General features: G+C 38.0%; 4 protein-coding genes across 7 annotated transcripts; 1 reads left to right on the forward strand and 3 right to left on the reverse strand.

Annotated features, from left to right (window-relative positions):
- Positions 1 to 1,369: 1,369 nt before the first annotated feature.
- On the forward strand, positions 1,370 to 32,271 carry LOC108668245 (dual oxidase maturation factor 1). 4 transcript variants are annotated; one of them, XM_018155424.2, is made up of 7 exons: positions 1,370 to 1,622; positions 19,703 to 19,911; positions 22,431 to 22,488; positions 28,463 to 28,616; positions 29,291 to 29,700; positions 30,065 to 30,878; positions 31,185 to 32,271. In XM_018155424.2, the coding sequence occupies exons 2-7, from the start codon at positions 19,747 to 19,749 to the stop codon at positions 31,237 to 31,239; spliced, it is 1,656 nt and encodes a 551-aa protein (XP_018010913.1). In that variant the 5' UTR covers positions 1,370 to 1,622; positions 19,703 to 19,746; the 3' UTR covers positions 31,240 to 32,271. The 4 variants fall into 4 exon arrangements, with proteins under 4 accessions (XP_018010913.1, XP_018010914.1, XP_018010911.1 ...); XM_018155425.2 differs by lacking the exon at positions 1,370 to 1,622 and adding an exon at positions 13,298 to 13,400; XM_018155422.2 differs by lacking the exon at positions 1,370 to 1,622 and adding an exon at positions 13,756 to 14,183.
- Positions 32,272 to 34,337: 2,066 nt separating this feature from the next.
- Positions 34,338 to 40,728, reverse strand: LOC125177811. Its single transcript, XM_047880266.1, has 5 exons — positions 40,714 to 40,728; positions 39,929 to 40,165; positions 39,113 to 39,269; positions 38,380 to 38,544; positions 34,338 to 37,289 (listed from the first exon to the last, which is right to left on the reverse strand). Exons 1-5 carry the CDS (start codon positions 40,726 to 40,728, stop codon positions 36,898 to 36,900), a joined length of 966 nt encoding a protein of 321 aa, XP_047736222.1. The 3' UTR covers positions 34,338 to 36,897.
- A 3,077-nt stretch (positions 40,729 to 43,805) lies between these two features.
- Positions 43,806 to 55,498, reverse strand: LOC125177812. Its single transcript, XM_047880267.1, has 5 exons — positions 54,542 to 55,498; positions 53,084 to 53,187; positions 51,957 to 52,052; positions 45,296 to 45,435; positions 43,806 to 44,026 (listed from the first exon to the last, which is right to left on the reverse strand). Exons 1-5 carry the CDS (start codon positions 55,298 to 55,300, stop codon positions 43,806 to 43,808), a joined length of 1,320 nt encoding a protein of 439 aa, XP_047736223.1. The 5' UTR covers positions 55,301 to 55,498.
- Positions 55,499 to 67,049: 11,551 nt separating this feature from the next.
- LOC125177814 (prostatic spermine-binding protein-like) lies at positions 67,050 to 67,457 on the reverse strand. Its single transcript, XM_047880268.1, has one exon. The coding sequence runs from the start codon at positions 67,455 to 67,457 to the stop codon at positions 67,050 to 67,052; it is 408 nt and encodes a 135-aa protein (XP_047736224.1).
- Positions 67,458 to 72,089: the final 4,632 nt, after the last annotated feature.

Genomic DNA, 72,089 nt, shown 5'->3' on the forward strand with positions numbered 1-72,089 from the left:
CAATAACATCGATCATTGATTTATTCGTATTATTATTTTCCAATTTCGCATCAATTATTCCACAATGAAAATATATACGTTCCATGATCTCTATTATTTTAAAAATTTGAACAGGTATTACCGAAAAACATTACAGTATTTTGAGCGAAAACGAATGGAATGTCAAAAAAACGTTATATACGTTAAAAAAATTTTTTTGCCTGATACTTAAATTGCTGATATATACGATCCATGTTTTTCAGATGTGTAATTAAATTTTCATATTAGGTTGGATTGAGGCTCATAAAATGTTACAGTAGTGCACGGCATGCAAAAGGAATTACTGGGCGCCCTGAAATTAATTATTTATTAGAACATACATTTAAAATAATTTATGATTTTGACCCATTTTTATAATGCTTCGGAAATCGATGAGTTTCATCACTGCTAGATATAAAAAAATTCCAGCATTATTATTTCAGTAGAAATTATGCCACCAGCAGAGTTTTCCGCATTGCCGAACCGTTATCGTAATTTGCGCACCGCAGCGCCGTACGACCAGCAGCCTTGCATGGACCTCCGTTCCGTCTTTCTGACTTCCGGATGTTGCAGGGAGGGAAGATGCGGACGGCAGTGAAAACAAATCAGGAAACTGTAAATTACTTCAAGTAATTATTTTACAGTTTCTTAGTGGGAGATGAAGAACTGGACATGAAAAAGATGTATGACAATGAGTATGGTAATATTGACGCGTGACAAGCACCAAAATGAAACATACACGAGTATTTTGATCCGATTAGAAAGGCCTAAAACCACATGACAAAGACCTGTGCATTAATTTTCCAGCTACGGCAGTATTTGATCATTTGCCCGCTATTGTGCCCACTGAGCACATGACGCAGCCACTCTCTCATGTGCTCCTCATTACACGTAACATCCTTCCCACTCGCTAGCCCCACTCGTACGCGACCTTTGCTCCCACTCGTCGGCCCCCACGTATAGTACTCATGTATTCCACTCATCTGTCTCAAGCAGTTATTTAACTAATGTGCTCCCAGCATTCATATATCTCACATGCTCCTATCACTCAGTCCATCCATCTGCTATTCCCACTCATTCCTACCACTCATTCCTACCACTCATCTGCCCTAAGCAGTTATTTAACTATTCTGCTCCCAGCATTCATTCCACTCCAGGCTCCCATCACTCATTCATCTGCTATTCCCACACATTCCAACCACTCATTTCTACCACTCATTCCCCTCATCTGCCCAGCAATTGCCCCGGCACGACGTCGCCGTTCCTCCGTACGTCTCAGTGTCCTTGACTGGCCCAACGCGATCGAGTAAAACGGCGGGTTCGTTCGACTCTGCACTCAGTCCCTGCCTGACCCTGTGCAAGTTTAGAGCCCTTCCTGTCCGTGTAGCTCTGGCCGTGGCAAGTGTTACCGTAGTCAAGCGATATTGGCACGTCAAGCAGCCACAGACAAGCGTTATTGAAGCGTTAAGCAGTCACAGACAAAAGTTATTGACCAGTCAAGCTGTCACAGTTGAACGTTATTGTCACGTGAGGAGCACCGCAGTTATTACGTGTGACACGAGTTAACGTCTGCCCTGAGCTCCAAGTGAGACTTCGTGATTTTCGTAAGTCTTAGACAGTGTATTATACTTTGTTTCGCATGTTACTTTTCTTTTAAAATGTGTAATTTATATCTGGTGAAATTTATGAGTACAATGTTTAAAGAAATTAAAAATGCAAGGTTTTTTGCAAAGCCATAAAATTAACTAAAAGTGCCTCATGTGGGAAGGGCATCATTACGTTCACCGAAATTAAGTGCTCACATCTAAGCATCATATAACTCTATACACCAAATACTTCAAGAACCTGGAGATTGACCGCCATCTCACTTTTTCACTAATTTCCCACTATTTCCCTTGTTCCTTTCTCTTGCTCTCATTCCCCTTTATTTAGCCTCATTTTCCCTCACGTCATCTCATGTCACCTTATGAGAATACAGTTTTTTCAGCCGCTCAGTGCGCTGAAGGACACGCGTCGTGGATAGGATAGGGTATATTGCGAGACGCACGAATCCCTGTAAATACTGCATACATGTACGAGAAAACTTAAGTTACTTCAACGTGACCAGAAAGTCGTCAAAGCCAGCTGTCACAAGTTTGTGTGATCTCGCAAACATTCAAACTCGTACTATAGAAAATCTTTAATACCGTATTCTTCTTGAAGGCGATCAAGCTTGCGACAATACATTACTCCTGTGAAATGCTCGTAAGGCATTACAATTTTTTAAATATCCTCACTTTACTTATTAGGCTTTACTTCTGACTCCGCAACAGAAAAAACAACGAAAATACAAATTAAATAATTATTGAGATTGGCGGCTCCCAATGATTCAATTTGACTCTCATCCGTTCTCACACTGCTTTCTCCCACTCGTGCTTTTAAATGATCAACTATATTTCATTTACTTTTGTTTCATTGGAATCTCTTTTATCCGGTCGCAAGCATCAACCAAACACCCAATTCTCGATAATAATGAATTCATCAATGTTATCAAACAATTGATCCCGCTTAGACCTAATTATTTATTTACTATCCACATCCTCCAATAATCACCATAAGTCGATATAATCTGCTCTCCAATTGATCGAGTTTGCCATTTATCTTCAGTTTTTTTTCGTAAGTTTTTTCCTAGCTTTTTCCTTTTCAAGGATTCCACAAAAATGGTCAGCTACATCGATACAAAAAAAATCGTTGCATGGTATATATAACACGCTTTAATGCCCGCTTTGCTTCTCATTCGTCGTTAGTGTATTTGAATTACCATTAGCATAAAGTTCTATAAAAGTTCAAATAAAGTAATTCATTGCGCCATAAATTTTTTCGTTACCATATGCGGTTCAAAGAACGCTAAAGGCGGAAATTTTTGACAGCCAGAAATACATTTAAACCCGCGATATACTCATCTTGCGTAATTCATCAGAAAGTGGGTGAAAAAAATTGAATGTTTTTTGTAATATAAATAATTAATTGTTTAAACTATTAAATTATTTAATAAAAGATGCTTTATTGTACGATGCAATATTTTATCGTAATTGACTGAAGGGCAGTTCCCTCTCCAAGGTCACCGCACTTCATGTCTTTTCGTACTCGTGCAGATTACAATATTCCTGCTGATTCACGATAAAATTAGACGATTCATCTTATCCCTATGAATTTATTCAAAAATTAACTGTAAAAGTAACAGTTCGCGGTCATCTTACGTGCGAATAACGTTCTTGTAACTTCCGCATCGCTGAGTCATGGCACTATATACCAAGACCGCTATGATCACGGCCTCGTTAATCCCTAACTCCAGTTGTCCGCTATGATACTAATGCAAATCAACCACATACATGCATATCAAGTGAATTTGAAATTTAAACAAAGAAAACGTCGATAAACTGCTTTGCAATGCATGTGGAGAGATTCAATGCACGCAGAAGTACTCTACACATACAATCTAGCATTTTTCTCTTCAAAATTTTAATTCGAGGAAGGAGTACACGTTTCCGTAATGAATAATAATGCGGATGAATAGGAAACTCCGTAACAGCTTCACAACGGACCAAGTTACAGTTGAGAATAAGAGTTCCGCGTGGCCTCCGGAGTCGGGCGAGGCTAGCAGAGGAGGCTTCCGACTTGAGCCACGCGCTCGAGACCATGAGTGTTACGGGCTAGGAACGGCCGTCATTTTTTGGACATCCATTGTCGTGATTTTTCTCAAATCACTACGAAATTGTGAGTTATTGCGATCAGCTAATTGGAACGGAATCAAGATATTTTTTATAATTAATTATTTTATAATTAAGCTACGATTGGGATTTTAACATATTTAAAAACGAGTAATTGAAGTCAATGCATCGACAACTCAAACTGCAACATTCAGAAACATAAACTGATTCTAAGTTAATTTTAAAATTTTGACACCTTTAATCCACCTGTGGTCGACATTTATCTGCGCAGTAAACAGTAAAATAATAAAATGAAACAAGACAATAAATATAAAAAAATTTCTAATATAATAAACTAATAAAAATTCAGCTCAGTGAGGTACCGTGCTTTGAGTTACGAAACTTCAAGGCTAAAACCACTGCGAGATACCAAGTGCACAGTGAGTCTGACGGCCTTCCTTGCAGAGCGGTGGAGTGTGGGCGGCAAATAAAATGCGATATTTTAGCTCAACTTAACAAGTCACGCGTGATCGAGATTCGTACGCTTGATAGGCAACAAGAACTCGATCGATCAACCGACGACAGTGATCGCAGAATTCGGAATTCTTGTGCGACCGAAATGAGCCTTAACCGTTCGCTTTGTATAAATGATTATGGACCGTGAAGCCTTTGCAATTGTACTAAAGAAAAGAAGTCGAGGCCTTATGCTTCGGAGGCTGTTTGTATAGCTTAATTGCATGGGCCGTTCAGTCCATACAAATGAAAGATCGAGGCTAATCTTTCTATCTTCCTGCGCTTTTTATTCCCATATACGCGCCGTCAATTAATGCGCCTTTCTCATTGTTTGGAAACAGACGATATAACATCGACAATGCTTCACGCTTGAGTTTTCCGTTTAAATCATTCGTTAATTTGACAACACAATAGATAATTGCTGTGAAAACATCGAAGTTCGTGCGAATCAATTCACACCGCCAAATAGAAAAAAAAATAGAAAATATCCAATGTCTCTGGAAAACTAAAGTGTCAATTGTCTCTAGTATTTATTCCAGTATCTCCAGTCCAGATTGTGTACATCTGTACACCTTAGGAGAAATACCTTAACCTTGACGGTTCTCTCGTTATCTCACAGCACTTCCGATGTTGCCACAGCAGATAGCATCGTTGCAAGGACGCAGGCTGGCCTCCAAGATCCGTTCTGTAAGGGGCGATAGAACGTTGAAACGGTAAACCAAAGTAGCCTCGAAAAGTTCTTGCGTCTATTTATTAATCGCTATATTTCCTTGTGAGATAGTTTTATGACTCCCGCAAGTTCTCAACACAAACACAACTATATTTAACGTATGCGTATGACTGGCAGATAAATACTACGCGCAAGGGCGTGCGTTTGACGCCAAGAATGTTTGGTGCGTTTCTGTAACGGGCCCCCGGCCCCGAATTCGTTATAATCGACTTCCGCGTACGGAAGAACTTCCTATGCACGGGCGATGATGGTCAAATACGGTGCGATGATCGTGAATCTTACAGGAGTGATGATATGACCACTGATCAAGATAGCAGCGACAACTTTAATGATTACGGTTATTAAAGCACCTCATGCGGGATTCCATCATTCGTTTTATTACAAAAATATTAAAGAAGCCATTTATAAACTTATTTTGTTCGGAATTATATCTTAGATTAATAATTTTGCAGCAAGGAAATGATTAATTAAGCAAGGAAAGCCTTTTTAGGTTCCTACTAATATGATCAGAGAGACGAAAACGTTATTTTGTCTAAGCTATTTGCCTGAAAAGTAATTTTTATCCGGTGAGAGTCGTGCACGAAATCGAATCAATAAATATTGCAAGGATACCCTGTTACCCGTTAGTTCCAAGAGATAGATAATACCTTCATTATGAGAATACCGTTATTCTGAATCCCGTAAGTCTGTATCTCTTTACTCCGATCTCGAATTTTTGTTCTACGCAGGACTCCAATTGAACACTGTTTTATGAAATTCATAAGAAACTTTTTTATGGAACTTGAGAAATAATGTTTAATAGCACTAACTCTCGTCCCTCTCCCCTTTTACCAATATCTCATGAATTTATCATAAAACTTTGATAACCTGGCAGTCCTGTGTCGTGCTTCCCACACAAGCACACACTATAACATTCGAACTTTGACATATACATAACAGATTTAATAGATTAATATTGACGTCATTCTGCTAAACTTTTCATCAAAACTTAGACTTCGTTAGAATCGATTCGTTCTCACGTGATTACTAAATGAGGCATTCTGCTTAATGAGGTCGCGAGGGAGCGAAAACGTAAGTAGTTTTGAAGCCCAAGTTAAATTAGGCAGTTGCCTAGTTTCTCTTATAGCGCTGGAAGTAGTAATTATAGAAGTAATATGCAAGTGTAACCTTAACATAACAACTTAATGTACAAACAGGCATGTACAAAGCATCTATCGATTGAAACCTAGACATAATCTCTCAGTAGAGTTAGTAAGAAGTAACAGTTACCCGTCGTTGAGCCGCCACACCCGGAAGTAATGCAGCAGTGCACGCCGCGCGTCGTGAGCAACATAAGCCCACGCGACCTTAGCAGGAGCGCCGCCCCCTATCAGGGCACTGCGGAAGCGCTGCTACACGGGCCAGCACTTGAAGGATGCGCACTAACATGTCAAATATTCCGTGATTAAAAGTAAAGACTGTGATTCTGAAAACCTATCGTGGTCATCGGAAATGGTTCAAGTTCATCCATATTTGTTCCTACTACTGCACCATTTATGTATTGCATTCTGGTGATATTTTATTAACCAATGTTTAAAAAAAGACGATTTAGTTATCCATGGGCACATGATAGCATAAGGTCGGCCATCTTTAAACCATTTTTATATTTTAGAAGCAAATATTTACAATTATTAGCAATGCACAGCCTAATTACATAGCCTTCTTGATCCCTCGCCTAATAAATTCGACGACTAACTAAAGAAATTTTACATAAAGTGTGTTAATTAGAAAAAATAGGAACGCCTTGACGTAGAAGGAATTATGGAATGGCATGAACTTGAGAGGCAGGGCGCCATTCCTCGCAAGGTGAGGCGCCTCTTGATCTTGATGAGACTTTCTTTAGCTTACGAGGTCGCTCCCGCGTACCTGACCAGCAGAATGATTACCTGGGCTGCGAAGGTTATGATGCGAGTAACGGGTTACCGAACTGAAAATGTTGACCTGCGGTGTTACGTCACTTTACACTGCGAGTGTTTAATGCGATTCATAGCATTTAATTGTGAGCGAATGAAATTTCACCGCTAATATTGTCGTATGAATGTCATCTTTTACCATGAATGGAGCGCAAAGTGTTACGGAACAACACATAGCGAATATAAGATACGTTTTGCAGTATTGCATCATAAATGCATGAGATTTGATGGTTATTTGACTTATAAATATCATTTTTTGTATAAATTTTGCGCCGAGAATGAGAGATTCAAAATTATACTTCACGTTACCAATATTTCGCATTAAATGCTACAGAGAATTTCACTGCATAAAGTCAGTCCTTTGATCGATATCTAATCGCAGGTTTTGCTCCAATGCTTATATTTTCTGGCCTAAATTCATCACCGAGCTTATCACAAATAATACAACGGATTCTTGATCTTCCAATAACACTCAGTTGACAAGTTATGTCAACGTGCCCTCGCTAACACTCAGTTGACAAGTTATGTCAACGTGCCCTCGCTAACACTCAGTTGACAAGTAATGTCAACGTGCCCTCGCTAACACTCAGTTGACAAGTTATGTCAACGTGCCCTCGCTAACACTCAGTTGACAAGTTATGTCAACGTGCCCTCGCTAACACTCAGTTGACAAGTTATGTCAACGTGCCATCGCTAACACTCAATTGACAAGTTATGTACGTATCCTAGTTTAAATAAAGCTGTAGAACGTTTCTTCTGTGATCTAAATGTAGGCACTTACGAGCTGTCGCTCGTTTCAGTGCGTAAAATGATCGTTTGTTCAAGAAATTTTAATCATTAAAATTTTTAAAAAAATTTCTTACATGCTTTGTGTGGCTTTTGCGGAGCCAGAGCAAAAGAATTTTGTTCACTGCCCTACAGAGCTACAGAGCCAAACTATTATAAGCTTTTTATTGATTTTACTGACTCGCAAATAGGCCGAAAATATTGCTCATTCATTATTAGTAAACTTGCTGCTTACGAATCGCTTGGAGTTTAACAATTAAGCTATGAGTTGGTTTATTACGAACACTGAATTCTTCAGCGTTATCCCGTAATTTGTCTATATTTTCATTTATTCTCATAGCTGACATTATAATATATCACCACAGCTTGTGAGTTGAAACGCTGAAGGGTTTAATTTCCATCAAGTTCATCCAGCATCACTACAGATGAGTGCCACAAAAATTTCAATCCAAGTCTTAAAAAATTGAGACGATTTTAATGATAAGAAATAACCGCGAAGGAATGGACCTGAATCCGATGCAAACAAATTAAAATGTTCTCCCAACCGAACTGAAACAATTCGAATTTCAGTTGTCATTAAAATTCAATAGAGGAAATTTGCGAGTTTTCAACTCCGTATTTGCTTATATTGACTCTGTGTTTGAAATTTTTGGTCAGGTTTTTTCATTTATTATATTCGCCAATCACTAAGATTCCACACGTAATCCTTACAAATATCTTAGTATTGATTTTAAACCCAGGCGCTATTAATCACGATCTCAAACGGTTTAGTATAACGGTCATGATTTAACTTAATTACCAGACGGGTATAAGTATGGTCATAATTCACTAGTGTATTCTTATGTCTGATGTTCTGATCCGGATGTATATTTGTTGTAATTTTTCCTCGTCAATTGTTCATGCTCGGCCAAACTACTGATCATTAGCCGTCAAGCTGACCCTTATTAAAATCATTGCCGCATCGTCGACGGAAGGTCCCAGCTGTATTGCAACGTTCAGGTCAATTGGGCAGTAACGTGAGGTTTGGTTGCTACGATTTTTGTTGTTGTTGTTATCTCGACTCTCGACGGTTATTTTTACAGCTGATTTTATGGACTCTTTTCTGCGGCGTCTAACATCACAATTAAATGGAAGTCAGTGGTGCTACATAGGAGACTTATAATTGGTCTCATTTAAGGGCATTATGCAATTTAATTATATTGATTTTGTATAATTCATAGCAAATAGAATAATTGGTACTTAATGTTCAATATTTCAACATCCAACCACATAAGAAAAACAATCACAAACTTCCTCAGTATAATAACATAATTTAAATTCCCAAAATTTTCGATTAATCTCACAGCACCTGAATACCATCCATCTATTTGGAGGAACTCTAGATCGAAAAAAAACTAATCCAATGACTTACGTTCCACGACGACTTCCAATAACGGGATACAAGTCCTACCTCAAGGAATGAAAAACTGGTTTGGGATTCGTACGGGCGAAATTTGATTGGATTTTGTCGGGGAAATTTATGTCCCGCGATTGCGGATGGCCGCGGAAATTTTCCCGCTGCGGTAGAACTTGGCAGCCTCGTCCGGCCATTCCGACTGCGATAATAGCTGTCTGGCTCTAGTGTTCTCTACCGGATTCAGCTGTAGTCGCCGACAAATATAAATTAAATCTTAACGCTGCTACATTTGAACAACGTTTGTGATATGATCTTGGGACCTAAAAACTCACCATCACATCACTCGGTGTGCCCCGATTAGTTACCTAAATAGGAATTAAATTTGAATTAAGAATGAATCCAATATGAAAGTTCTACTCGCAATTTTTTATTGAGCTATTAAGAAAATAAAAAATAAAATTATTATAGAACACATTCAAAACGTAACTATGCTAAAACAAAACAACTGAGCTAAGCTATTGTCAGGGGAGCACGTCCTACACACACTCATGTCCATTATCCATGCATGTGTTTGTGTCATTTTCATGTTTTGTATAGTTCATATTTTAATGTACTGTGTTAATGCGGTCGCATTGAGCAAATTACCGCCTTTTCACATCCAGTCACATCTCTCATTACTTGAAGCGCACAATTTTCGCTTCGACATTCGAACTCTCACACACACACAATCGCACGAAGAGTTCAGACATAAAATAATACAATTTCTCACAGTCATGTAAGCCAACACTAAAAGCTCACGCACACAGGCATTGAGACTCCGCGTACACACACATATTCTGTCTTACAAAACAAGATACAGAATCCCACAGCCTACACAGACATCACAGAGCGCGTTTAAACCAAGCTACGGGATTTCCAGCAAAGAATCAGCATTCTCAGGAGCAGCCACCGCGCGCAGCTATACGGCAAGCTTTTAAACAAGGCGTTTATCGTGAAGTTTAAGTTAAAATGCAGTATCTTTGCTAACAGTCGCGAAGTACAGCTACTCTAAGTCTCTAACATTGCTAAACGTTCCCTGTGAACTAAAGGTGCACATGGTGTCCAAGCATGTAAAGTTGATCATTTACAGAAAAGATGAACGTGCAGGTATTTCGTGCAATGCCAGAACCGTTCAGTGTGAGTGCACAACATGAATGTGGAAATTTTCCCAGTAAGAAGGAATAGCGTAAGAGGATATTTTGGTCTAGCATGCGAGAAGCTACGATTTTGGCATTGTTTCGGCATTCTGTACACATAATTCAATAAATGAGTGTAACCTTGAGACGGAACTATTTCGAACTAATTCAAAGCTAATTCAACAGTCATGGGTGGATTTAAATTTAATTAAGATTAATAAGGAATTTACAATTAATTAACGCTCATTAAAATATTAATCTGTGTCCGAAAAGATAGGTTATCGTGTAGCCTAAATATTTCGGTAAAGCTCAAATTTTATCTTTCTTTTGCATGCGAACATAATCCCTAGTTTTCTAAACTTTGGATCCTTAAATGCATGAAATACTTCTGGACTAGCTTGATATTTCACATGCAATGGGTTTTGAACTTCGAACGCATGCTGCGTTCAATTTGACGGTGTCTATAATTCCTCTAGTAGGTTCGAAGGCATGTTATGTTCCCATTCAAATACCTAAACTGAATTGCATCTAAGTTTAGAGAAAAATGAAATAAGGAAAGTTTATAACATTATACTTTCGCATTTGAGCAAAAATTGTACGATAAAATCTAGCGAACGTAGCAAAATTTCATGGTAACGAATGAGGCTATATTCAAATCTTTTGTTTCTCAGGTACGAAAGATCGCAATGAATATCATCTTTCCAGACCTAATATCTGGCATTTGGAAGTGCGGGTAAAATCTCTGAACAGATCAGAACCAAGCCCTATACTTAGCGTTCATTCGAAGCGACGTAGGCGTTCGCTGAGCTAGAGAAACTGTGAATTGCGTTCACAAAAAAAATGCTTTATGGATTTAATTCTATATAAAGATTTTGAACTTGTGAAGGGATCATCTTTGCATGTTTCTTGTAGCAAGTCAACATACAAAATTCGTTTATAGTCGCTACAAATCAATGATCTCTTAATTACGGAGACGTTTCACGTACTGAAACGTTTTTTAAGAACTATTTGTAAATACCGTGACATATTGAGCAGCAATTTAGCGCATATCGAATTATCTCTAAACTTTATCGGTTAACTGCTTCTCATTATTAGTACATTCACGCACTGTCGTGCCAGTCATCCATGGTCCGTATCCACGATGTCACTCTTCAAACACTTCCCTGCAACAGATCTAAACCGTTTGGAGATTCGGCTCAACCAAGTTACTCAAGTTTGGATGACTAACACGGGGATTCCTAGAGAGTTTAATGCTTTTTTTACAAAATGTCTTCATATCTAACTTTGTGGTTGCATAGCTTATATGTCCGGTAAAGTTTGTCAGCCTGTGTTGTTATATTCGCTTTATGTTATACCCGGTTAATTATGTTTGCTAGCCTGTGTTTATATGTTTGCATTATGTTAGCTTGGTGATGTTGGTATTTTAAAGTTATGTTATGTCCGGTTATGTTTGCTAGCCTGTGTTTATATGTTTGCATTATGTTAGATTGGCGATGTTAGTATTTTAACGTTATTTTATGTCCGGTTATGTTGGCCGGTGACCGCCAGAAATTAGCTTCTTGTGTCCGGACCGCCACTGAGCAGCGAAGGCCGTTGTAAGTCCATGCTTTACCAACCAAGCGCTGCGCTGCGTCAGGTTAAAAGCACAGGATTTCCTGTACTGATACTGAATCACCAGCGACATCCATTTGAACCATTTAGGATTGCATAGGTACAATTTTATCTAAACTCGTTACGATTATAGCTTTGTAAGATTATGTAGTCTGACAAGGATTAAACACTACACATACCGGCCCAACTCAGAGAACGCGTTCGTCCTATGATTGGTCAGCGAGTCATTAATTCAGAGTCATCCTTAATCAGACTAACTGTCAGGGATTCCGAACTGTTCAACTTGGCAGGCCCGGCAAACTATCAGACATTATATTATTCCAGGATGTATTAAAATAGGAATGTTTGAATAATGAATACACACGGTGAATATTTATTCATCATAATAAATTATATCTGTTCACAATGAATTATATTTATTAATAATATTTTTTATACTAAATACGGAATATTTATCCGTAAATCCTTGCGTAGTTCAATTAATGAAATATTATGATAAGGTTAAAATGGAGATAAATTGCACCAACGAATTTCGGGTAGATTTTGCTTGGTACTAAGCTGGCCGGACCATCGATGTAAAATAATATTTTAAGGGCTGATTTTCAACCATTATTCATTACTTGCACACACGGTTAATACAAACCACCATTGCCTACGAGACTCCATACACGTACAGTGTATGGAGTGTACGTACACACGCACAAACAGACCTCATGCAGCCTTCAGAGGCGCGCTCTCTCGTGCAAATCCTGGTAACGATCGAGCGCTTTCAAATGCTCTCGTCATGCAGTTATTCCGCGCATTTGTTTACTATTTTGCATGATCCCGTTCGGTGGTGTATTGCCTTATAAATAGCACTAGATATCAATTTTGAAAATGGTATACGAATTTGCGAGTCTCGTTGAATTATAGAAGATTAATTTATTTGTTAACCATATTTCTCAACTTCGAGATCTTTTTTTTTCTACAAATTATACGCCATGAATTATCCAGAATTTTGGACCAAATTGCGAAAATTAAACAAGTCTATATTTAAACTTAAAAAATTCACAGTTGCCAGTGTTCCAGAGATAATTATATACTCAAGTAGTTGTTCGAATAATACAAAATAAATAAATTTAGAAATCTTCTTGCGACCACGTTGGGATAAATCGTACTGACGAAATATAGCTGTTACGGGAACTTCTCCAATGAATTAAAGTTTAACTTAAACGCACCGCAAGAAAACAGCGATTGCTTGCATTAAAAAGAACTGTCGCAAGAAGTTACGGGAAGCTGAAAAGAACCGCGGGCGGTTTGTGAGCAAGGCAAGAGTAAGGTCAGCGGATTTCAGTTACATGTGGAGGTGGTGGAGCAGGGATGGTGATGGAGTTCCGTGCCTCCTCGGCTCCAACAGCTCTAACCTGCACCATTACTACTTGGCCAGTCGGCTTGTGGCACTAGTTACGTGAGGTGATGCGCGGTCCGATATTCAGCGTTCGTCCTTTGTGATCACAGCCGCTACCATAATGGTGTTCAATGGAATGCAAGGTGTTGTGAATAGGCTTAGAATTCCAGTGCGTGCGTTGAAGAGAATTGTGTCGAGAGTTCTTTTCTTGATGTTTATACGAGAAAATCGAAAATTTTTAACTTCACTATCTTTCACAGCTGGGCATCGAGAGAAGACTGCCCGACTCTGATCTTCCGCATCTTATGACGCGGAAGATGCTTGCGGAAGAATATGAATTTAATTTACCTATACATGTTCAATTAGAAGGGTTTACTTTTATAATTTTGTTTTTGGGGAAAAATATTCATTTTTATTTGAGTTAATTAATCCAACTTCATTGAATTCCAAAAGAATTAGTTTTCTGGGAGCGATTCTATTCGAAATCGGTATTCGGAATAACCGACTTCTAGGAGTTGGCCGATCAGCTTGTCTCGTGAAATGATGTCTCATATGATTTCTGAAGTTAAATTAGTTTCCACCGTATAATTCAATTGGATTATTCCATTGCAGACGACTTGTTTCCTCATGTTTGGGAAAAATCCACCCAGAACTAGACAAGTTGACTTGAAGGTGATAGCCATAGTGCTGTTCTATCCGAAATAATATGAGTATAAATGTGACTTAACATTTACTGCGTGTACAGTACGTCTACGTGAAACTTCGAAAGACGCTTCTTTCACTGCTTATAGTTGTATGAAGTTGGCGCTGATGCTGAAGTGCACTACGTTGACCATCGACTAGTCGTGGCCTTTGGTGACTGTCACTTTCGTGACTCACCTAACTAAAACTAGGAGTGACATGACTGCTGTCGCTGCTGGGGCTAGGTGAGATTTTCTTTTGATTTTTGTATCACATATTTTCTGTCGCTATCCAAAGTGATAGCTATGCAAATGAAATATAAATCACTTTTAGCGTTTAGTTATTTTTTCGACTAAGCTAGTGTGTCGTTTTAAGCGAGGTCTATTTTCGTAACAAAACCAACCTGTTGCTGTATATAATGCTGCTGAGGTCTTGGCTTGTGAAGAGAAAACCGCTACTGCGATTAGCTGTTGATTCGCTGGTATTGTAAAAGTACGCACTTGCGAATGGACGAAAGAGTCGTTATGCTCATAATTTATATACGTATTCTGGAAATTTTGCTTTGCGTTTGAAGCCTGGCTTAAAATGAGTATGGGACAATTGAAGCACGAATTCACAATGCTAATCGTACAGATTGGACAAGTACTAGTAGTGTCCAATCAGAGACCACTTTTTGAGGCATTGGGAAACGCGGCTTGATTGGGAAATTCAAACTATTTTTTAAAGAAATTTCACAAAGTTTCACTACATTTTCTTCGATCAGGACTTAATTATATTCAATTTGACTAAAAATTTAAAAGCAAAGAATAGTCCACAAAAATTCATATCTTTATAGAAAACGTTTCGGAGTCCATGCAGCTCCATCGTCAGTTCGTAGAATCTAGAATATACATAGAAAGTCGCAAGTTAATACAATTGAAAGCACAGAACACAATTAGAACCTAAATTTACAAGTAATATGGCATATAAACCTATCTATTCACAATTTCAAGGGGATAGGAGCTCACTATCCCCTTGAAATTGTGAATAGATAGGTTTTTATGCCATATTACTTGTAAATTTAGGTTCTAATTGTGTTCTGTGCTTTCAATTGTATTAACTTGCGCGACTTTCTATGTATATTCTAGATTCTACGAACTGACGATGGAGCTGGACTCCGAAACGTTTTCTATAAAGATATGAATTTTTGTGGACTATTCTTTGCTTTTAAATTTTAGTCAACTTGCGATTTAAGCAAATAAGTGACATTAATATATTCAATTTATATTATTTAGTTTAAAACTATTATGAGGGGGGAAGGCGAATCAAGTACAGGAAATAGAACCGAGTTTATATGTACGTTATAAATGAAAATCGATTGAGAAACATGTTGAAAGAGTACGTTCCATTCTATGAAGACGCTAGCGCTGAACAAATCGCGAAGATAGGTATTTGATTGCTGCTCTGAGAAGCGGATGAAGTAGGTATATACGTATGACTACGGCTTCTTTGATACCAATGTTGGCTTCACTAAATATGGCTTCACTAAATATGGCTCCACTAAATATGATACTAAATGAACAGCCAAGCAGATTGTTTTCACATATTCAAATTATCTCGAACGATTACTGAGAATGTTTTCCGAATTTATGGCCATTTATTGAAACCTCATCATGCTTGAATCATCGTTCCCAGCGAGAACGAAGTAACCTTTGCTTGTCCAGTCGATAACTGAACCACGACCGGTGAAGATCTTCACTAAATTTTCACTTGTCAGAAACTTCATTGCGCGTCGAGTTGACCGCCAAAATTACAATACGGGCTTGGATTTATAAACCAGTCTAATTTATTAATTATATAGTCTTCACGCTTATTTTTGAAGCATCTGTCAGGATGTATATGTATTGTTATCGCTTCCAGAAGCTCAAGGTGTGTTTATTATTGTTTAGTGGGCGTACAATACAGATGGGCCGTCGTTATTCATCCTTAACTCGTCATAATTATGTTGTAAATTTACAGGAGATTTTTCATAGAACAATTCACAATGCGGAATGCTAATTTATGGACTTGTTTAAAGTGATGCTGAGTTTAACTTCTGCTTTACAATATTTATCTAAATCGTTCTTGATCTTCGAGGAAATATTGGATGTTTAAATCCGCTACTGACAGTCCACTCACAATCGATGGATTCCGCCACAAAAAATTGACTCATTGAAGCCTTATTTTGACTATTTGATTAATTTTTTGACGACCTAGTTTCGACGTTATACGCACAGAAAAAATATCACACCTCTCAATATTGGCTCAATGTTGACTTGCCACGCTCAATGTTGACTTGCCACGCTCAATGTTGACTTGCCACGCTCAATGTTGACTTGCCACGCTTAATATTAGCTTGCCACGTCATAAATAGTTCTCATGCCACCATGTGCATAAATGACTTGATCGCCACGCGCTGCCGCCACATCACGCGCCACGGCGGCCCTCATGAGCGTGGTGCTGTGTAGGCCGGTCACGCGTCGCGCGTGACGTAACGCGTGCCCTGCAATCTCTTGCAGTTACAAATGGAGTAACGTGGAAATTCTACATTTAGAAGCAACTGCATGTACAATATAGGATTTACAGCATTTTTGCGATAGGTTTTTGCATTATAGTGTTCCTGATTGAACGATCTTAGCCGTTGGAGATTTTAAGGACGAATGTATAAGAAATTTTAATTATAAACGTAGTCCAGGAAATAGGCCGTTTAAACGTCCTCCATTTCGACTTCCATTCTCCTGTACCTGCTTAGTACGCACCACGTGAATGTACCCGCGTCAAATTCAAGTATTCTATTCAAGTGTATTGTACACTCTCGTAATTATCTATAGCAATTAAGTGTTTAGAGGATGCGAAGCTGGTTTTTTGTCGTTGCCGATGCGGGGATAATGGAGACGTTTTTCGCTTGCCCGGAAGAGGATTGCAACGCTTGTGTCGCCTTATATCCTTCATCAGGTTTTTCAGCCGTTTCTTTGATTTATCATTCATCGTGATATACAATTTATTTCAGCTTTCAAATTTTCTCATCTCATCAAGTTAACTGTCGCCTGCATCCTTCAACATTGATTGACCAGCATTTTGAGTCCGCGAGAAATCACCTTTATAGACTTGACCTGTTCGCATTTGTGATTTTTGTGTTGAACCCGATCCTGCGTTGAATTTTGTGTGTTCAATGCTCGAAATTTCTGCCTCGCACTGGCTTGGCTGAACACAGCATGCAGGTCTTTTTTCACACTTCTATCATAGTGTAACTTTAGAGTGTTCACCCATTCCGTTTTTACATTCATCTGTGTAAGGCAAATGTTAGAATATTAACCAATCCCGTTTTACGGTCATTGATATATTCAGTCAATATTCGTCTTAAGTTAAGACGTTGGACACGGGGGTTTGTTGTTAATTTCTAGGTCATATCTTACTGTTGTGTATAGAACGGAGACACTCAAGCGTCGATCAGTGCAGTCACTTGCCAGCTGTTGGGTAATTACAGGCTTGTTAAGCTCCGATGTATACGACCGTGGCCTTCACTGTTCAATAGAGCAGCGGCAAACGCCAACTAACTATAGCTCGTTACCAAACTCCGATCAGTGATTAAACATTTTCTTGGTCAAACACAGTGATTTATTCCCATAAGTTCGTTGTAACGAGACATCAGTACTATTCCCAAGTTTCGTCTGAACGATCTAAATGCAAAGTATGAGAATAATAAATTTTTATCACTAAACGATACTTACTAAAAGAAATCGTTTGTGCTTAACCTGAAACTTCGAATTTGGGCAAAATATTTATTGTTAATTTTTCTTCGGTTCGTTTTAGTGTTAATTGTTACTCAAATAAAATTGTAATTCATTCCTTGAATATTGTTCTACTCTCTTCCATAGATTTTCCATAGATCAAATCGTGGAATTTTTCGTCACCCCTTGTCCCCGTCTGTTGATGGTCTCAGATGAGGAACTGCTCGAACTCAGTCGCATTCTCGTCTCATTAGAAGTGATGTGAGGAAGGTTACGAGCTTTTCCAGCATTTCCGCGTACGGCGACCTCCTCGTGCTTGAAGTGAACAGCTGTCGTAGTGTTCAATCTCACGTGAGTTGCCGTGCAGCCTCGCCTCCGCGTGGATGTCAATGTCGACGAGAGCATTAAGATGGAAGGCCTCGCTGCTGCTATGCCTGCCTCCAACCGACGTGCTTGTGTGGCCGAGAACATTCCACTCGCGCCGTCCGCCTAACGCAAATATTCTAGACTTGCTAACCTATGTGTATGAAATAGGTATTGTGAGTTGGAATTGATATTACTTTAAGGTTTTCTGATGAAATCATATATGCCAATCAGAAGGCTATTTTAATAAAATCATGTAACCCAGAAAGATATCACGAACCGTGTACATGTTAAGTATCAATCAGATTAATTTTAAAGCGTATTTCGTGCATTCGTGCATTCACTTGCGGTTTACTCTTAAAAATTCATGGCATGCAAATGGAGCGATGATCCCAGGAGTCTCTAGACCTTCCTGATTTCCCCGATTTTAACGGTTGCCTAAAAGTTCACTTTAAGTCCGAAGTTTCTATGCATTCTTGTTACTAAAATATGCATAATTCACTAGAAAATTTCGAACATTAGTTTAGATGAAGATATTTTTCTTAATATATCCCACGATAATGTATTTATTTATTACATTTAAGACACGAAAAAATTTATTCCTTTTATAAAGAGAAAAGTGTGGTGTGTCGGCATCGTTATGGCAGCAGTGGGTAATTCAGAGACCGCTGATAGGGTTAGGTTTACGATATGCTACTTGATTCAGTAATTCACCGCCGAGCTTATTAACGATTCATGGCTGTCTCTTTCAACGATTCAATACGAATAATTTACTATTCAATTAATATTTTATGATAACCAATACACCAGTTCTGCTATGCTTGTTGGTTATTCAGTTTTGTGAACCAAACTACCCTCCGCTTATTATTCGATCCGATCATTAACGGGCAATTGTTCTATCATGAGATGTTGATTCAATGCTGTGTCACCTCATCTTAGCCTTTGATATGATTATCTATTCAGTCCATTGTTCCAAGCTTTGTGTCAGGTGCTTGGACTTCCCTTAACTCTGCATATGACTTGGTCACTAACATGTCCATTGCCAGACTTATGACTTGATCACTAACATGTCGATTGCTAGACTTATGACTTGACCACTAACATGTCCATTGCTAGACTTATGACTTGACCGCCAACATGTCCATTGCTTGACTTATGACTTGATCACTAACATGTCGATTGCTAGACTTATGACTTGACCGCTAACATGTCCATTGCTAGACTTATGACTTGACCGCCAACATGTCCATTGCTTGACTTATGACTTGATCACTAACATGTCCATTGCTAGACTTATGACTTGACCGCTAACATGTCCATTGCTAGACTTATGACTTGACCGCTAACATGTCCATTGCTAGACTTATGACTCGATCACTAACATGCCCATTGCTAGACTTATGACTTTACCGCCAACATGTCCAATGCTAGACTTATGACTTGATCACTAACATGTCCATTGCTAGACTTATGACTTGACCGCTAACATGTCCAATGCTAGACTTATGACTTGATCATTAACATGTCCATTGTTAGTCTTATGATTTGATTACTAACATGTCCGTTGGCTTGTTATGTCGACCCAAGACTTGATAAAAAAATAACTATTCCCCAGCATTTGACATGATCCCTAACACTACCATGCCCCCCAGGGTTGTGTTGACAAGAGGTCAGCCTCGGGCTCGCCAGCGGCACAATGCGTGGTTGGTTTGATGCGTTCCGCACGGAGGGCGGACCAACCCTCTACGCCTACAGCAACCGCACCAGCGTAACCTGTGACGTCACCACCATCACCATAATTCTCGTCTTTCTCACCATATTCTGCGCATTTTGTATCATATTCCCTGGAGTCAGGAAAGAGGTGAGTTGTGAACGTCGTGCGTTTTTTAAAGGCAATTAAAAAAACGTGAACATCCACATGTGTTTAGTGTCTCGTCTTAAAATTTTTAGTGATTAAGTAGTCCATTCCCGACTTCTGCATTGAATTACTTCAAGCCTGCAGTGTCTCAAGTTTTAGTGTAAATAACTTTCCCCTGCATTTTGTCTATTGTGGAAAAAAGTGAGGAGTCTAGAAGCAAAGAAAGTAACAATTGTTTTGTCATTTGCATCGCATTCATTGGAATAATAAGTAGGTAATAACAGAGATAATGCATAACTTCTGCCTCGTACTTTAAAATTCAAGCGCGAATTTGAATGAAAGTAACATGAACTTTAGTGCTATATGCTTCTACTCCCACTCTTACTCACTGATATTACTCCCACATTTTCCCCTTAAAACTCTGAGTCAGAAGAGAGTTTTCTCCGGCGCGTCGCAAGGTCACGTTTTAGGAGTCTGGGTTAACCGATGTGATTCATGTCCCGCGTGAAACTCAGGACATGCGCGTTGTCACTTTCCACACTTGTAAGTTTTTAACGCAGCGTGCGGCTCACAAGGCAACAAATGAACCGCAACGACCTCTTCGCGCTTATAGCCTTTTGTGGCCGGCCGGCCTAACGACGCCTATAACCTTGCTAGGGTTCCTCGCATGCATGATTTGCTGGTCACTCATGAACCTCTCATGACTTCCCCATGTCCTCGTTACTGACTTCTCCCTCGAGCTGAGGGTTGCTTTCTCGCGAAGAAATTGTATTATTTTAATTATTATCTCTTCAACAAAAGGATCGAGTTTGGGTCGTAGACATCAACCTTGTTAGTAAATTCTGCATTTATTTTATTGGTTTTTAATGACCTAAAGAACTATAATCTTAAACGACTGTACATACCATATTGTGTACATATTTAGGCGTTTTTGCCGTAATTTTTTATTTTTTATTAATTATTAATAAAATTTAATGCAAATGCTATATTCCCGTCAAATATGTCGAAACAATTGAAATTAAAATCAATAAACAGCGCCTGATGCACCGTACTGCTTGATATGTTATTTATTTAAATTTTATGACGGGAAGGTTGGTAGTTCTCGATATTTGATTGCTCAATTTAATTTTAGATTTTAATTGTAGATTTCTGTACATAAATTTGCTGTTCAATTCAGTTGGATATAGATGCAGCCTCATTGTCACGGGATGGTGTTTAGTAGACTTGAACCTTAGCAGTGAAGCATGGCTGGAAAATATCCGCTAAACCTTGACTGATGAAGCGAGGTGCGAACACTCGATTGTCTTTTAGTCACGCTTCGTTCCATAACTGAGGCGCTATGAGTCTAAAGCGTTGGTCGGCGTCTTGTGTTCTCAACTTCTCCATGCTTCTGAATTACAGTAACGTTCACAGGCTTTAAAGTTCAATAGCCTTTCACGGTATTAGAAGTATTTGAAACGCTACGAGTGCGGCTATATAGAGCGCGAGTAGACTCGATTGTGTTTAGTGCTGTGAAATTCAAAATAGATCATACTGTTCAGGAAAAAAATGCATGCTCCGTGTTTTCATACAATTTTTTTCCCAGGCTTCATAATTCAACGCCAAAGTAAACTTAAACGATGTTTATTTTTATTTAACTGTAGACAAGCGTGGTTTTTCCACAATAGTTCGATACCGTACAATGGATAAAATTTTAATCAGATCCTGTATTGCTTATGAATGAGCTGCAAAATATTTTGAATCGAAACGATTAAATGGTGAAAAAGTTGAATTTGCGTGTAGTGGAGAGACGTGAGCTGTGAGTAAATTCTGAGTAAATGATTATACTGTTGTTAATAAATATTTTCGTGGCTCTGTGCATTTCCTTGATTTTTAACAGCGCTGTCAAGGCGTCAGAAGTCCCTCAGTGCTGTGAAACCGGTCATCTTCTGAAAATTTTTTCTACATAAGATTTAGATGACACTGAATTTCCTGTAGTTTTTAATTGATCGGCCATAAAATCTCATCAAAGCTTTAGTGTCATGCATCCTAATGGTTTTTCCTGCATTGAAAAGAAACCTGAAAATTGCATGAAATTTCTTCAAATACGGTTTGTAATTGTTTATAATTCATTATAAATCTCTTTTATGACCCCTTTGCCGACTCTATTTATTGATTTTTCACTTCTTCCTTTATCACCCTTTTCGAAGGTGATTGAATTGTTTTTAGATAGAATAAGTTTTGTATTCTCCATTGGGATCCTTTATAATGATCTCTGATGCTCTGATGTGACTTCTCATACAAACCCTTATTTATGTCCTAACTCTTCTCCAATTCTCATTCAATCCTCCAAACAACCCTTCATTTTGGCTATTGTAGGATTCCGTATTACACATTTTATGACGTCATTTCTGATCCCTCTTGTGATAACTTATAACTTCTTCGAAGTCAAATTAATGCATTCTTGTGACACTTCTTGTTGATGCTTTCGTGTTTTTTTATCATGATCAAGCTAATTGTATTTTTATATCTCACTTTTTCAGAGGATATCAACATTTGCCACCGTGTCCCTGAGTCTCGCCACAGGGCTCATCATAACCAGTGAGTATTTACCATTTCATTCATCTTTACATTTTTCGCTTTAAATTTTCAACGAAAATATTTGTCAAAAAATAGTATACTCGTAACTTGGGTAGGTTGTTCTTCTACATTTTCACCCTTCTTCACTTGTTGTCATTCATCTTATTTTACATTTACTTTGCTGTTTTCGCACTGGCTATCTACTTTCGCTTGTATTTATTTTCTTTTCACATACTGACGGTCCGAAATTTACTAACTTATGTTCCTGTATATTTCCTGCACTCTGCGAGCTGGTCAAAATAAATACATCGTTCTTTACTATTGAATAAGTGAGCAGCCTCGCGGCCACAACATTTAAATGCTCCTCTGATGCGTGACTCGCCTTCAGTTTTTCGTACGGAATCAAACAATCCGCAGCAATGCGACGGACGGAACATGACCGGACCAAGTCATTAGGCGCCACTTCCTGGCCGCCGAACTTATTGTTGATTTGTTTGAGTTAAGAACTTGATCATCTCAGGCCCTGTCAACCTAAATAATTTATTTTTAATTTATGAGAGTATAAATATATTCTAATTTATTTATTTACTGCTAATTAGCAGACTGAAACTAACACAAATATTCCCTTCGATGTTTCTCCGATTTTTTTTTCGCCAGATAATTGAAAAGGGATGTTCCATAATTATTAATATTTGTCCCCTTCGAATTTGATAAATCGAATTCATTAGTGCTTTCGTTACTTTCTCGTAGGAATGAATTTTTCATACGAGTTAAATCTTATCGGCACTATAACGTCAACTGTTAATGTGAATTTTGATGAACGTAATTTTTGTTATAGTCTCGATAATGATGATCATTATTAAGGATATCTATCACTAATTGTGATCGCCATCCTCTTTGATGTTGCTTGCCCTGTCAACACCAACAGAAAGTAAAAGTGATTACTTAGCCGCTGAAGTGAAGCCAAGCGTACGATATTGGACTTGAAAATTGTGTACCGTGCAAAGTTCTGAGTTTCAATGCAGCCGAAGTTTTCTGCAGGAAAAGATAAATTTCAAGGTCGAGTCTTTTAATTCCAATATTAGCTCACGTTCACTTCTCGTAAAAAATAATAACGATGGCCTACAATTTCATGATTATTTTTCTTCCAGTTCACGCAGAAACAGTGGTCACGTCGATAACTTGTAATTCTGTTAATTGACGGTGTTCATTAAACTTTCTTTACTCTTATTATAAATTCACCGTCTCTGTTTTCCATACCTATATATATAGCATGTGAGATTCATTTGAAGTATATTTGTGGTCGAAATAAAACATTTTGTGGAACAGATCTAAACTCCTGTTTGAAATATTTTGGATACCTTCACGTTCTACTTGAAAGAAATAAAATTGCAAATTCTTATCTGAAGTTAATTTATTCTAAAAATTGTTGATTTATTTATTTTCATATCAAAATGCCAGCTCGCTCCTTACAGCCTCGGCTTTCCCTCTGTGTTCATTACATTATTATGTTGAAAGCATTTCACAAACATGGACCGCGAAGTGCAGCGTGCTCTCCAATTAAAAGAGTTTTAAATCAAGCTTTTATCCCTGCATAATAAAAGTCGGACAAAAACCTGCACTTCGTTTATTGCTTTACATCGCTAGGTGCAAAATTCCATGGAATAGAAAAGTTCTACTGAGAAGCATGACCGCTTTCTTCCTACATTTTATGAGGTCAGGCTGAACTCGACACGCTGTATACACGATACCGTACGTACAGCCACACCTGCTCGCTGAGATAAATAATAACCTGTAGCCTTCAAAGCTTTTCTTGAGACTCGCTTCGTTGATTACTTCAATTGAACTTATTTATCGCAGGGCTGGAATTTCTAGATTTGTTTGTACTGTTTTTATTATACTTTTAGGCGAATCTAATGATGTGAAATGCCTTTGACTGATAAAATAATAAAAGAATTAAGTATTCTAATTGCTTCTGATGACTATTTTATATATAGTTGTAAAATCCAGCTAACTTTCGATAAATTATTTATAGAAATTTGTCGAAGTTAAGAGAACCAAGTATCTGAGAAGAAATGTGCTTAAAAAACGACGACGCTGTATGAATCATCGGTGACGAAAGTTTATTTTTTAAGTACAACAGTTGCTTCTAATATCCACGAAGTGAATGAAAGCTGTCTTTTTAATGAATTTTACGTATTTTTTTCATTCACTTGATTACTTGTTCACAGCAACGCACAACGTCAGCACAAGCTTCCCATAAAATTTCGTAGCCTCAAATTAAAGTTAGATCTCGTTACCGAAGACCGTCCTAGCTGTGTTCTGCTACTTTTTCATGCACTTGAAATAAAAATATTGAAAAACTTTGATTCACCAGCATCAACATCAATCGTTTATTGCACTCAATTTCATACCATATGAATACTCTAATCTACAATTCGATTCCATTTGAATTATAGTATGAATATTTATCATTTATATACAAATTAAATAATGCAAAGACCGGAGACGGGGCTTCGTGTTGACCTTGTTAATTCTGATATATCCACGTCATAAAAACTACCCTGCCAGTATTTGCTAAAACATATTCTGCTTTGTTGACGTGCAGTGATAATTAGGACAATTTTCGAGTCGAGCTCTCATTTTCGAGTCGAGCTCATATTTTCGAGTAGAACTCTTAATTTTCAGGCTGAGCTCTTATTTTTGAGCTGAGCTCTTATATTAGAGTCGAGCTTTTATTTTCGAGTCGAGCTTTTATTTTCGAGTCGAGCTTTTATTTTCGAGTCGAGCTTTTATTTTCGAGTCGAGCTTTTATTTTCGAGTCGAGCTCTTATTTTCGAGTCGAGCTCTTATTTTTGAGTCGAACTCTTATCTTTGAGTCGAGCTCTTATTTTTTGAGTCTCCCTCAGGGGGGACTTCTGACGCGTGTCTGTTCGCGTCAGAAGTTCTATGGGATTTCGCGAGTCGATATTTTTCGAGTTGAGCTCTCAACTCTTCTTTTCGGGTCGAGGCTCCTACTTGACAGCCACGATACCCCCGACAGATGTTGCATTAATGACCACTTTCCCTGCAAGACTTTTGTCATTACGGGGCAGCGACTGCAAGGCCTTGTGGAGGAAGAAGTTTATCATCTCAAGTCTGTTCTATATGTAGTTGTCATACCGCCACTCATCATGAATGGTTAAAGATCATCTAGAATGTAGATCGTACCTTTAATAATTCTTTCGAGGACAGCTTTCCACCATTTCGTGGGCATTAGAAGCAACTGTTGCACTTTAATCGTTGATATAGAAGAACTAATATTATATTATGGTTCAAATAGTCGAGTAGACGAGGGATAATGCTAGTTATACTCTCTTCAAAATTTTGACGTTGATTCTGAAGAATCTACCTGTAGGAAGAAAAGTGTGCAAATGCTTTTTGTCTAAGGTTAGCAATTGGATTATTGAGATATGTATGCCAAATTCAGCAGTACTCAGTAATATATAGCAGAAATCCAGCGTCATCTGCTCTCTGTTAGAATTTGAGTGCCTTGGACTTCCTTATTGCATTTCGCTGGCCTCTCTTATAATTATTTATTACCCTGCGGCTTTTTAACAAAGTTTTTGTTTAGCTCCTGAGATGACATCTGTGTACAGTTGGTATCTTCGTTGCAACCTGCGTCTGCTGTCAGGATACCTAATATGGCAAGCTTTGTTCCTATATAATACACAACTGTATGCTCATTCATGTTCCTGTATACATAACTGTATGCTCATTCACTCAGCGTGTCGCTGCCATCTTGATTCCCATGTCCTCGTAGATATTTTCTTATCTCCCTGAGCTGTCAGCTGTCATCGCCATTGGCAGGGGCATAGCCATGCCCAATGCATTATCCACCTGCCCATCGGTGATGTTAATGCTGACGTATACATGCAGTCTCGTCTGAATATTCTCAATATATATGCCCACTTAACCTCGCTAGTCGTGCCCAGATAGGCGCCCATATCCTTATTATTTATCATTTTTTTATTGAGTGCACTTATTCTCGCCATTATTAGCGTACTTTTCTTCGCGATATATTTCAACTTATTCCCGATATTTCGGCGTACTTATTTTCGCTCCTCGTACCTAGCAGTCCTTGCAGTTTGGGCGCATTTATTTTCACTATTTAGGCGCACGTATCGTAGATCTTTTATTTTATTTACCCCGATTTGATATGATGAATAAGTACGCGCGGCAGCTCTGCCGTATGCCGGCGTGAAGGTATAAGCAGCATATGCAAGCAGAAGTGAACCTCGCTGTAAAAACTCACAAACGAAACGAAGCGTTTAAGCGCCTTCGTATTGCATGCAATAATTGTGTAGCACACATACGCACGAGAAATGGACAGCCAATCGAGTCTTGTCAACGCGAAATTCATCTTGAGTGTCGAGTCTTCCTGTTTTTGGTTTAAACTTTAAACGATGAGAGTACGAAAGTGTTTTATCTACGCGCATACCTTGCTAAAAAACCGTAGAAATTATTGGTACCAAAGTTGCCGCAGTGCGTAAACGCTGGCATATTGACGAATATGAAGATTACGTGAATGCATTGCGTGTTAGGACGCGTAAATAAGTGCGTATCAGGACTGAGCATGTATGCGCAGCGCGTGCGTTGGCTTGTCATCGCAGAGCTTTCACTCGACCGGGGCTTCGTCTATTGCAGCCCTGCCATGAATTACCGAACTGGAGCGCACGACTTCGCTATAGAATCCTAATCATTTGTATTGGACTTGTCCACGGGGACAAGCCTGTTGCGCAATATGATTTAATATTACCGCAGCTTTCTAAAAAATGTTTTGAAAGTATCTATCCAGTTTAAACTCGTTTCTGAAGGGAATTGATAGTTTAACCTGAAATCTATCGAAATTATCTTAGACAGTTTCGAAATTTGCTGATTGCATATCTGCCTATCATAGTTTGCTATAATGCAAGACAAATAACGAAATTTCTAAAGGCTTACAAGCGGCATTCTCCTCATTCTCTATAGTCACCTATCCTCACTCTACAGAGCAAACTGCATCCTCTACCACCTAACCATACCCTCCACCACCTAACCATACCCTCTACCACTTAACCATACCCTCTACCATCAAGCCATACCCTCAACCACCAAGCTATACTCTCTATCACCAAGCCATACCCTCTACCACCTAACTATACCCTCTACCACCAAGCCATACCTTCTACCACCTAACTATACCCTCTACCACCTAACCATACCCTCTACCACTTAACCATACCCTCTACCACCAAGCTATACTCTCTATCACCAAGCCATACCCTCTACCACTTAACCATACCCTCTACCACCAAGCCATACCCTCTACCACTTAACCATACCCTCTACCACCAAGCCATACCCTCTACTACCAAACCATACCCTCTACCACCAAGCCAAATCCTTATCATTAGTTCATAGTTCTCATCAATAGTCCATAGTTTCACCTGTATGTTGTATGATTGTATAGTATGATTGTTTCCCCTCTAAAATTTGTTAGTCTAATATATTTGCGCCTCCGGATATCACTATCATTTTATTTCAGTTGCTAATTTCTTGTTAGGTAATTTCACTTGCTAATTTCACTTTATTTTATGTAACCGATCAGTTTCTTTCACCTTCTATCCGATTTAAACCCGCTCTTTTCAATTAATAGTTCTGAGGTAATAATATCTGGTAACGATCCAGCGATTATTTCAGTTATAAACAAATTATCGAGTTGGTAATAATTCCGCCTGTATTTTACTGTCCAAGTAAACGTCAAAGCCAAATTGGTAATAATTCCGCCTTGATTTTTCTCCAAATAAACGATAAACTGGTAATAATTCCGCCTTTATTTGTCTAAGTAAACGTCAAACTGGTAATAATTCCGCCTTTATTTTTCTCCAAATAAACGATAAACTGGTAATAATTCCGCCTTTATTTTAGTGTCCAAGTATACGTCAAACTGGTAATAATTCCGCCTTTATTTTAGTGTCCAACCACGCGTCTGGCTGGGAGTCAGCTAGTGGGGAGATCGTGTCGTCGTACCGAGCGTTCTCCCGCGACAAGATCCATGCGAACATCATGGTATCTGTGGGGCTAGACCATGCCAACGTCAGCCTCAGGGTCATACCACAGCACAACAGGTGAGTGTCAACATGCCAGTGTCAGCCTCAGGGTCATACCACAGCACAACAGGTGAGTGGCAACATGCCAGTGTCAGCCTCAGGGTCATACCACAGCACAACAGGTGAGTGGCAACACGCCAGTGTCAGCCTCAGGGTCATACCACAGCACAACAGGTGAGTGGCAACACGCCAGTGTCAGCCTCAGGGTCATACCACAGCACTAAGTTGTGTGCTAATAATGATGCGCCTATCATTCGATTTACATTAATATCAGATAATTTTAAAATTTTCGGACTATTGGTATGGTAAAATTCTAAGTATAGGAATTTTTATCTCCTGGAATCTCCTTAAGTTTTTTTATTTATATCCAACCGATTATTGCTTTGCAGAAAACATGAATAAAATTAAGTTCTTGAAATAAAGGATTGAATTGGTATTTCTAGTTTCTGGCCGTATTTTTGAATGAAATAAACTTCTGTGTCGTGAGCATCGGTCGATATATTAAGCATCAGTCGATATATTATATTACGGTATATATGAAGCTGATTAAGATTACACGAATGTTATGTTCCATAATATGGTTTACAATTTTCACAATCACAGTCGAGGCTCATTAGGTTAATAAACCCTGTTTTGAATCTATACAGAATGTGCTTCTGAATGGTAATCACATCGAAAATTTTCATCTACAGAACACTAGACATCAACTTCAATGAGCGCTTCCATTGGATCAAACCGAACGATCTGAAGGAGCACTACGTAAAGGCGTTAGCCAAAGGCCTACCGTACCCACTGTTGACGGTGGCAGAATATTTGTCGTTGGACAAAGAAGGTTTCTCGTGGGGCCGCAGCTACAGGACTGCCGGCTACTACACCAGCATCATGTTGTGGTCTGCCTTCACAACATGGCTGCTGAGTTGCCTTCTTCTAGTTACCGTGCCACGATACGGAGCCTACCTCCTCGCCATTACTGGTACTCTCATGGGCTTTGCGTGCCTAGTATTCTGGATGCTGAGGCCCGCCACGCCACTCGTCCTCAGGTTCGAGGAGACGGCCATCACGTTCAGCCTGGGCTGGTGCTTCTGGCTCGTCTTGATATGGGGTCAGTTGTGAAACTTCATCAAAATGCTCACTCAAGTATTTAACGAATAAAGAAAATCTTAATTTAACTGTATGATTTTTGATGATATTAAATGCTGAACGATATTAAATGTTGCTGTTGTTTTTAACTAATATTTCATTAATCCATGTGATATTAAATATAAAAACTTTAAAAGCTGCAATGGATAACCTGATTTAATATAATACATAAGTTTATAATATTGTAATTATTTAATGTAATAAGGTTTTGGACCAACTGTTCTTACCAAATATCCGAGATTGTAAATAATGTATAATGAACTTTTCATAGTTTCAGTTTTCCGGCGATTGATCACTCGTTAATTTTCATTAAATTCTTCCACCAGGATGTGTAATCGGAGTTGCTGGCTGTTCCATCGCCACCCTCGACTGGGTGTTCCCTCACAGATTTTCAACAATCTTGGATCTTGATTTCGACACCCCGTACGACCGGCACACGATCATCGAGGACTCGCACGATACCAGAAAGAGAAGGTTCAAGATCCCGCGTCTTGAAGAGCCTATCAACGCTGGTCTTCACGCCGGCTCTCGTCTTCTTAGAAGACTTTCCAAACGAAGCACCAAAGAACCGTCGGCAGGGAAGCACGAAAGCAACCCCGCTGGAGGGCACGATAATCCAACATTCAATATGGAAGAGGCTCCAAAATCATCTTGGAGGACTTCCACTTCTATCTTGCGCACAGATTCCAAAAAGTCCAGCAGGTCTGTCAGATCTGGGAAGTCTGTGAGAGTCAGATCAGACTCCCAAAGATCGAACAATTTTCTCGAGCTGCCGCCCCAGCCTACCGAAGTGGAGGAAAATCGACCGAGTTCTTACGCTCGGTCGGACTCTGAACAGAGCAGAATGTCGATCGGTTCTGGGGGCTCAGATCACAAGAGCGTCAGTTTTGAAGGGGACATTGACGCTAACGAACTTCAAAGCGTCGTTGTCGACGAAGAAAATCATTCAGTTTCGAGGCAAGATTCGACGGAGTCAAGTGCTTCCACTTCATCGTATGGGTTGAAAGCTTTATCGAGAGGCTCTAGTGTCCGAAAAACTACTGGTGGAGCCGAGGAGAACACGCACGAGGGTGTAACGCGCTCCACATCTGCCAACATAATCGTCTTCCATCGAACTGATTCCAGAGGACAACTCCAGAGGTATGCGTGATACAAAGTCTCAACGAGAGTGAAATGGGCAGAAAATAGCAGTATCTTCGTAACGGGTAGTTGAGGCCTACATTAACCCTGCATTGATATTCTTTCATTATTCTTCCTGTAAAAAAAAAATTTGTGAGTGCCAACGATTATACTGACTTCGGCATGGATGACTTAACCAATTGAATTGACTACATGAAAAATTAGAAATGAGATGATTTCGATATTAATTCATGAAATTAATGTATAAAATTTTAACTTTGCATCTATCTCTAGATCCATCATAATATTCTCTTTCTCTGATTTCAGGTTATCAGGAGAAGTGGTTGAGATCCAAACAGATGACTCCTACGAGCCCTGGTAATCATGGCTTCCAGTTCCCTATTTATCTTCCCATTATTTTTAGCGCATCTCCATGACATGACTGGAGGTAACTGGTCTGATTATCCCAATGACTTTCATACATGCACAGTAAACACGAGGGGCGTGATGTGCGAGAAGGCCTCTGCTTTTTCTGTGAACGAAATAAGATAGCCGAAGTCAACAGGAGCCGCGCGGTTGTTGACAATTCATGACTTGGTTTTAAACTATTAGAGTATTTTTGGAATTTATCTTGTTTATAATCTTTGGCCTTAAGGAAATTAATCGTTTCACCTTGTCAGGGTTTTAGCGTGCAAAAGTTTTTAAATCGTCTGCTTGTCTACAGTCGTTTGATCGGAATTGAACATCAGGCTGATAGGAGTTTCGTGTGCAGATGTATTTAGGACCGTGTCATTTAATTAATGTCGCTCCAGATGAACGGCGTGATGTGTAAATTGGAATGCATCTGTGATGAAAATGTTGTTCAACAACATATGCATTATTTTTAGATTTAAGTAGTTAGCTCGTAGCAAGAAGAAATGTCGTATTTCTAAATAGTAGTGAATATATTCCAGTATAATGAATTTTTTCCAGCGATGTGGTGGAGTAGAACTGATGTGCAGCACCTGATGATAAAACAGGTCATCCAGTTTTAGGCTTCGTTTGCGCGTTTTATTGCGAATTTGTGTGCAAAGTAACACGTTCGCCTCTTCCAATATTTTGTACAATTTTAACAATAATCGCGATTTTTAGGAAGAGTGAACTCTATTGCAAGTTTGGCTTCTCGAACTTTATAGTTGAGATCGGAAGTGCTGGGCCAATATTTAAAATATTTAAACTATTATTTTAAATTTGTTAATGTACTTAATTGATCACATTTTAAACTGATGCCTTGTACGAAACTGGCGAGCTGTTTTTATTTAGGTTGATTTTTTACGAAAAATAGCGCTCTGCCATTTTATGCGCACAATCAGTCCCGTGTTGCGAACTAAGAACTGCTTGCCTCATATTGTTATATTAAACGTTTACAATGAAACTGCATTCTTACTTTACCTTTTTGCTCATGTTGCTGAAATTGCCAAATTATGGCAATAAACACTTACAACGAACTCGCAGAAGCTCATGGTCGAAGAAAAATATGTAGAAGACGGGATTTGGAAACATTGTGGAAGAAAACTTATAGGATAGACTCATCTGTCTTGATTCAGATGAGTCTAGTCCGCAATAAACCTAAGATACTAGTCAATTACACCGACATGGAAGAGAAAACATCTGCATTTGACGGTATATTAGAAATGAACAGGAAGATTTTGGAGCATTGAATTACTGCGCCTGGTGTCAATGTCAATCCCAGTCAAGCTTCATCAAGAAATAAATAATCGAGTATTCCCATTAATTTGCATTTCTCGTTAAAGCAAGTGAATATACAATGAAATAGCTAAGTTTAGATGACTGTTGAATTTGTGAGAATTTCGTAGCGCAGCCGAAAATTTATATAATTAATATAAATTATTAATTATAGGATAATATAAACATTTAGTTTTAAAACAAGCCCCAGCTTTCTGTTATGTTCATACGAAGTCCTCACTTGAAACTCTCATAGCTAACAGAGCGATGGTATATATATTATATTTTACCTAACATTAAGCCAACGAAACCAAGCATCAAAACTGAGGCTTGCGACCATCGTCAAACTGTTGAGACGGTAAGTACTTGAGACAAAGTTGCTCTGTGTTCATGTCTTTCTCGACCTGCTGGCTTTATTCACATTTGTGTTGAATCAATAATTATCGTGGATCCGCTATGAACATTTTACCTGCCCTTTTGAAGGAGACATTGCTTGATTAGATCCTAGTCAGTTGAACCTCCAACATTTGTTCAATTATTTCACTACACAGAATTAGGAACAGGCTAATGCCGAGGGACAACAACGACACCAAACGAAATTCAAAACAAAGTCGTCACAAACAGCCATCCGATAGCTGCAGACGATATTTTCGCCAATTAATCTTAAGTGATCAATTTTAAGACATGTCCGGGTCCTGCGAATCCGATTCATCTGACATCATCTGACAACATAATCTGCTAGTTTTACTTTTAAAGTGACATAGAGGCATTGTTCATACCAATAATATTATTAATTCATGATCATTTACAGCAAGTCTTCCAAAACTTTTGTTAATGATCGCCATGTCCTGTATAGTCGCTGTCCTCAATTGCCAACAAATATTACAAATTAAACGATAATAAATGGTAATGGTTGCATTATATTTTGCCTAATGCACTAATAATTTGATAATTTTATAAACTTAGAGTTTGAATGACTTGGCTGGCCACTGACTATTACCTTGTGACGACTGTTCAGTACATCTTTTAGATTATCTTGAGTCAGGCAGCAAACATTTTGTGAAGTGGCAAGTACTAAGAAACCAAAAATCGTTCATACCCAGTAAGTATTTGCGTCCCACTAATGGGACGAGAATCCGACTTTGGGAGCTACTGCTTTGGTACCATTCATTTTAAATAACACTTTTTTAAAATAATGTCTTATAATCTGGGTACCGATAACAAGTAAACATCTGAAAAGCTAACAAGGCTATCAACGACACCATAGGATATGCTTGGCTTAATTAAATATAGGCGAATCTACGGGTATTATCGATACATTGACTTAAAATTACATACGATATATCTTTCTGAACAACGATGATCAACGTCGTTATTTCAAGGCCAAGTACAAAAATATTGTCAATAGATGGAAGGAAAATATGTAAAGACGTCATAGCCTTAATTCGACGTATGTCTCACTTTTTTAATGCTGAAATATTGCATTTATTAAAATTTCACCCTTAGTAGGCATTAGTACTAAATTTTTTAAAAGGCAAGGAAATAGGCTTCACAGGCTGAAATGCGCTATATAATGGAATTTTTTCGTTCACAATACACTGATTGAAACTAGGTTAGTCAAATAAGATAGTCAATAAAAACAGTAAAAATACTAATAGTGAATAGATCAAATATATTCTGCTGCCCTATGAAGGGTTCAACCCAAGGGCAGAAAAAATACAAGAAACGAGTTTTAATATTTTTCGTTCACTAGAAAATTCATTTTTGATGATAACATTAAATTAAAAATTATCGATCGTTTTCAAATATACTAGGGCTTTTAGTGATTGAAGCAAAATTCAGAGCAACAGAAATTTTTCACTTAATGACGACCGTAGTAGAAAAATATTGTCTTTATTATCCACAACGGAATTAAATATAATGCTTCATAAGATGTACAGTTCTAGTTATAACTTCGTAGTTCTTATCGTATTAAATCGTTCTCTAGGACTATACCTACGAGCTCGAAGCCATTATTGTTCAAGTTCTGAAGTACATTGTAAGGGATATAATACAGATAATTCATTTCAGGTTAGGATCATGTTTCTTTACACTAAAATGTGAGCAGATATACGCCGCTAGAGAAAAGCGTTGAGAGATGGTTAAGTCTATGTGAAATAAATGGTTTTAGTCGTCGTTGGTAAAGATATAAGTATTGGTTGAAATTTAATACGTATATTTATATAGGCCGTTGTTTGTAAAGTGTATAAGTATTGTTTGGATTTTAATACAGGCCGTCTTTTGTACAGGGTGTAAGTACTGGTTGAAATTTAATGTAATCCTTTGTTGGCAAATGGTATAGGTATTGGTTGAAATTTAATACAGGCCGTCGTTGGTAAAGGATGTAAGCACAACAGGAAATTCGAGGATGAAGACAAATGATTACAAAAATTTAACTATTTCATCGATGCCGAGCGAAAAATTATCACGATGAACACAAACTTGAAAATTCATTTCTGCTAAAAGAACCTCTAAAAAATATTAAGTCATTGTTTGGGTCACATTTGTCTAGTGAATGGAAGTTAAATCCTGGCAAAAGGTATGTATGTAAGTATGTTATATGTGTTTCTTTACTAGACATTTCACGTAACTGCAATCATTTTCCAGATATTGCACATGAATGGCTTCACAAACATCAGTCTCATATTTAAATAGGAAATTTACATGGCATTTGTGTTTATTTTTCATGTTTCGTTAATTATTCAGACTATCAACGTCCCAACAGGCACCGTGTCGACGTTATGAACAGTTACTGATGAATCATAATAAGTAATTTTAAGCGATCGATTACATAACATTTTTCAACTAATAGAAGGAGAGAAGAAAGTGTTTCAGAAGCGTCGAAGTTTAGAAGAAATTCGAAGTGACGGAGGCTCATAAAAACTACGTTTTTTGTTGCTGATTGCAAGCAAATACAATCTCTATCACTTTATTCGTTTAAGTGGAAGATTAGATTTCACACAACAGAAGCACCTGTAATTACAATTTAGATGTTATTTCTGTTCCACCTACGCGTATATATGGTGTAATATTGCAAAGTCTTCGGAATATAGCAAAATATGTGTGGACGACACAGGAACTGACATTATACGAACCGCAAGAGCAACACAGGCTTGAAAAATAGTATCGTTCTCACTGACGAGGTAGTTTAATGTATAGGGTATAGGCTCATTGGATTATATGTAAAAAGAATATTGAATATGTAAAAAGAATATTTTTCTAGTGTGCCAGCATTCATAATTTATTGATGATTCATGCTAAGAGATCCAAAGTGAGCTGCTAAGTAATTTCAAGAAGCTTCATTTGGTAAGGGTGGAAAATAGCAATCAATAATATTCTATTCATAATAAATAATATCCTATTCATAATGCAATGATTTTATTCAGATCCTGAATCTACTTAGCACATTGTGAACTATTCGTTTCAATGATTGTGCCAAGTTCTGTTGTCTTATAATAAACATTCAACATTAACAAAAAGTTCTTATTGCACCTGATACCTACCTAAATATCTACGCAATCTCACTATCAAGTCATTTTAAAGCAGCATCAGCGACCGTAACTATAAACATATACGATAGTTGTCACCAGCAACTTGTTTCAGTAGTTACCTTCAAGTATTTTATAGTGAACATATTTTCCGTCTATAAACACCATGCATTGTTCGTTTTCAGTCAGAAATCTACAGATTTTCCTGGTTAACTTCTAAAATTATTTTATACACGATAGACAATATAAACAGGTCACTCGGAATTTTATACATTAAAACCGAGTTCTCCACTCGTTGTTGGTTCTTCATCCATCAGAACCACTGCATCAAAAACAAAGCAGTAGAACTCTATGCTATGTATTGCATTTGTCAGTATTTTTCAGTTTAATCCAGGCTATCCTCATCTTTTTGCGAATAACATTTGCATTTGAAACTTTTTGTTCTGTAAAGAATTAACAAATATCATTTGCGTTGATATAATTTATCTGCCTCATTCCATCAATAGATATTCATTCTGCCCAGATGAGTCGACACGCATTTCGAGCCAGCATCATTGCCGAGCATTCTTACTCGCAATTTAATCCAAACTGTTTTATCAGAATCTATCGCATCAAAGTATAGTGTAGCAACACTATCCCATAAATGTATAGCGTAGCAACACTGGAGCTCAACATTACCATTACATGCAATTCGTGATTCGAGGGTATGTTTTCCTACAACTAAGAAAAAAAAGGTTAATTCATTAGAGTGACTGTCTTGAAGAATTGCTTCGTTGCGAGGTGTGAGCTCAATGGAAAGTTTTGTACACACCCACGATAATAAGCACCGTGACCATCGTGAGTACAAGTAAGGTAATCAGTTTAGCTGCTCTGTTCATGCCGTTGTTCTCCTCACTGAACGGATCCCGAGGTCTGGGACGATCAAGGGAATTTTGCACCAAGTTGGGGAACGCCAGTCGTTGCGTGAGTGTTAGTCGGGGTATTGCCTCGGGGATGAGGCCACTCATCCCCGCTGAGTAGCTCCCCCTGGGGTGTGGGGAAGCCCTGCCGTAGTACTGCCACCCGATGGGACAGTCGTTCTCGTAGTCAGGGTCGTAGTCCATGCTCATGTAGGGGATGGGTGAACGGGTGAGGGAGCGGAGGCTTAATAGTGACGGTCGCCGGGACTTGTTGGAGTCACCTGCGCAATCGAGTTTTTTATTTTATTTTTATCAATTTAATTGAGTTTGGTATAGTTTAGAACGAATACCTCTAGTGGATACTTATGCAGTTATTAGGACACACTTATTAGAGTCGCCTGAAGAATCATACCTCTAAGTTTTTTTTAATGAATTTACACATTTGAATTGCGTTTCGTTTTAGTGCGAAACGCGCACCAAAGGCATTTGCCGTCGTTATTGTTAGAGCTAGAAATGTTTGCATTAGAAATGTTAACATTTTGGCCTGGACGTCAGATATTGTCGTTTCTTCTGATGCACCGTTTCTATTTTTCAGGTAATTCTGCCACACAAGTCTAATTTTTACCCCCACTATTGACTCTGATCTTAAAAGTTATTATTTATACTCCTTGCGAGCCGTCTAGGCTTTTCTCTCCATTGAACATGTAACCGGACGCTCCAAACGTCATAGATGGCCACCACAAAATGGGCGGAACGCCGGTCACGAACGTTTAATCTAGTAGTTCTCTTAGAACAATCGGTGTAACAAAAACACAGTTTTTTCGTTGTCAACACTGCGACTTAAAACCACTTTTATTTGACTCAAACTTGGCACTTTAAAACCAGGAACTTAACAGTTATAGTTTAAAACAAATAGACAAAGAACGTAGCTTGTATACGTTCAATTCAGTAAGGAAGATGGCACACTGCGGAAACATGAGCAGAAACCGTATCAGCACAACTAGTCCGTAACCAGACAGTAGCTGCAACAATATTGGCACAAGCAAATAACTGTTGCTGAACGGCTCGCAGGACACAACTGCCTAGCGACAAATTCAACCGCCCTCGTCACTTCTCTCTGAAGCCGAGAAGGTCGGAAGTCTATGTGATGGAACCGGCCTCACTGAGAGTTCATCAACGCGAATATGTACATTTTGCCACTGATAAAGAAATTGAAAATAATATATAAAAAAATATCGTGAACGATTTCTCAATCGTTCACAAACATGACAAATATAACGTTTGACCTTGTTAGTTTGAATCCCAACCTGAACTTGAAATAAAAATCATATTAATATAAGGTAAGTTTTATATATGCCTATTTGTTCTAACCTGGGACAGTTAGCCTGGCTTGACCGCTTGCTTTCTCGGTGGCTGAGTTTGAGCGCGCGTGTTTGAAGACACAGAGCGACCGACTGGCCTGCACGGGACTGTGTCGGCTCGGCGGGTCGCCCGCCTTCAGCGTAACTGAAGTATCCTGCCGCTGCAGCAACGATCCTGCACGCAATTATCACTCATAAATATAGAGAAACAATGATCATTTACAATTTAGATTGATTAAGCAAGAATTTTAAAACAGAGAAAATGCAATGTAAATTTATTATAATGAGTAAATTTTAATTCATTACAAAATAATATTGGCATACTTGAGTAATGAAGAATTTGTAAATAATTGTTGTAAAATTATTGATATAAATATTCTTTATTCATTTGAATAGTGTGTTCGGTCTCCTATTATGTTTTTTCGCCATTTATGATTAGTTCTAATTTTTTTTGTTCATTCGCAATTTGCAGAGGGCTCCGAAACTTTAGTCCGAAGTTGAGACAAAATCGCGATTCAGTACACAAGGGTTTTGGCTAGGAAGATACACGGCTGATTTATTAGTTTATATTGGTAAATTATTTATTATTATACTTATTTACTTATCATTCTTATTTATTCATTGGATGATCCCCAGCAGTATCTTAACAAATAATCATAATGATAGTAAAATCCCATAGTATATTGATAAATAAAGTGATAAAAAGCTTTTCTGTAAATAAGAATTAGCACAAGAATCCTGACCAGGCCTGTGCTGGTAGCTCTCCTGTCGTTGAAGTGAATGGTTTGAAGAGATCCAAGATGGCGCGGGTGTCATGGTGGCGTCGTTGAGAGAAAATACTGATTGTGAGCCTCCTTCGTAGTCGAGGTCGCTCAGCATGCTGTCTGAACGCCATGAGTACTGTGGCAATTGTTGATGTTAGAGATATGCCTTGAAGGCTTGCATGAATTACGAAGCTTGATGTAAAAATATTGAGTTTTGCCCAGTATCTCGATGCCAAGAAGCATGCTTGTTATGCAAAAATTCTGGTTGAAGATTGTGAATATCAATAATATTGAAACATGTCTATAATCAACATAGAGCAACTGGGCCTGCTTTGAAAGAGGAGCAACACTCTGCATTGCACGATCACTCATCTAAGTTCGATTGACATTTTTCTAAAACCTTCACTTGCAAGGTTCTTTCTCTATCCTAAAATAATAATTCAATAACCTGTGAAGCATTTTCAATATGACTTTGATAGATAAATTTGCATGCTGATACATGATCTATACTTTCTTTAACAAAATGTCTTGCGAGATGAAAGCTAAAATATATTAAATATAATTTTTATTTTAAATTATAACAACTGCTGCAACACAACTAGGAAAGTTTCTTTTACATAGATCTTCTGCTTCCAACATTTTAATGATGAGATTTTCCAAGGAAGCCGCCGGGCATTATCAATGAAAAAATTAATATTTTCAAGAAAAACTAAGATTTTTGTCAAAATTATTAGCATTTTTTAATGGATAATGAGAGATTCTCAATGAGAATAATGTATTTAACCTCGTAATTACCTCAGAAATATCACTCTTGTCATCAGAAGCGGAGCGTTGCGTTGGGTCATAACTCCCCTTCCTCCTGAGCATGCGGCTGAGCCCCAAGCTGTGGGACGGTCGAGTCACCCGCGGGTGTGGGGCGTGTGCGGACAGGAGGCTGTTGGGGGACAGTGTGTTGGGGGCCAGGCTGGGGGAAGGTGTTGATGTGTCGGCGCTCCCAAAACTACACTGCCACTCGGTGCGGTTATCTTCATTCTGCAAAAACTTTCAGATTAAAAAAAATGAATTTTTGGAAAATAAATTTTGAGGATATATGCGAACTATGTATAACTAAAAGATATATTTATACGTTTTAGTATCTATTTTTGTACTATCTGTTTGGATTTTTCAGGTTCTAGAATTTGAATGAATGCAATCACTACAAATTTCATTTAGTTCGCCTGCTTCAATTTCTTTCAGTATTCAGTAAATCATTTGATAACATATTGTTCAGAGTAATATTATATTTTTCAGCATTCATTCAACTCCTAAATGCCTCATGTGCATTCAGGCAATCATCGGCATCTTCTTACTGCATATTTTCTATATTTTTGACATACATAATTTCTGCAACATAAAAAAGTTTCGAAAAAAATGCGGAAAGGAATATAAAAATATACAATTATATTTTCCCGACCCTCCTGCAGAAGAGTACAACATTATCAGCGAACGAACGAGTGCATTAAGTCGAAGGAAAGTTTATTGCACTCGACCGTACGATCTTCACTCAGAAAACATATCAATATTTCACGCCGGTCCTTTACTCCAGAGTGACTCATAATTCGTTAAAGCATCTGTTTGTTATAATTAAACTTTACTTGAAAATTTACACTAAAAATTTGATGAAAGTATATCGTCCCTAAATTTTCATCCTAAAATTTGAGCATCCGTTCACTAAAAAGGCTGAAAACTCGTCACCTTAGCAGCCTGATCAGCGGCGGCAGCAGCAGCAGCAGCGGCCGCCTCTACTTCGTCCAAAACGGCGTCCTGCCTGCCCAGTTCTGCTCTGCGGCTGCCCTGCGCGGAAACATAGCATCAAAAAGTGATGTAAATTAATGGTAAAATAAATGTTATTTTAAGTCAACCCAGACATTGAAATTTTTCGGTTAGTTGCACCAGTTTCAGGTCGGTGAAATAAGATTTACTTTATAATATTTTACTGATTTATTACTAAAATCAATGTTGACAACCCGTGCGAGCTTGCAGAAAGAAAGTACCAATTATATTAATGCAATACTGAAATTGTACCGCTAGTCTGCCACTTCTCACGTCGCCATCACCTCTCTGCGTCACCATTTACGTTATCAATAATTCAAGCATAAACATAACTTAAACAAATCAAAGCTTCATGTTCCATGATCTCAGCATTACAGTCGTCAGTTGCATAATTTCTGTCGATATTGGAATAATTATGACAGAAAAATTTATACTTTTCAACTCAAACATAAAAGTCGTGAAATACGACATAATTTTTGTCAATTTGAATAAATTAATATGTTTTAACATGATTTCCGGTAATATTGACTTTATTCAAATTCCACGCCCCTAATCTCTTCATTATTTAAGTCATTACTTTCTTCTTTCCAATTACCAAAAATCTTAAAATTATTTTTACAAATGCAAACAATTTCTCGTAATATTCCAAAATTATTGCGGGCCTTACAATCAATGGTACCTCATATAATAATTTTAGCGAACAACTTAATGCGTTCACAGTTATGGCTCATGATAAAATCTCCACAATCTTGTAAACATGACCACCATCTTGTTAACATGACCACCATTTTCACCATCTTGTTAACGTGACCACCATATTTACCATCTTGTTAATGTGACCACCATATTCACCATCTTGTTAACATGACCACCATATTCACCATCTGCTAGTTCTGTAATTCCTGTCAGTGGCAATCTTGGCGTAAAGCGGCCCTGCGCATGACACGGCAGGGCTCACGATATCGACAGTTGGGAGGCTTGAACTCGCTCTTAAGTCTACGGAATTCAAGACGAACATTTCAGTATGTACTCGTTCATGCATAAAGTCTACGGGTTCAATACGAGGTTCTCATCAGATATAATTTGCAGCTATTTGTAGCTAGAGTGCAAAAATTTAGGGATTTTTGAACCTCACGATGATTTTTATCATTAACACGATAAAGTTCAGAATCTTGTTGAAATGCTAAAGAAAAACTAAAGAATCTAAATAAACTGAAGCCGATACTTTCCACTGGTTTCCCCAAGAAAAATGCAATGAACTTGAAACAAGTAATGTTTATTTAATCACGCATTTATGTTACAAGGAAAGACTCGCCAGTACAGATTTCTTTATTACAGCCACAAGTGAATTAATATATTCATGAATAAAAACTGGTTTCACGGCGAATAACATCTGTCTTCATATAAATTTCAATGATTTCATTCTGTTGTTCAGATTCTGTTCAGCAGTAAAAATAATTCTTTTTCTCCATGAAGCCAAACATCGCTTATTGCTCAAGATTTCTAGAATTTCCCGCCAAATCGCGTGCCCGTGGCTAGACCAAACTCTACAAAAATATTTATTCGTTAAATTCCTGAAGGAAATTAAGACGCCGAGTTCCCGGTGCAAGAATCTCGCCTCGACGTAAGCATTCATAGAGGCACGGCAATCTAAGCGAGAACCGCATGAATGTTACATCATAAAATTCCGATCTCAGGATCAGAAAATAATTTGGAAAATATTATACTTTTATACTCCATTATTGCTTTAATTTTTTTACGTTTTTATGATATTATTGTTACGGGGCCAGTATAAATGAAGCTATAACTTGTTTCAGGGCCAGTATAATATTGTTACCGGGCCAATGTTAAAAGGGCCAATGTTTCAGGGACAATATAATATTGTTACCATAATATTGTTGTGTTTAAATAGAGCAATAACTTGTTTCAGGGCAATATAATATTGTTACAGGGCGAGTATAATATTCTTACGGGGCCAGTATAAATAGAGCAATAACTTGTTACAGGGCCAGTATAGATAAGGCATAACGCAAGAGCTTAACCTATCCACAATAACCCACCTGTTCGTCGCACTTCTCGCGGTTCGACACCAGCAGGAGAATGAAGCCAACCTACGCTTACAGGCAACCTATATTACGATTAATAACCTATAGAATATAGATAACCTGAACAACAAGAAGATTAACAGGTTGCGTTTGAGTTGAAGTTTTAACTTTATATTTCGGTGGTCCCTCCATACGCTGTCTGGCGCAGACCGAATGTTGACGTCATTTGTTCCTACTTCGCACTCCTGGCTGGGTCCTTCCGACTACATCGTGTGTACGTGTGATTCATTATGGTTAAAATATATACAATATTTCAGGCTAATGAGGATAAACTAATGAGAATAAACTAATCGCAGTCACCAACCTGCACATTGAGTCGGTCCTGGTGAGTGAGTTTGGGACGAGGCGTTAACAGGTGGTTGTAAGACAGCGGCCAAGTGGGTTGTTTCCCAACAGGACTTTTTGTTCCGTTTGAGCCTGTCGAAATTTAAATTAATCAAACTAAAATGCTTTCCTGATATATGATCCTCAGGTACCTACAATTCATTCGTTAGAAGAAACACTTTAGGCCAACCATTTTTATTTCCCCATTGCATTTTAGGCCAACCTTTTTCATTTCCCCATTGCATTTCAGGCCAACCTTTTTCATTTCCCCATTGCATTTTATGTCTTTCGCATCGATGCGCGCTATTGCATGACGGCTTAGGCGATCACACAATTCTGCGGATCGGCAAACGCCAATCCGTAGCAAAAAAAAAATCATAACAGAGCCCCGGTGTTGCGGGTGGCTTAATATCAGAGTTGCAAGGCAGGATTTAGCAAGCCTTGCCAAACAGATTGGGACAAATGAGATTACATGCAAGCGCCCAAGCCTCGTATTGCACGAGCATGTCCAGAGAATTGTGAAGCCTTGACGTGCTGGAGACGACATCTGCTGGTGTAATGAAGTGATGTGATGTGATGTGATGAAGTGATGAAGGGTTGAGGTGGAGGAGGTAACACCTGTTGGTGTACTGAAGTGAAGAGAAAGTAACACCTGCTGGTGTAATGAAGAGGATGTAACACCGGCTGCGATGTGATAAAGGGCTGAACGGAAGGTAACACGAAGAGTGAAAAAAGATATTTGAGAGGATTCCTCTTACCCTTCTGATGAAGGGGTAAGTTTAAAAAATCGAATGAGTATTGGGTTTATTTCATGATATGTTGATGGTTAGACAAGTAATTGACGACATTGATGAAGTGTTGAAAATACCGCAATGGAGTGATACAAGGAACGAATGCTAGCACTCTCAAAAATTCAGTAATTCATCTGGGCAAGAAAAAGTCATGAAACATGTAAAAATAGAGACATAAAAATTAGCGAAATCATCTGCTAGTCTAAATCACATATTGCAAAAATTGGGCCGATCGCATATTAAAATGACTCAAAATAGTTGAGTAACATTTGCATAGCTTGCACTTCAAAAATAATTTATAAATTTGATCTGAGACGGATTTTTCAACTTCTAATTTTCTTCCTGATGTAATTACTGACAGTACGAAAAGTTACGGTAAAAAGCTATTGTACATCTTCATAGGATAATTTATCTGTATTACTCCCTTCAATTTTTGTACCTGTTATTGTTTGATTATTTATATCAAAACTTGCATAAAACTCTAAAAATTTCTGATTTCTATAGACCATTTGCTATGAAATATTCTCACATGTATGAGTATTTGTTCTTTAGTTTTATCGCCGTTGCACGTCATGTGCTGAGGTAATGAATGAATTAAAATGAAAAACCTTGTAACGTAAATTATTATACAATAGGCCTGCTGAGTCTACCAGCAAAAGCTCAGCATTGTCAATATAAATACTAATGGTATTTTATTCCTTTGAGTACAGCTTCTAGATTACGTACGGAGCCACAATTTTTAATCAAAGTGGTTTCACACTTTGTTGTCATGTCAACTTTACGACGCATTACATTACTTCACGCATCCATTAGTTGCTGCATGCACCACTCTGGCTGCTAGTGTTCAGTTGCTGCATGCACCACTCAGGCTGCTAGTGTTCAGTTGCTGCATGCACCACTCTGGCTGCTAGTGTTCAGTTGCTGCATGCACCACTCTGGCTGCTGGTGTTCAGTTGCTGCATGCACCACTCAGGCTGCTAGTGTTCAGTTGCTGCATGCACCACTCTGGCTGCTAGTGTTCAGTTGCTGCATGCACCACTCAAGCTGCTAGTGTTCAGTTGCTGCATGCACACTCAGGCTGCTAGTTCATGCACCGTGCTGAGGCTCACTAAGTAACTAGTGTAGCCCACCTGTCACGTCAGCAACAGGTGGTTGAGGTTCTGCCTTACGGTGCTGGTTGGTCACGCTAGTCGTCCCGTCAGCTGGTGCTGGCCATCTGTTGCCTTCGCTGGCGCTGCGGTATATCACGCGTGGCTGATCCAGCTGGATCCTGAGGACAAATAATTACCTAAAATTAAATTAATGTCTTCCGTTTACATTACCTAATGTCAACGCAGGAAATAAAAAAATGTGAATGATAATTACCGATTTTCTATCCGTTGTTCTATCATAAATCTACCTATTTATTTCATCATCACAATTTAGAGATCGCCATGCACGAGGATTATATATATCGTCGCAATTTACGGCGATTGTCACTATAAATATGAGCCAAAGTGAGCACTCTCCTAAATGAGCCTCTGTTGCGGGGCTGGCTGGTGGGAGAGCATATGCATAATTTTGCTAAGAATTAGGCTGAAAAAATTGGGCCGCAAAAAAATTCACATTGTCAACTCTCCATAAAATGAAGAAAATATTGAGGTATCCTGTATGCCAATAGAAATATCAAATATGAGTATCCAGTTTTCATACAAGTGGGGATTCCATTCAAAAAGGCACTAGCAGAGTGGATATATAAATACATTTTTGATAACTTAACAGCGAAGCTTTATTTACATATACTGAGGTCAAGTAGACTGTGAACATTAGAGCGATGAAGCACGACGAAGGTCTAACGAACTCTTTCTCGTTGTCCTACTAACTATCGTGGAGCCAACAATTACATATATTATAGTATAAATTGACGTTTGTCCGTATATTCTGAGTCTCTAAATGCAAACACCTATTTGTATATTAAGTTTTGAACCTAATTACGCACATAGACGCTATAAAAAATTCATTCTTTTGAAGCGGAAGTTGCAAGTGAGTTCCTGCCGGAGGGGCGTATGATGATAATGATTTACGGTGATGGTGATTCACGGCGATAATGATTTAAGATAATATAATTTGCGAATATGAAGCATCACTTCTCGAAAATTTTATAATCATCAACAAGTCTCGTGCGTGTCTACTTGGTTTGTGCCCTAAACCGAAAATGTTAAACCGAACAACTAACAGATCGAGCCTGTCAATGTGAAGGCTCCCAACAGAGTCTGTTGATTCTGTACCAACGGAAAATTCCTGAATTTTGTGGATATTTTCCCGGACGACGCATCCATTAATCATGGTCGCCGTCCGTCGCTTTAGCGAGCTGATGGCATCCATGGCATCAGGAGAAATATTCAGCGCTAACTAAAATAATTATTCATTCTTGGATCACATTTATTATGGCTTGTTTGGTATTTAGATGTAGTTTTAATCGATAACATTGCAATCATTTAAAATTTCCTTGGTATTATTTACCTAACAAGGAGCAAAGTGAATGCCAGAATAAACTGGATTAAATTTAGTTAACAAAAATAAATTCTAGAATGCAGATATTAAATAAATAACTAGAGATTAAGAGAGTTTTTTGTGCTCTATAGAAATGAACAAAATTAAAGCTAGCACTGCTCTCAATGATCGTAGTATTTCGAGTCAACCCAACAAGACCAATGCGTGCACCACGCTATATATATTTCTGTCTCACTAGATTCAGTTTCAATGCAAATATCGAAAGTTTAACAAAGAACAAGTAGCATAACTACGTACAACAGTAAAAGAGTGGATACAGAATAATGATGAGCAAATAAAGCCTTACTTGATCTAAAATTGATGCTCTGATTTGATTAATTCATCAAACTTGTTAAATTAAGAAAGGCCTCACAGTAATTACTTTACGCAATACAATTGCTATATGGAACACTACCAGTGTATGCAGGATGATCAAGAACCAATTGGTTCGTCATAAATTGACTTTTACCAACGAGTTTCTATTTTTCATTATCACGCAAAGAGTGTAAATTGGCGGCGCAGTCTTATGGGCGCTGATGGAAAGTAAACTAAGCCATATGGAAATCGTGTGTACATCATATGGATCTTGTGTGCGTACCATATGGATCTCGTGTGTATACCATATGGATCTTGTTAGTATACATATGTATCTTGTTTGTATGCCATATGGATATTGTGTGTATACCGTATGGATCTTGTTTGTATACCATATGGATATCGTGTGTATATCATATGGATCTTGTTTGTATACCATATTGATCTTGTTTGTATACCATATGGATCTCGTGTGTATACCATATGAATCTCGTGTGTAAACCATATGGATCTTGTTTGTATACATATGGATCTTGTTCGTATACATATGGATCTTGTTTATATACCATATGAATATCGTGTGTATACCATATGGATCTTGTTTGTATACCATTTGGAACTTGCGTTTATACCAAATGGATCTCGTGTGTATACCATATGGATCTCACGCTGCCCTATGGACAGTTTGATGATGTCTAAACTACACCTCAGTCTGGCGCTTGCCTCCAACAAGTACAGCACTTCAGACTTGTTATCTACGTCTGGCATGTCTAACTTTACTTGTGAATGCCGTGCACGTTGCGCTCATACACACGTAGCAGATTTAACCTGTTACATTCAGGCTGTTGCTTTGAAGGAAAAATAATTATAAACATTATATTACTATTAAATTAAATTAAAAATTTAATTACATATAATTATATATTTAAATTTAAATTATAAAGCCAGTATGAAATTCGTTCGATCTAATGGAGAATTCAGGCTATTCAGGACAGTTACGGCACTTGGATTTAAAATTTTAAAACAAATTTCTGATTCTTAATGAGATTCAAATTTAAATTTTTTAAAAATCATAAAGCTTATACAACTGTAAAACGCACATCTAAATATTTTATTGAGATGAAAACAATTCAATGTATGAGAAAAATTTATCTAATTATAAAAATTCGAAGCCCTTTAAAAACTTCAATCATTTTTGTTTTTTCCGTGTGGTGTTTTCTTTCTTCATCAAAAAATATTTCAAAGGCTTGAGCAGCCTTACCGGACTAGCTTCGATCAACATATATAATGCCTCAGCTTGATATTTCATCCGGAATCAAGAACTGAAACAAGCTAGCAATTGCTTGCTTATAAGACTGTCCTTATATAGCAAGCAATTACTTGCTTATAAGACTGTCTTATATAGCAAGCAATTGCTAGCTTATAAGATTGTCTTCAGATCCTGTCGTCGATATACCGACGCAGAACATCGAACACAGAAAAGCTCTACGGCCAACACAAGAAACTGTGGCGCTGCTCAGGCCAAGCTGCGCTCCAGAAACAATTGAACATCAAACTTTCTTTAATTGAGTGGTGTACAATAGAATAAAATAAATATCTTATCAAATTCTCAATAAAGTAGAATTTTCTACATGTATACACTTTGCCCATTGTTTGTCTTATTTCACTTCCAAATTTCAAATTTAAATGTTATAAAAACTTCGCTTTCTTAAAAACGTATACTAAATATTTGAAACGCCGTTTTCCAGTAAAATTCCAATTGGTAAATTTACCTGCATTTTTATCTACCAGCTCAGGCTAAAATTTTCGTCTGACACATTAAAAAAATAATAAAAAGCCTGCTATATGGTCTCCAATCAATTTTGCATAAATAGAATAAAAAAGCCAGTGCAGGATTGATATCAATGATGCATAGATTTTGTAAGTTATTTGTTCAATTAATATATAGCATAAGATAAATTTTACACTGAAAAAAGACATTAAGGATGGCCTTTCTCGCGATGCATTTACTCATCATAATCACAATCAATTGGAAGACAATCTGCGAGTATCTCCAAATAAATTTATCTTGACTAATTCCGGGACGCTGCTGACCATTACATCATCCCGGAACTCATGACGAAACTCTAAATTTTTTTTTCGCTTGTTATAGATTAAAAAAGTTAATTTCTATAGAATCGCGCCAGTTTTAAGTAGCATATATCCATGTTATGATTAATATAACTATTCAGCGGATGGTTTCAATTGGTTGCAGTAGTTGGGTTGCTCACAATCAACTTGTGATCTTAACGTTAAGCTCACTGCTCGGCACACGTACGAGACGCCAGGTTTGATGTCCCCTTTAGCCTGCAGGCTGGACGAGTGCATGAAAAATTCAGACTTTGCCGCCGACCTGTGAAGGTCTTTATAATTTAAGGTCCCGCAATATTGATGCCTTTATAATTTCCGGACTTTAGGTGAGAGAAAGACTTTACCGTTTCCCTGTCTTGGCTGCTTGAGGGACAATAGACAGAAAAGTCCTTTATTGACGACTGAAGTAAAAAAGAGCAGGTGCAGCATGGCTTTCTTGTGGAAATTTCATTGATACTAAAAATGATATAAGACATAATAACATTCCCGTGAATGAGAAGAACCTATGTTGGCCAAATTTATTCGTTGCGCTGTTTCATATCCTGGTTTAGCGGTGAACTTCTTGCCGTCAAATAAATCAAACTAAGATATAATTGAAGTGTTTCATTTAAGAAACAGAGGCTCAATAAGAAAAATAATTATTGAATTGTTCGTTGATGCTGATAGTATAATTAGATTTCTCCTTGAAATCGCATTTCGATGAGGATAATATCGGTTTTTCTGGTTCAAAATTCCCTCAAAGTTCTCACTATCGTACCTCACTGTCTCAAAAAAATTACGGTGCGTTTGCCAGGAAAGTCGTTGTAAAAACTGACGACCTGATTACGAAGTTATAGCGAAGTTGTACACAAGTTGACGCGACAGATATTAATTATCAAATACTCCTATATATATTTTATTAATCAAGCAAACCTTATTTAAAAAGACTGATCCTATGCTATCCTTAAGTAGTCGTCCATGTATCATCTCAATAACTCTAATACAACATATTAACGGATTTTGGCTATAATTTTTGGCAATTGAGCTATAATTTGAGACTATTTGATCTATTTTGAGGCAATTTGAGCTGTAATTTGAGGCAATTTGAGCCATAATTCTAGGTAATTTAAGCTATAATTTGAGGCAATTTGAGCTATAATTTAAGGCAATTTATGAGCTATAATATGAGGCAATTTGATTTATTTTTTGAGGCAATTTGAGCTATAATTCTAGGTAATTTAAGCTATAATTTGAGATAATTTGTGCTATAATTTGAGGCAATTTAAGCTATAATTTGAGGCAATTTATGAGCTATAATTTGAGGCAATTTGAGCTATAATTTGAGGCAATTTATGACCATTACTAGCAGCCACGATGACCATTAGTAGCAGCCACGATGACCATTAATAGCAGCCACAGTGACCACCAGTAGCAGCCAAAGTGACCATCAGTAGCAGCCAAAATGACCATCAGTAGCAGCCACAATGACCATTAGTAGCAGCCGCAGTGGCCATCAATAGCAGCCACAGTGACCATCAATAGCAGCCAAAATGACCATCAGTAGCAGCCACAATGACCATCAGTAGCAGCCACAATGACCATTAGTAGGAACCACAATGACCATCAGTAAGGGTCGAGTAACGCCATAGGCGTCTAATGGCTGCATTAGCGGTGGATTGCCACCACAGCTCCGACCGACTCGAGCTCGATGCTCGGCTACATGAGGATGGCCGCGAATGCTGAAAATTACGGACTGGGTCAGTGACGCGAGTGATTGTCCGTATTTTTCCGTGCTGATACTGAATGGAATGCGTGTAAAGCTTTCAAAATAAGATACGTGCATATTGGCTTACAGGAAATAATCAGTAGAAATTCAAATTTTTTATGTGGCGTGTTCATTAAATCATAAGAACGTACAATACTGTACTGTGTAGATGTTAAAGTTATCGCTGAATAAAGATGTGGAAACGGCAAAGAGATTTACGCATTGAATAGGAAAGTGAAAAAACTTTAGTTTGAACTTAATTGAATTGTCAAAGGTAATTTTAATTACTACTTTTTGAACATAGTTAACATCCTCAACCACAATACAATATTTAAAATTGACTTCCATTATGAATTTAATATAAGTATTCCATTAATACCTTGGTGCGAATAAAATTTTAAATTTCCTACCGTAGTTTCTATGCCTTGTTAACGGCTTTTGAATTCGCTAACAAATTTAAAAAAATTATAAAGTTGCAGCTTTGCCCCCTTATGAAAGACAGAAAAAATTTGTATAGATAGAAATTTGATTTAAGCGATTGGATAAGCGATCTTGAGGGGGCGAGGCTCCTCACTGAACGATCTTGCGGGGGCGATGTCCCTCACTGAACGATCTTGAGGGGGCGATGTCCCTCACTGAACGATCTTGAGGGGGCGATGTCCCTCACTGAACGATCTTGCGGGGGCGATGTCCCTCACTGAACGATCTTGAGGGGGCGATGTCCCTCACTGAACGATCTTGAGGGGGCAATGTCCCTCACTGAACGATCTTGAGGGGGCGAGGAACCTCACTGAACGATCTTGAGGGGGCGATGTCCCTCACTGAACGATCTTGAGAGGACGATGTCCCTCACTGAACGATCTTGAGGAGGCGATGTCCCTCACTGAACGATCTTGAAGGGGCGATGTCCCTCACTGAACGATTTTAAGGAGGAGATGTCCCTCACTGAACGATCTTGAGGGGACGATGTCCCTCACTGAACGATCTTGAGGGGGCGATGTCCCTCACTGAACGATCTTGCGGGGGCGAGGATCCTCACTGACTGATTTTGAGGGGGCGATGTCCCTCACTGAACGATCTTGCGGGGGCGAGGATCCTCACTGACTGATTTTGAGGGGGCGATGTCCCTTACGTACTGAACGATCTTGAGGGGGCGAGGACCCTCACTGAACGATGTTGAAGGAGTTCAGCCTCTCAGTGAATTAATGACGTTATTCTGAAAAGTTGGACTTAACGTTGACGACATGTGGGGTGGACTTGGAGATTTATTCATTTGCTCAGCTTGTTAATTCCTTTACAACGTTAAAAATGCACGTGCATTTTTTTACAAAAATTTTGTGCCGACTGAGCCTGTTTTGAGATGCTTAGAACCAATTTCTTCTCCTATTCTTCATTGGTAAGACAATAGAATAATGATGTCTACCACAACTACCGCAACAAATTTTAGAATTTATGTCTTGATGCATGACTGAAGTATAGAGAACATGTCTCTACGCGGCTGGAATATAGATAACATGTCTTCACGTGGCTGGAATATAGATAACATGTCTATACTTGGCTGGACTATAGATAACATGTCTATAGCATTTCCAGACCTTGCATGCCCCGGCGACATTAGTTCATAAAAAGATGTCAAGGAGCTCGTAACTTCTTGCTGTTTTGACAACTTCCGTCTCCTAAGACTGTGAGTGCATCAAGGCGGCTAACTTACAAACTTTCGTGCCTTACAACTCTGACAACTTGGGCAGAACTCAACTGGACTTACGTAAAATATTTCAAAGTTATCTATCTTATGGATTCCTACATGTCATAAAAATTGTATTTTCTTTTGGTTTGATTTGAACGACAAATTATCATTACATTGACTCCTTACAATAACTGCACACCCAATTAGTGAGAATATATTGCTTCTCATAACCGATTTACTCATCTTTATTGATATTAATAATAGAACTTGCTTCTTTGGAAAATATGAGGAAACTTTTTGATAAATTAAGCATATTTTGCTCAAAGGTTAGGAATTTCATGTAAACGCTAAAAATAGAAACCTTCACATTGTAACACAGGCTGCATCAGATACCAATTACGTAACCAACTACCAAATAAATCCAAATTTTATGCAAATTTTTCAAATTTAGTAAGAAGTTTTCAAGAATATCAATAATAATTTCTTTTTAAATATATTTTAATTCGTTACCTCGGCAGAGGCTCTCTGGTGTTGTTGAGGACAGGCTCGTCGTGCTCGACGTTCAGCTCCCTGGGCGCCTGGTCAGAGCTCAGCCAAATGTGTAGCGTCGGAACCTGAGGTATAGGAAATATATTTAAAATTAAATTTAAAAGCTAAGAATTTACCAGAAAAATTCACAATACCTTCATAGGAAATGTTTCGGAGTCCAGCTCTATCGTCAGTTTGGAAATTCTAGAACGATGCCTCTTAATTTTATGTTAATATGTCATTAGAGATATTACAGTCTGAAAATTACAGCTAAAAATTAAATTAAAAATTACAGCTAATATGAACCTCATATATAGACCTGAGTTTAATGCAGAGCTCACGATGAATAAAGATGATAATGAGCATTTTTCAAACCTGAACTTTCTGTCACTTCCGTCCACGTGAATTCGTAATGACGCGAAGTTTTTCGGTGCCTTCTATTTAAAAAAATTTCTGATGAACTAAAATAAAATAAGATAATTCTTGTCAAGACAATTCGGACCGATGACGAGAATTGCCCTCATTTCAGGAGATAAATAAGGCACAGCCCCGTTATTTCAATCGTATTATTTAACGATGACATATGTAGATGAGAGATATTTTGCCAAGACCAACCTGTCGCACTCTTGACTTTGGTATTGAATTGCACGGTCATACCATGACAAGGATTTGAATTCTGCATAGGTCGAAGGGGTTGCAAAAATGCTTCAGTTCCTGCGCATTCCTCGCTTGAATAAAATGAAACGTCATCGCCAGGAACGCTATCATGCCTCGAATGTCAATGTCAGCCTAGCAGCTGACGGGATTAAAAAAATGTCTTCCTGGAAATTCAGCGAAGGGCTTTCGTTGAGTGACACCATTTATTTTTGTCAGCCAATGAACTTGGATTCTGAATAAACAATTCAATGAATTCATGGATGTCATTGGTTGATTACGGAAATATAGGGCGTTTTCTTTTAGATAAAGTTTATTCATAGACACGAAAATCTCATGAATAATTAAGTTACGCCATGAGCTCAATCTCTTACATTTTTCTTTCTTTTGAGAGCATTTGATCGCTAGTTGATTCATTTCTCATGATGAAGGATTAAGAGTTAACGGAAAATTTATGTCTGTGCAATATGAATAGTAATTTAAATAAATTGCAAACGGTAGCACTGTATTACTCTTATTTGTCTGTAAAATTCTATTATAAAGTTCAAGAAAATAAAATTATGTACAAAAAAATATTCAATAACAAGGCCCCATACTAACGACATCAGGATATCAGGATAATGATCTTACAAGCAACCCACGAAAATTCAAATTTTGGTATTTTGGTCACTTACAGCCAACGGTCAGTGTAATTAATGTAAAATTTGACCCCATACCAATACGAATCAACCGAGTACTAATGTCCTGCCATCCCCGGCACAAACGAAACATTAAGAAGTCACTCACCGTTGCTCGGTCCTGGAGCGGACGGCGGCCCCCAGGCGGGTCGATGGACTTGTTGATGGTCGACCAAAACCGATTTCTTTTCAAGCTTGGCGGCATAAGGCTCCTTGTGCGCTTCACTTCCGAGCCGCGTTCCTTCTTTCGTGAGGCCGAGCGATCCCGAGGGCCCAGAATTCTTTCTTTGAGGCTCGTGCCTCGATTTATGAAGGAGGTCATCGCAACTCCCGAGGAAGATCGCGCACGATCGTCCAACTTCTCGACATGAATGACTGTTTGGTCCCTTGGCAGAACGGGACCGCGTATGTTGAGCGGTTTTTCAACGGCGGTGTTGTCATTGGTCGGAAAGTACTGGGATTTTTCTTGGTCTTCATCGTCTTCGATTGAAAACTTTGCCTTGGATTTGCCTCTGTCCGCCTTTGTTGTGTTGGTTATCTTGCTCTTCGAAGGTTCGTTGTAGCTTGATCGACCTTCTCTGAAGCTGTGCCAACGACTCTTGGGACCATCTTTGGATAGGACCATAAGAGCCTCCGCCATTTCAGGGTTAAAGTTACGGGAGTCCATATTGGTGTTTTTGGTTCGTATAATGTCATTGTAATGCTGGACCGTGGTGAGCTCTTTACCAGCATTTGCACTCAGCACGTTGAAGAGCTGCGTCGTTGTGGCCGGTGAGGAAGTTGAAGAGTCGTACGCAGATGAAGAGCCAAACGTCGCCGAAGAGTTGAAGAGGAAAGGAGAAGATGAAGTCACTGATGTGCTAACCATAGGAATGGACAAATTTAACACACCTCAAAAAATCAGTCATCGTGATCTTGTGTCTACATTTCATGTTCTGATATAGAATCTGCCAAAAACGAACTCGTTCATCAACACTTTTGTAAAGAAGAAAAATAGAACTTACATTTTATCTTTCGTTTTCAAGCACGCTAAATTCAATTAGTAAAAATGCAGATGCAGTGATATGCGGTGCATCTCCCTTCCAAGACTTAGATGTGCATCAATGTTGTTGCACATTTGTTCATTTTACCTGTTCAAACCTAATAAAACAGCGGATTCACTTCCTCTGAAAAACACACAAGACCCATAAATAATAGTATATACTTTTTTGTGACTTTGGCTTTGGCTAAAAGTTTCCTGCCCAATATTGCAGGAAAGCGCTATTCGAGAATTCAAGTTCACCTATTTTAAACCAAAACATAGTTGAATCACACTTTAAAATCGTAACTGTAACGCACCCAGGCACTCAAAGTGCAACATAATTTCCGTGCTGTACTCATGCATATTTCTATCATTAAAATTTGATTGACGACATGTTGGCGATGGCATGTATCGGTGAGGAGATAACGAATTCAAATGTATAAGTACGTTTTAAGAAAGAAATAACTGATAAAATAATCGAAGCAGAGAGAATAAGAGAAAGAAGGAAGGCGTTACAGAGAGGGAGAATGAAATAAAAAAGAGAGTGAGAGGACAATAGAGCGGGAGAGAGTGAGGACCCATCAGATAATTTCATCTCACGTCAACGCGCTCGTTAATTGGGTTTTCGCGACGCCCTCGCTATCGTCAGTAAATCAGGTAAACCAATTTGAAGTATCAAATTTTGGTCAGCATTTCATGTGGCCACGCATCATCCGGCCAAACTATTCTGACAGTGAGAGAGCAGACCACAGCAGACCACAGCAGACCACAGCAGACCACAGCAGACCACAGCAGCCCACAGCAGACCACAGCAGACCACAGCAGACCACAGCAGATCACAGCAGACCACAGCAGACCGCAGCAGACAGCAGAAGTCCACAGCAGACCACAGCAGACCACAGCAGACCACAGCAGACCACAGCAGACCACAGCAGACCGCAGCAGACAGCAGCAGACCACAGTAGACCACAGCAGACCACAGCAGACCACAGCAGACCACAGCAGACCACAGCAGAGTATGATTTACTTTCGATTCAATTACTACTAAAATTTTTTTATTACAAAGAAAATGTTTGGCATTACATTCGATATGGCATCATTGATTGCAGTAGTCATGTAATTACTTTGCTTTTTATATTACACGCCCATTACTTGATAGCCACCACAACCATTGCACACCCATTACATGATAGCAACTACAACCATTACATGACAGCAACCACAACCATTACACACCATTACATGACAGCAACCACAACCATTACACACCATTACTGCATTACATGATAGCAACCACAACCATTACTCACCCATTACATGATAGCAAGCACAACCATTACATGATAGTAAGCACACCATTAGGTAGGTGTAGGTGCTATCTACAAATTAGTTTTTGAATTTATTTTTCAGTAGAACGGTGATTAAAGACAATCACCCATCACCGAGAGCATGAAAGAGGACGAGGAATAAGGCAATAAATACATATTAAAATGAGACAAACTCCATGCTTAATATGAAATCAATGAAATATTTAAACAATATACCTAATAGTTTACTGTTCATTGGTAAAGAGGGAAGGAAAGTCCTCCTGAAATTGGTCTGTATACCTATTTCTCACGCAGTCAAGTTGCACGCCAATTGATTGGGCGGGACTCGAAATGATGGACTGGTCGTGGCTGGAGACGCAAAATTCTGATAGAAAATATAATGTTTCAATTAACAGTGCGCTTGTAATTTGATTAGGTTTTGCGTTTGATTGCGTTTAGAGGGTTTGTGCAGCTGCAATTCGATTAATTTTAAAAACAATTATGTCAGCGAAACTATCACAGCTATCGGAAACTGAATGGAATTATTTTCCATTATGAAAATAAGAGTAAAAGTAGTGATTTGCAAGTTAGGTTATAACGTAAATCTTGATAAATTTTCTTGAGAATTGACCCTCTTGTGTCAGCGTTTATGCTGTACTACTCACAGTATAAAATGTAATAATGTCATATAAGTAATTTACATAATAGAAAGAATGAAGTATGTATGTCAGTAGGAAAAGAGAATGCTGTTTACTTTCATTTTCTCTTGGACATAACAAAAATCATTAAACGGACGAGTAAGCGTCTAAAACCGAATTGTTTGATCGATCATTTACATTTCATGAAAAAACATTGAACAATAATTGAATTTTCTTTCAATCATGGACAGCTTTTACAATTTTGCATGAACAATCAACTATCACCAAAATCAACAACCGAACGTATAAAACAAAATACCTAGATCCACATTCATTAACGAGAACTAAAAATACTTAGACATTTATACATGATGTTAATGATGAATGCATTGAAATATGCCTTCGCATGCCACCTTTGCTACCAATGATCTCGATGGCCTACAAGTGGTCCACCATCAGAATTTTTCGCCCTCAGCATTTAGACTCTCAAGACATCCCGCGACGAATTACAATAAGAAGAATTTTGGCATCGTACTTCAGATTGAACTTTCATCTTCGAAAAGCTTCTCCAATATTTGCGCGATGCCCCTCCAGCAAATTTTTTAAATCACTGAATATTTCCGCGGACCCATTTTCCTCGTCTTGAGGACAGAGAATTTAAAATCTCAAGTTTTGAAAGCTTGAGAAGCCGAAATCAGCTCATGATATTTCGACGAAATAATTTGTAGTGTCAGTATAAAAAGAATTTCTGCCAACATTTTTTGTAAATGGTTGAAATGGGCAGAAAGTAAAACAGTACATGTGATTTAATTTAAATCGGGGAAAGGAGACATTTGAAGAATGTATTGGGTGTCGTTCCATTAAAAAAAAAAGAAAGTCTAAATGCTCACTGTTTACATTTCCTATTTCCATTGAAAAAATCCAATCAATCGAATTCAAATGAATTTGAAATCTTTTTTTCGTTGAAATTGAAATTATTTATTATTTATATACCAACTGATTAAAAGCACTATTACAGGAAATTAAATTTAGAATTATTATATTTTATTTTAATTTGAATAATTTCCTGCGTTGATTAATTATTTATTATTAATTAATTATTATTTATTATTAATTGCATTAATTTGAATAATTATCTCCGTTTCCTCGTACATGTCATCCTGTTGCAGATAAATCTTATTGTCAGGTGAATATTATTTTCTGTGTTACTCAGTCACGGTAATGAAATACAAAATAATCATCAGTTACACTAATTAGTCTCTTGTTCAGGGTAAAAAACGTGGGGGCTAATTGGGCTGAATAAATTAGATAAATTATGTGCGTTAATATCGTAAAATTTGAAATGTAATCTAATTAATATTTCAACATTAATATCAACTCATCGCGAATATAAAAAATTTGTCTATAAGGCGACGTTTAGGACGGCATTAATTAATATTCCTGCTTTACAAGCTGTATATTGATGAGATTTGGTCCCAGTATAGTTATTATAACTGTTAGGTTTTTCCTAATATCGGAAACTGAGCGTCAACTAGAATAGTTAATCTTGATTCATCAAGTTCTCTATAGGGTTACGTTGCTTAAACATAGTAAATTCAGATTGAAGAGACTCACTAAATTTTGATATTCATTAAGTAGAAATTTTGAGGGACATTCCATTTATGCTATCCATTTACGTTTCAGTCGCTGCTTCATCCGAGAGATGTCCTTAGAAAACTTAGTTTTCTTGCAATTTTTCGCTTCCGGGACGCTCCAAATAGGCCTCTAAATTTAGGCCAAAACGGCCATCTTTCATTGCATTAGGACTCCTCTATACGGAGTTACGGTTAACTTTCAGTAGCTATTTTATGGCCACATGAACATCGAAAACAGGCTGGGCCTTCGAAGGAGGCTTTAAAAGGGCACTTTAAGGGTTGCTTTTATGGCTCACTGCCATTTAGTGGCATCGATCCTCAAGCATGATAATTATGGGTGTAGCCAACTTACGACAAACCTGAGAATTCCACAACTTCAAACGCTTCAATAATGATTTATTTTGCTTGAAACTCGCAAGAAAAATTTACCTTGACTACTTCTGAACATGGAGGCGTATAATCGAAATTTTAAATCACATACTTATTTACCTCTCTAATATTCTAGCCGACCAACAAATGGGCCAAAAAAAATTATTCCAAAATTATTCCAATGGTAAAGTTTTCGATACGAAACTTTACAATACCCAAGTTACTAAATATAAAGTTACCTGGTCAAGTCAATACTTTTATTTAGGAATTCTGAAGCGCGTGGCGATGAATTGCATGACGAATGTCAATGCGTGGCGACGAATTGCAGAACAAACTTCAACGAGTGGCGACCCAACTTTCAAAGGAGTGCATAAGAGGGGGCGCAAAGTTACCGTGTACGATCCTATATAAAGTAATGATATGAATTGTTCAGAGTTTCTAAAGATATTATCAATTTTAAAGTTTCGAGCCTTGGAGTGCATCACAGGCTATGGACAACAGGCTATTGCAATTAGGCGAGCAATAAATTTATTCGTAATATATTGGTCCATATTGGTATATTTGAATTCCATGCTCCTTGTTGCACAATACAGATAATCGAAATCGTTCCACATTCCTGGTCGCAATAAACTTCACTGAATTTCATGTGCGATAAGTTTAATAATTACCGGTAGCTACGATATGATACTTCTACGTGGGGTTTACATTCCAAAGATAAATGGTAATAATGTATTCTATACGAACCTAATAATATCTATTTTAAATCAATTTCAATCGTTTTCTGAGGCTGCATGACTTATTTACCCATATTTTTGACAAAAATTCAGCAAAAAACAACTCATTTTTATTAGCGCACCTTGCAACCTTCATGAAACTTCAATACTTTAATTCCAATGCGGACGCTCGTTCGGAATACAATTCCACGACAATTTAAAAGTTTCGCGAACCTAAGAATAATTTTGAAACTCCTGAGAGCCTAGAGCTCTAAAGGCTTCAAGTTGTCGTCATTTTCTCAGACGAGGTCTTGTTCTCTTCAACGGACAGCTCTCTGAAGATTCTTTTTCAAACTTTATATTCAAAACTTCATAAATTCGCAATAAACACTATTTTAAATAAGTGCAAACTAAATACGACTGGTAACATCATTGATGTTAACTCATTTTATCGTGGGAGTTTTTTTTATTTGAAATTATTTTACTACGAGACGAATATTTAACTGAAGTTTAAGTTTTTCGTATTTTATGTGTTTTTGTATTCCATCGGTCAGATGTAGTTTTGCTCAACACTGAATGCAAATTTTTTTGCGGTATAAAGAATAATGAATTAGAAACGCCCTCGAAAAAAGAGAGGATCTTTGAGAGCAGAAAACGATGGCGAATCTTTCAGTTCGACTTTTGTAAAGCTCTTTGCAGCGAACACAGGTTTCGGTGGTTTTGTTAGATCATTTAATATCTTGCAAATCACAAAATACCACATTAAGTAAAGAAGAGATGGCACTTACGAGTAAAATACTAGACTTACTGTAGACAATGATGTCTTTGAAAATTAAAACACTATTCGGATATTTTTTGAACACAGCAGTTTTGCTATAGAGAGAAAAAAATTGTTTTTGGTATATAAAGAAATAGATGGACATCAAATGTCAAAGTTTTTAAGTGCTTCTGAACGAATCGCCCTGAAGTCATCCATTGGCCTTCCAGGACTACTGAAGGGCTGTGGCGCGTCAACTATTGGTGCGCTGTTAGTTTTAAGTCGCCGTTCTTCTCCGAATATGACTGAAGATGAGAAATATTGAAACGCATCTTTTGCAGGACTTGTGGGTCATTAGTCAGTAGCTGGGCTATACTCTGAACAATTTTCATTGACTTGTTGTTGGTATTCTTGCATGCTGTAATTATATAGGCTACGACCATTATGTATAAGCTCTTCATAATCCGTGGATTAAGTAAATACATAAAGTGTCCCTTTACTACATCGAAATTTGTTCTTCCCCAACCTCGTATGTTAGGGCCCGCCAACAGAGACCCTTGATTTTCGAATGTAGCTAGTCGTCCCGCTACATGACATTTAAAATGATGATTTGATTCCTGATAGATTGGGTGAAGTCATATGCGTTTGATTACAACACGGAGCAGGCAAGTTGGGTGGGTGCACTGCCCTTCGTCTACATGCTTTGGCAACAAGAGCATCGATATTCTATCAGCCGATATCGAAAATTCCTGCAGTGGCAACAAAAGTTAAGATCGCGATCTTTATACTCGAGTGAGAGGCAACCGTATTTTTATAAATTATTAAGAGGGTTTAGCAGACCACGAGCCCGGACGGTGTACGATGCTTTAGGTGTTGCTACTTTAAATTTGATGTTATGCCTTTTTTCGGAAAAAAACTTTTAAATAATTTTCTACCGAAAATAGTTGCCTGATGATGTAATAAGAATAATTCTTTGCATCGTTTCTACGAACCATCAATATTTTTAAATAACCTGTTAATTACCGAGCTAAAGAAACTATTTATCGATTGCTCTGGTGAGACACTTTAGAAGCGATCGCAAAATTAGCCATCTGAAAAAAATTTCATCGAAAATTTTCCGTTCCTATGCATTTCCACATAGATAATTATTTTAAAATTAGCTGATTTTAGGTCGACATTGTAAGCGCGACGGTGACTTCCGAACGCTCTTACGTCAGCGCCAGCCAGACAAACGAAACTTTATCCATGCAGGGAAGTGAACTTTGGTAGTCTGACGATTTATTGGTAACACAGGCACTGGTAAGAACACAAAATACTCGGAATGAACCCAAAAACCCAGCGGATGGCTCGTAATGAATATATTGTTCGTGGTAGTGAACTAATAGGATTCTGCAACAAAAATAATAAATAAACTTAAGATATGGCTATAATACTTAACTTGAAATATTCCTAACAAAATAATTACAATTCATAAATATTACAGCACAAATTTAGATCTCACAATATAACTATTCACAAATTAAGATCTCACAATGTAACTATTCACAAATATCACGCACAAATTTACATGAAACAATATAACCACTTTTCACAAAAATTCACTAACAGTGAAGCGCAAAGTGCTTCACGACTGATAGAATGAAAGTGACGCGCTTCGGATGATCAAGGTGAACAGACTTTTTCTCTAAATGAAAATACTAGTAAAATCGATAGACAAAAACATTAATGGAAAAATGGTACAAATTTAGCAGAACAAATACAAGAATAACTGTTGAATGATCGCAAAAAATTATAAGGAAAATCGCGGTACAAAAATTAAAGACGCATGAGGCCCGGCTACAACATTGCTTGAATCATTCATCATACAACACCAAATTTTTATATGCAGTATTAGATGTTTCATGTTATAAGCTGAAACTCTTATTGAAAAAGTCGACTCGTCCGAATCCAAGACACGAGTGATGTAATAAATCAGGCTGTTACATAATAATATATTAAAAAGAACGATTCCATAACGCGAATATATGCCGCGGCTTCTAATTAAAATTTGAAACGCGAGCCACGGTGCGCAAATATTAAAACATTTCTTTTTGTGATTTGTGACGAGGAGGAAGAGAATCGTGATGGCCTTGGTCGAGCGTGCAAAAGTCTAGTATTTTGGTTGGTGAAGCAAAATGGCATCTAGGAGCTAACAAAAATTTCCTGCATATATATAATTTTGTTGTAATGAAAAAAAACGAAGGTTATAAATCTCATGAACGATTTGAAAATACTTGAGCACGTAAGCTCTACGATTTTCGTCCTAGTTGTTTATTATAACATCATTCTAATTGAAATATCGTCAAATTTACTTTTCTCAGAAAATCCACTTTTTGCCTCATTTAGCTTATATCATAACATCCTTAAGGTACATAATTTAAAAACTGTCTTAAAAGAATGAGCTGTGAATTTTAAGATTTTCAAGTCACGGAAGATAGTCTGGGTTCATCATGTAGCACGTATATCTTGTGAAGTTGATAAAACAAAGTTACAAGATGAACTTTTGATTAAAACTTATGTTTTCCAATACTATATTCTCTAAAGTTTTGATTTACACTTCGAAGACGAGAAGTTCAAAGGTTGAAGGTCAAGAAAAATGTGTTGCGGCAAGACGCGTTTTTCTTAGATTTTCTGAGAGGCAAAGCTACGTAGTTTACAAATTTATTTTCGCATTATGAACTATTTTATCTGTAAATACTCGACCGTGCCATCAGCTTCGGCGCATCAGCCTGATCCTGGTACTGAAGTGCTCTCCGTTTGAAGCAAATGTTTTACTTTGTCCGACAACGGCAGTTTGAGCGTGAAAATTTTTCACTGCTTTTTGAGGTGTAAATCTTTTTACTTACTAGTAAAAATTCTATTTATGTTGTGAAAACAAATAGGAACAAACTTTCTTGTAATGAAGGACTTTTAGGGTTCAATGTTTCTCAAGCGATTAAATTTAAATAGGCAACCTCATACCCATGATCACCAACCTGAGTTCAAAGCGATAATTTCATAGTTGTTTTTTTTTTTCGTAATGTTTGATCTAATCCCTTCCTGTTCTTTTTACTAACAGAAAACATGGGAAAAGTCCGGGGAATTGTCACGCGCGATATCAGATCTCATTAATCATTTCTTAGTTCGCATAGTGAAATCTTATCTTCGCTTGTATTTTATGAGCCGTATAACTGCTCATGAGAAGTGTTTTAATTTATGAGCCATGTAACTGTTCATGAAAAAGCTTGTAATTTAAGAGCCGTGTAACCGCTCATGAAAAAAGCTTTCAATTTATGAGCCCTGTAAATGCTCATGAAAAAAGCTTTCAATTTATGAGCCCTGTAAATGCTCATGAAAAAAGCTTGTAATTTATGAGCCGGTTAACTGGTCATGAAAAAAGCTTATAATTTGCCGTCGATGAACGGCGTTAGCAGCGATAGGCTTTTGGCTCAGCGTTAGCCGTCGTAAATAAGTCGTAAAGCTGCGGTAACCTTAGGTCAGATACACAAAATTCCTATCATGGTCGTAACATATACAAGAGTCGTAAGTGCTTGTTTCATGTTAGCAGTTGGAAAGAAGGGAATTCACCGAATTAATGTATCAGAAGGCCCTAGAGAATAATAAACACTGAATTAATTCTTATCAGTAATTTATGCATCATAGGCTTTTCCATCGACGATATCAAACTATATTTATCCATTTTTTTCGGTACAATTCCTAGTTTTGTTAAGATAATTTTATTCGTCATCGTTTATGCCTCCTTCATCAGCAACCAAAATTTTTTCATATTTTGTTACAGATCCGCATATCAATTCATGAAAAATTTTAGATTCTCACTAGAGGATCATGAGGTCACAAGACGATCAATAGGAGATCACTAGGAGATCACTAGGAGATCACTAGGAGATCACTCGGAGATCACTAGGAGATCACTCGGAGATCACTAGGAGATCACTCGGAGATCACTAGGAGATCACTAGGAGATCGCTAGGAGATCAGTGGGAGATCGCTAGGAGATCAGTGGGAGATCAGTGGGAGATCACTAGGAGATCACTAGGAGATCACTAAGAGATCACTAGGAGATCACTAGGAGATCACTATGAGATCACTAGAAGATCTCTAGGAGATCGCTAGGAGATCAGTGGGAGATCACTTGGAGATCATTAGGAGATCATTAGATCACTAGGAGATCGCTAGGAGATCACTAGGGAGATCACTAGGAGATCACTAGGAGATCCGTAGATCACTAGGAGATAACTAGGAGATCGATAGGAGATCTCTAGGAGATCACTAGGAGATCTCTAGGTTATCGCTAGGAGATCACTAGAAGATCACTAGGAGATCTCTAGGATATCGCTAGGAGATCACTAGGAGATCAATAGGAGATCACTAGGAGATCATTAGGAGATCACTAGGGGATCACTAGGAGATTACTAGCACTAGATCACTAGCAAGCGCAGCTACCCAAACCAATTCGAATGCAAACGTGCAACAAGAGTTAAAAATAATTGATGGTGTCGACAAGCAATCGTTCCAGCAGCGAAGTAAATGGAATATATTGATATTGTTCAATTGATATATTGATTGAAAGTAATTGGAAGATGTCCTTCAAAACTAAAATCTGTTGACCATCGTTGTCGGCGAGCGATTATAGCGAAGACGTTGTTGTTGTACACAGCGACCCCGCGGATAAAGAACTGAGCTGTCAAACAGCAGGACACGCTGCCTTAAAAACACCGTCGTGTTTTTGCTTGAGATGAACAAGGTCACTGCAGTATAAATTACTAATACAGTATAGAATTTCATTAAACAATTGTTGAAAATATTATGTAATTATGTATAAACAAAGTTTTGAAAATATTTTGCACGTCTGAAGTTAGTTATCTTAATTCCGAAACTTTTTCACTTTCACAACAAATTCTGCTAGGACTTTTTACGAAACCAATGAAAATTTAAGCCCAAGGAAAACTTTAGATGAAGCAAGTTATTTTTAGTGCGGATACCAGACAGGAAATTTTCGAGTTGATGAAACACGACCGAGCGCGCGTTTGTTCCAGGAATTCATTATCTGGTTTATTAATTAGCACAGCGGCTAGTGGAGCCTGTCTAATTAGCACGGCGACGAGTGGAGCCTGTCTAATTAGCACGGCGGCGAGTGGAGCCTGTCTAATTAGCACGGCGGCGAGTGAGCCTGTCTAATTAGCACGGCGGCGAGTGAGCCTGTCTAATTAGCACGGCGGCGAGTGGTGTCTGTCTAATTAGCACGGCGGCGAGTGAGCCTATCTAATTAGCATGGCGGCGAGTGGTGTCTGTCTAATTAGCACGGCGGCAGCAAGTGGAGCCTGTCTAATTAGCACGGCGGCGAGTGAGCCTGTCTAATTAGCACGGCGGCAAGTGAGCCTGTCTAATTAGCACGGCGGCGAGTGGTGACTGTCTAATCACACGTGATTAGCTTTGGAATAAATTAAGCATCAAGTTCAAAATAAAGATTTGGGAAAAGTCATAGATAAATATCAAAATGATCGGGTTCCACAATTATTTCGACTGATTGGCTTATCTGAGGTTCTCATATGCCATTGTTTCTAAAATTCTAACATCAGCATATTTATTATATGAAATTGAATCTGCTTGTTGAGCGAAAATTTAAGAAGAAATTTTACAATAATGGAAGGTAAATGCCAAGAAGATAAATGTAAAAGCTTTAGGGAAATATTGAACGGATGCTTTAAAATCTCTTTCAATACTTGAGCTTTCAATATTCCTAATTTCTAATTACCAGATTGCATATCAAATTAAATTTGCATATACTGGAATTCATTTACGTACGTAGGAAATATTCAATATATTTTTCCAGTTTTTCCCGGATTCAAAGTTCTTATTGCACCGCAGTCCCGCGTTCAGTTATCGTTATATGACTTGCAATTTAATTATAACTTAATACAAACATTTTAATAAGCAGAATTTTTAATTACTAAGCTACCACAATTGTACTTAGTATTAAATAAGATAAATTTCGCTTTTAACTCAGAGCAATTAGTCATTTACAAACTGAACCAAGATTTTCTTCGAGTCAGAAATTTCCGTTTCTCAGAGAACTTACAGCGCTGTTTTATTCCTTGCTCCCCAAATGCCGGATTATAATTTCGTTTATTTTAATTACTCACGCAAGGAGATCATCAACGTCCCGGCCGTCATCAACGTCCCGGCCGTCATCAACGTCCCGGCCGTCATCAACGTCCCGGCCGTCATCAACGTCCCGGCCGTCATCAACGTCCTGATCGTCATCAACGTCCCGGCCGTCATCAACGTCCCGGCCGTCATCAACGTCCCGGCCGTCATCAACGTCCTGACCGTCATCAACGTCCCGGCCGTCATCAACGTCCCGACCGTCATCAACGTCCCGACCGTCATCAACGTCCCGACCGTCATCAACGTCCCGGCCGTCATCAATGTCCCAACCGTCATCAACGTCCCGACCGTCATCAAAGTCCCGACCGTCATCAACGTCCCGGCCGTCATCAACGTCCCGACCGTCATCAGCATCAGCGCGGCTAATATTTTTCTTCATCGCCCAGCGACGCGAGGGAAGGAACGAGGGACGCCCGAGGGAGCGATTGCCCTCTGCCAATATTCCTATTAAACATTCCGACGGATTAATGTTAGGCAGAATAGGAGAGCAGCCGCCGATAAGATAAATAAAATTCACATGAAGTGTTGTAGTTCAATTCAATGGAATACGAAATTAATGAAACGAGTCTTGGGAGCAATTGGTTAATTGTTGAGGTTGTTAGCCGTGTGTATCGAGTTCCATTAGATTTTGGATCTCAAATTTTTACTTCAAATACTCAAATTGGAAATCTCATTAATCGATTTGAAATAGTCTGATTGCCATTTTCTGACGAAACTTTATTAAATTAAATCAGGTTTTCAAGAGCGCAGCCATTGAGTCGGCAGCTTTAATGCATGGAATTTACGTAGAGAATTTACGTGCATGGAAGCGTTAGTTTTTTATTCAGCAGATCTCATAAATATCGCCGGAGGTAAAAATAATGTAATTCTTTGTCTCAATCCTGCCGGATTGTTCATTATGTTCGCATATTTACACGTAAGGTATGTAGTTGTGTCTTTTCATCGTGTGTGTGTGTGCATAAATTATTATCAATTAAATTTCAGGAACAGGTAAAGTATTGCCGAGAACAGATAATAAAAACCGTAGATTGATAGAAAATATTTATCTCTAAAAATTTCAAGTTACGTTATTTTCGAAAGGGCAAAATTTATTAATTTGGAAGCAAGCAATTTTTTCATCATCGTTCAGTGCCACTGCACTTGATTGTGGTTAGCCTTTTTATACATTTTCAGTGGCATTTTAAAAATTTCCTCTTAGACGAGAGTAAATTATCCAATGCAGAAAAAACAAGAATGATTTCTTCCCACTAGAAATTACAATATACAGTGTACTACACATTACATAGTCAATGCTATACACATTCATATATATATAATTCCATACATGTGCTAAGGGTAATATATTACGGCTTGCTTTTCCCCATACCTGACAGCACGCAAAATAGAGATGACGCGATCATTGTTTTCACTGAGCTACTTTATCTTGGCTCATTACTCAGCCATCATACCGAGCTAAGGAACTTTCGGCCAAGTTTTGTGTTCTGTTACAGCCAGGCTGGAAGTTCCGATCTTTCACCGACAAGCTAAGCTTGACTTTATCGATAGCCCACCAATATATAGAATATGTAGTCAGAGTTTGGATCCCAACTCAGCAATGTTGTTAGGAGGGAATTTCCGTGACTGCTATTACGTCTTGTGCGGTACGGAACCGAGAAATCTGGCCATTTCTAGCAAGCAAGATCCCAAGTTGTAGCTATCTCAAGGGTAATCAAATGGTCACGAGACGTTCACGTTTAATTGTTGGTTCACCAAGTGTCGGCAATTGAGCAAAATTTAATTTCTCTGCATTGTTTCGCATTAATTACTCTGCTATATCTGTTTTCAAAAAATTCTTACAGGGTTTATTGCAAGATACATATTCATTTTTGTAATTCTAATTCAACTCTAGAACCAAAATGAGACTGCAAAGCGTGGTCTGATAAAGGGTCTATTGTCGATGGGCAAGAAAACAACGATGCTGTACAATATCCATTGTCTCGATAACGATTTTTCAGGAGAGTCTCATTATAAAGGGAGCACAATTCTTTGTGAAGCCGATCCTACATCACTTGCTGTCACCATCGCTTGCAAAATGTTAACGGTGAAAGAGATTGCTTTCTTATTTTTGGCCGAAAGCCAATTATTTCATGAGATATTTATCAGTATTTTCATGGCAAGAGGAACGTAAAATACAAATAAACATCAAGTGCTGGTTAATTGTTATCGTAAAAATGATCATCTGATCACAAAATCAATACGTGGTATTCAATGCATTAATTAATAAGTAATTAGTTAATTAGGGAGTATGTAACGGAGATGTTTAAAACTTAATATTACCAACACAAATCCGATGAACCCGAAAAATTCGTTATCATTTTGTTCTTCTAGATGAGTTATAGAATACGATCGTAATTGAATAAATCGTGTCGTTAAAAACATAATTATATACGAGATTCGCGATCAATTTGTAAGCGAGTAATATTTACGATTACTAGAATCTTTAAGCAAATTTCTTCCGGGACTTCCATTAAAGTTTCGATATTAGTAAGCAATGTCGCTAGCCGGACACAATATTTATAACGATGAGTCATTGTTTCCGAAGAAATAACTAGCTTCCAGCCTGACGAATGTATTAGTTTATTAATAACAAGTGTAACTACTTTATTAAGCGTGCATTGTGGCATCGACTGTAAACTAAATCGCAGCTCAAATGTATTTCCCTCATAAAGCCGCTGAGCTACAGACGTTGCATTGCGACGCAGAATGCAACCGATCTTCTCCAAGAACACCATAACATACAGACAACATAAGTGCAACGTAACATAAACACAACATAAGTGCAACATAACATAAACACAACATAAGTGCAATATAACATAAACACAACATAAGTGCAACGTAACATAAACACAACATAAGTGCAACGTAACATAAACACAACATAAGTGCAACGTAACATAAACACAACATAAGTGCAATATAACATAAACACAACATAAGTGCAACATAACATACACACAACATAGGACAACATAACATACACACAACATAAGGACAACATAACATACACACAACATAAGGACAACTTAACATACACACAACATAAGTGCAACATAACATACACACAACATAGGACAACATAACATACACACAACATAAGGACAACATAACATACACACAACATAAGGACAACTTAACATACACACAACATAAGGACAACATAACATACACACAACATAGGACAACATAACATACACACAACATAAGGACAACATAACATACACAAAAGATTCCTTCTATGTTCGGATTGGCTCGCCTGAGCGCGAGCGACTGATCCCGACAATTTTTTGCTCGGAACACTCGAAATTTCGCTGAGATTGACTTGTATTTTCTCAGATGAGAATATCCCTGCCTGAGGGAGCTGAGAGAAAGCAGTCACCGTGGCGGAAGACATGCGCGATCTTCACGGTTGAGCGCGCCTCAACCCTTACAATGCGAGGGCGAAGGGGATAAACATGTTCCAGGACCTGAACTTCGGGTAATTGATGTAATTTTATTTCAAATATAGGCTACGTTTATCTGCTTTATCGCTTTTTTCAATTTTAGCAATGACCCAAAATTAGAAAATTATCATGGACATATTTCATTAGATTAAACTGCCTGTTTTAGAACCACAACAGCTTTGTTATGCTTGCGCGAGCAAAGGGTTGGAGAGAACAGCAAGCAGCAGAAATGCGACACGGTATGATTAACGACAGGCCACATTTTGAGGAAGGATATCACACAAGTATCAATCTTGGAGTGAGTTAATTGTTAGCGGATTACCAATCTTATTATTCACCTATTAACAATCATAAAGTGAATAGAGTGCTTTACAGAAATTGATTTATAAGTTGTTTTTAAGCATATCAGATAAATCACCACCAATGCCCCCGATCGTTACAATGCTTCCATGAAACCAGCAAGATTTTTGAGGAAGCTTTATCATAAATAAACAAATAAAAAGAGCCTGTGAATCACGCGACGACACTCGCACCATGATCGTTCGCAGGCAAAATACAAGCCTCAGAGCATAGCCTTCGCTCTATATTTACCCACATGAAGTTCCTAGAAGACGATAAGAAAGTTGAAAGCAACTCAACACGTTGACGTCGTGCCTACGAGTTGTAGGCGAAGGTTCACAAACTTGAGATCAAGCCCGATGATTGCAGAAATTGTCTCAGCAACCTCCAAAAATGTATTACAGAAGTCAAAGCGCTCAATTCTGAATGGAAACGAAGTGGTATAAATGTTTAAAAGCCAATGCATTGCATTATAATTACAATACATTGGTCTATAGGATATTTAGGATATTAATTAATTAATTATGATATTAGGTATTTTTTATTTAAGTTTTAAGTCACATCAGGCGTGACCTCGCTCTGCCATGCTTTGTATGAGTCGTTGTGCTATGAGATTTCACAGCAGAGAAATGCTCCAAAATTCCTCTGTGAAATAGAAAATTTTTATGATAATTTAAGTCCAAAGTTAATATAACTGTAAAAGTTCAGCGCAAAATTTCTATATGCGATAGATAAACTTAAGAGGGAACATACGGTTCATGCGTTTTGTAGTTATAATTTGTTTTATTCAATAGTTTTTATCGTTTATAAAGTTTTGTTCGTTTTCGCTTTCAATATTTACTGGATTTTTGCCATATGATTTTGTTATACCTTTAGGGTTACAATTTTTTCATTTTTATTTAATAATTTAAAGGCTTGGACACCATGCATGAGGTAGCCTGTGATTCAGGTCTCACATCTGAATTATATTTATAATTACATTATATAATTGTGCCAAACAATTTTGAAATAAGGATGAATTAGATGGGATGCAGTACTTTGTTTTAATAAATACTGGACTATATAGACTCCATCAAACAATAAGAGGAATACTGCCACTGTGTTCCATAATGATGGATAAAGAACTTTCTGCACTAATTAGTACGCAATTCTTAATATGAAGTTCGTCGTCGACGTGTCGGCGTAGGTGA

This window comes from Hyalella azteca, unplaced genomic scaffold (genome assembly GCF_000764305.2).
Source record: "Hyalella azteca isolate HAZT.00-mixed unplaced genomic scaffold, Hazt_2.0.2 contig5104, whole genome shotgun sequence".
Classification (NCBI taxonomy): Eukaryota; Metazoa; Arthropoda; class Malacostraca; order Amphipoda; family Hyalellidae; genus Hyalella; species Hyalella azteca.

Excerpts from the sequence above, each read along its gene's own strand:
- LOC125177812 (XM_047880267.1), bottom strand. The coding sequence starts at position 55,300 with ATGGTTAGCACATCAGTGACTTCATCTTCTCCTTTCCTCTTCAACTCT. Across the intron at positions 45,436-51,956 it reads CGCCCCCGCAAGATCGTTCA|GATCCAGCTGGATCAGCCAC; the intron begins GTGAGGGACATC and ends ATTTGTCCTCAG. Across the intron at positions 44,027-45,295 it reads ACCTGTTGCTGACGTGACAG|GTGTTACTTTCTCTTCACTT; the intron begins GTGGGCTACACT and ends TTACACCAGCAG.
- LOC108668245 (XM_018155424.2), top strand. The coding sequence starts at position 19,747 with ATGCGTGGTTGGTTTGATGCGTTCCGCACGGAGGGCGGACCAACCCTC. Across the intron at positions 19,912-22,430 it reads TCCCTGGAGTCAGGAAAGAG|AGGATATCAACATTTGCCAC; the intron begins GTGAGTTGTGAA and ends TCACTTTTTCAG. Across the intron at positions 28,617-29,290 it reads GTCATACCACAGCACAACAG|AACACTAGACATCAACTTCA; the intron begins GTGAGTGTCAAC and ends TTTCATCTACAG.
- LOC125177814 (XM_047880268.1), bottom strand. The coding sequence starts at position 67,457 with ATGAAGAAAAATATTAGCCGCGCTGATGCTGATGACGGTCGGGACGTT.
- LOC125177811 (XM_047880266.1), bottom strand. Across the intron at positions 39,270-39,928 it reads ACAAGAGTGATATTTCTGAG|TACTCATGGCGTTCAGACAG; the intron begins GTAATTACGAGG and ends CAATTGCCACAG. Across the intron at positions 38,545-39,112 it reads GAGCTACCAGCACAGGCCTG|GATCGTTGCTGCAGCGGCAG; the intron begins GTCAGGATTCTT and ends AATTGCGTGCAG.